At 38.4% G+C, this 72,089-nt stretch overlaps 2 protein-coding genes across 2 annotated transcripts; both read left to right on the forward strand.

The window, feature by feature from the left end:
• The first annotated feature begins 16,240 nt into the window (after positions 1-16,240).
• Serpinb2 (serpin family B member 2) lies at positions 16,241-29,601 on the forward strand. The gene is made up of 8 exons (XM_057770311.1): positions 16,241-16,284; positions 19,957-20,133; positions 22,874-22,993; positions 24,915-25,043; positions 25,846-25,963; positions 26,215-26,357; positions 26,988-27,152; positions 28,620-29,601. The coding sequence occupies exons 2-8, from the start codon at positions 19,966-19,968 to the stop codon at positions 29,022-29,024; spliced, it is 1,248 nt and encodes a 415-aa protein (XP_057626294.1). The 5' UTR covers positions 16,241-16,284; positions 19,957-19,965; the 3' UTR covers positions 29,025-29,601.
• A 3,267-nt stretch (positions 29,602-32,868) lies between these two features.
• On the forward strand, positions 32,869-53,878 carry Serpinb10 (serpin family B member 10). Its single transcript, XM_057770409.1, has 8 exons — positions 32,869-32,927; positions 36,307-36,481; positions 42,086-42,151; positions 42,573-42,710; positions 44,605-44,722; positions 47,671-47,813; positions 50,119-50,274; positions 53,333-53,878. Exons 2-8 carry the CDS (start codon positions 36,314-36,316, stop codon positions 53,735-53,737), a joined length of 1,194 nt encoding a protein of 397 aa, XP_057626392.1. The 5' UTR covers positions 32,869-32,927; positions 36,307-36,313; the 3' UTR covers positions 53,738-53,878.
• Positions 53,879-72,089: the final 18,211 nt, after the last annotated feature.

Raw genomic sequence — 72,089 nt, forward strand, 5'->3', positions numbered from 1 at the left:
GCCCAGCCATATCACTTTCCATATCCACCTCCCTAGTGCTGGGACTAAAGGTGTGAGCCACCATCACTTGGCTCCACTTTTCTTTTAGACTGATTCAATCTTGTGTAGCCCAAGGTGGCCTTGAACTCACAGAGACCCGTCTGTCTCTGTCTCCCAGATCCTGGGATTAAAGGTGTGTACCACCACTTCCTGACCTCTATGACAACTGGTGTAGCTATCTCTGGAGGTGGATCAGTTCCCAACTTTCAGAGGAATTGCCATATTGATTTCCATAGTGGCTGAACAAATGCACTCCCACCGGCAATGAACGGCTCTTCCCCTTATTACACAACCTCACTAGGCCAGCATGAACTGTCATTTATTTTATTAATCTTAGCCATTCTGACAAGTGTAAGATGGAATCTCTGAGTCATTTCAATTTTCATTTCCCTCTAGCTAAAGATACTAAACACTTATTCTTTAAGTGTTTCTCAGCCATTTGAGTTTCCTGTATTGAATTTTCAGAATTCTCTGAATAAATCTGTACCCCCACTTTTTAATTGAACTATATATTTTTTGATATATAGTTCCTTGGGTCCTTTATATATTTTCAGATATTAGTCCTCTATTGGATGTGTAGTTGGAAAAAAATCTCTTATCATTCTGTAGGCTGCTGCTTTGTCTGAATGAAGGTTCTTGTTGTCTTATAGAAGCTTTTCAGTTTCATGAGGTCCCATTTATTAATTGTTGATCTTAGTGCCTGTGCTATTGGTTTCTGCTCGTGAAGTTTACTCCATGCAAATAGATTCAAGGCTTTTCTTCACTTTCTTTTCTATCAGATTCAGTGTATCTGTTTTTATAATCAAGTCTTTAACACATTTTGACTTAATTTTTTTTTATATGCTGTTACATATGGAACTGTTGGCATTCTTTTATATGCCAACATCCAGTTTGTTCAGCAACATTTGTTGAAAATGTTCTCTTTTTTCAGTTTATTTATCAAAAATCAGGTGTCCATAGGTGCATAAATTTATTTCTGAGTTTTCAATTTGATTCAATTGATCAATGTGTCTGTTTTTAGCCAAATGTCATGCTTTTATTATTACTACTACTACTAAAACTATGCAGTACAATTTGAAATCTTGAGATATGGAATGGTGACACATCCAGCGGTTCTTTTATTGTTCAGGATTGTTTTAACTATCTTAGATTTTTCTGTTTCCATAGGAAGTTAAAAATTGTCTTTTTAAAGTCTGTGAAGGCTTTCAGCAACAGCAGGTAAGTGTATCCACTACTCTAGTGATTAGGTAAAAGAGTGGGGGAGACAGAGACAGAAAGATGCACAAATAGAGTAGGGTAGTAGGCATGGATTGGGGGCTGTTGGGGACAGGGGAATGAATATGATCAAATACATTTCATAAAATTCTCAAAGAATTAAGAAAATACTGTTTTAAAAAGAATGTATAAAAATGAAGAAAACATTATATAACAGACAAGACATGAGCACCACAAATTAAGGAGAAACATAAGCACATAAAATGTTGAATTAGGAAGAAGAAATCACAACAGATACTATTTTAGAATATAAAAGGAAAGAGTGATTTCCTGAGAAAATAAAAGTTTTCATAATTGGTGCAGGTTGAAGTAGATAGTATAAGTAATCCATTAGTTAAGGAGGAAAATTTAAAGTCTGTATATTCATGTCTTTAAATAAAATTAAGACATATTGCAAAAGTCCTACATAAGAACAAAATCATGTGGGGGCTGGAGAGATGGCTCAGTGGTTAAGAGCACTGCCTGCTCTTCCAAAGGTCCTGAGTTCAATTCCCAGCAACCACATGGTGGCTCACAACCATCTGTAAAGAGGTCTGGCGCCCTCTTCTGGCCTTCAGGCATACACACAGACAGAATATTGTATACATAATAAATAAATTAAAAAAAAAAGAACAAAATCATGTGCATTTAATATGATCATCCTCCCCAACCAACCAGCCAAACAAACAATAAGACAACTGGGAAACCACATAGTTTAAAATTTAGAGCTGCCTCTCCTACTAAAATGATGAAACAAGTGAGCAAGTGAGCCAGAGCGTATCTGTTGTAACTCTTCAGCATGTTATTCAATTCTTGAGTACATACTGTTTGTCACTGAAGAAAGAGTTGCTGCCTGTCCATTAGAGTGGAGGTCGAAGGAGACTCATTACCCTGTCATTTTGAAACTGGGTTATTTTCAAATCTAAGCAATGTTCTTCTCTTATTGAATATGAAGCATGTCACAGAATACATAACTTAACAATATTACTCTAGGATCACAATAAACTGACCCACAACAAGGTTATTTCATAATCTTGTCTAAACAAAGGTTACTGTCTTCTTGTAACACAGCCAAAAGCAATTTTCTCACTGGAAAACTACTAATTTCTAGTTTTTAGAACTGTTTGCAAATTTATCTTCATTTTACTCATCTTTCCTGTATATAATGGTTTTTAAAATTTGTTTATTTTTATTTTATGTGCATTGATGTTTTGCCTACATGTGTGTCTGTGTGTGGGGTTGGGTTCTCTAGAACAGGGTTTACATACAGGTGTAAGCTGTCATGCAGATCCTGGGAATTGAACCAGGGTCCTATGGAAGAGCAGTCAGTGCTCTTAACTGCTGAGCCATCTCTCTAGTTCTGAGAATATTTGTTTAATTACCTTGAACTTTTTTATAGTTCCCAATCTAGGACATCAGTAACTATGACTGTAGATAAGATGCCAGGAAGGCCTGGTCTGTGGAAGGAAAGACGTGTGTTGAGCCAACTTACCATGTTTTTTTTAGGACTTCATAATTTTTAACTTCCATTGCATAGAACTGGGAAGTCATTTATTTTTTTGGGGGCGGGTCATTGAGAATATAACAGCTTCTTAGGCAATCACAGAACTCAAAACAACCACTTCCAAACTGGATAAAAAACACAGAAGTTATCAGTGAGAAGATCATTGACCTTTTGGTTTAACTTAATCCTTCACCACTTATTACCAATAAGCCAAATCCCTTGACTTTTTTCTGAGCTATAAAACAGCCATTTAACTTTCTTGTGTGTTCACCTTTATGTCTATGTTGCATACATATATGTGCAGTGTGTGTGCATAAGTCATAAAACAAATTCATCTGACATTAAGACCTCCCATTTTGGAGGGACGCTCACGAAGACACAGGGAAGGGAATGTGAAACAGTCCATCATTTAGGGACATAAACTCAAGATATAGACAATCGACAGGTACAAGAATTCCCTGAAACTGAGCAGATTCAGTAGTACCAGTATCCCCAAACATATATACGCAGGATGGACTACTGAGAGACACTGTCAAACAAGCTTAGCTGCCTAGAAGAGACAGAGACTATCCGCGTTGTGTGGAAGAAATGAAAACCTACTAAACTACCAGAGACTATCCGCGTTGTGTGGAAGAAATGAAAACCTACTAAACTACCAGCAAGGAACACTCCCCAACCTATTAAGCTGTCTGAAAATTCTGTAGTATGCTATAGGTTCCCAGCGTTCATGACTGTCACCCATGTTGGACTGGGCTTCAGAATTACAGCTGTCTTGGAGTCATTCGTGCTCTGATAGATAAGCCCAGTACAGCACACCGGTTCTCAGTTAGACTTTGGTCCTTTCGTTGATCTGTCACTAACCCTCTATCTGAAGTGAGAAGTTATTTGTTCATATTATCCCAGGAGATTCCTATGTAGGTCAAGGTAGATGACGACCACAGGTGTCATCCTCAGAGTGCTGTCCACCTTTGCTTTTAGACAAGAGCTCTCATTCTGACCTGGAGCTTGATTAGGCAAGACTGACTGGCAAGCAAGTTCCAAAGATTTGCTTCTTTCCATCTCTTCAGCACTGAGATTACAAGCACATACCACATATTTTTTTCTTTAGTATGGATGCAGTGATCAGACTAGGTCCTCCTGCCTATGTGGCAAGTACTTTTTCAAATGAACTATCTCCTCAGCTTATACACCATTGTTCTTAAATAATTGTTGAAAGTAATTAATTAGAAAGAATCTAACAAAGCTTTGTAAGTTGTATGAACCCTGTGACAGTTAATCTTGGCTAGAAATTTGACTCATAGCAAAAAGGAAACCTGATCTGAGGCAAATGGTGTCTCCCTTTTCCTTGTGGTCGGTTGGCCACCAGTTGGCAAGGCCCAAGCGGGCAGAGGAGGCTTTTAGGGCTTTGTAAGGCTTGTGAGTACAATGGAAATAGCCTTCCTGGAGTTAGTTTCAGTGTTACAGCTCAACTTTATTCCAGAGTAAGGGGAATATATAGGAAGGGAACAGTGGCTGGGGCATCTCCTAATTAATGTTTGGCACAATACCTAATTACCACATGGACAGCAGTGGGGGAGCATTTGTGGGGAACTGTGTCCAAGGTCACACTTAAGTCAGATATCCAAGCTCAGGGACAGCTTCCAAATAAGGCCAGGCTGAGCCTTGGTGTAAATCAGTGAGCAGCATTCCCTTATGAATCTTGTCTCTGTTCTTGGCCTGGCTTCCCTCAATGAGGAAGCAGAAGCTAAAGAAACTTTCTTCTTCCCGAAGTGATTTTTTTTACAACACAAACAAAACAAAACAGAAAAAATTGACGTCAAAACCAATATAATTTTATTGTTTCACTATGCAAACAAAGGAAAATTCAAAGAAATGTCCTATATAAGATCTATTATTATTAGATTATTGTGTAACACTCTAGTGAAGGTATTTGTTATGGTGCTTGTATAATAAAAGTAATGGTTTCAAGATTTTTCACAGAAGAAATTTTCCTATCATCTAATCAATGTTATTTCATTTGAAACAACATTTTATTTTTACATATATGGCATATAAATGCTTTCAAATATTTTTACCTCATAATTTTAATCTAGAACTATTGGGATATACAAACACACTCATATATACATACATACATACACACACAAGAGAGAGAGAGAGAGAGGAGAGACATACACATGTGTATACATAGATACTTACATATATATAACACAATACACATAAAAATACATATATCAGGGTGTTGTGTATGGTAAGGAAATAGTCTATCACTAGGTAACATTACTGTAGTTTAAGATACCATTTTAGAACCTTTGAAATGCAGAACATGTATATATGTTTCCACATTAATAAAATTAGAAGAAAGAGCATCTTGCTTCAAGATTATAAAGACAATATTAAAAAACCATGCAATATAATTTCAATGTGAGTCACTGATACAGGGGAAGGGGTCATAACTCTTAGGAAAAAAATGTGATTGCCAAAGTTTTGCTTGCTTGTTTTTGTTTTTTAACTAATGTTGAAGTCTTCTTTTTTTTTTTTTTCATTTGAAATGGGGCTTGTACACTCAGATTCAGGTAAACACCAATTTGTTGTAGAATAAGAGTGGTTAAACACTCCCAGCTCTAAGAGATGGTCTCAAAGATTTTTGTACTTGAACACAGGGGAAAGAATGCCTATATCTTCAGCAAATGAGAGAGCTTTGCCTTCATCTCTACAACTCTACTTCATGGTTATGAGATCTGAGACTGACAGACTTTATAGTCAGTTCTACTGAGCCAAAGGCCACCAAACATGAAGACATCTCAAGTCACCACACTCAGTGTCTGGCCTTGACTGAAAAAAAAATCCATTTACACCAAAGCAACTGTTTATGCGTGTGAACTCTGAAATCACCAACCAACCGAATACTGCTCCTGCAGTAAAAGCAAAACTCACTGAGAAAAATAATATACTTTTATATTCTTTTCCTTAACTCAGACTTTAAGTCAATAAGCACCTTGATATCTAGAATATAACAACAGGAAAAAATAGGTCACAGCAAGTTCTGACCTGGCAGAAATCTGGGATGTTCTGATCTTTGCATAATTGCATTAGCTAATCATGTGAATGCCAAGCACATAAACCATTTCAGTAATTTTTTTCTCTAAAGCTGATGTTTATAAAACTCCCGTGTAATCTATTGCCCAGAATATGTTTTTCAACATTTTCATGGATTTTTTCCGTATTTTTTATTTTCTGTGTATGGTCAAATGTTCAAAACCATAGAAAGGCTAATGGGACGGTCTTCCTCTGGGATTCCATTCTCTCCATACCACTCTCTGATATTTTAATACATTTATATAATAATTTTGGTGCTTTCCTCCTCATCTCCTTCTCTCATTTTTTCTCCTTCATACATTTTCTTCTCAACAAGCCCCTTTGTATCTCCCTGCCTTTCTTCTGTGTTTTGTAATTAATAATTTAATTAACTAAAAGTTCTTGTCTGAGAATGGGAAAGGCATCTTATCAGTGAAAAGAAGAAAACCCCACCCACCCACCCACCACCAGTAGTGCCGCGGGGAAGAGTGAGGCCTCCTAGTTACTTACCCATTCATGATTAAATGTTAGGGGGCCCAATGTTAAGCAAGTCTTATTCAGAAAAACCCCGCTGCAATGAGGCAAATGAGTGCAATGCTTCTTTACATCTAAAGACATCTTTTGTCCTGCACTTCTCCCCATCCCCTGGATCTTATGCTCTTTCTGCTACATCTTCTTTGAAGTATCCGAAGCCTTACAAGAGGTGATAGGTGATCTATTTGGCCCATTTAGGGCAGAGAACTCCACCAAGACTTATTCCTAGGACTTTGGCCAGTTATAGACTTCTCCATCAACCACTGACCACTGCAGTAAGAAGTTTCTCAAATGTATAATGCTCAGTATAGCATTAATTTATATATTTAAGCATGAGTATTTAGAAGGTAGCTTACAGTATGGCCATTTAGAAAAAAAAACAAAGAAATAAATAAAAAAAACAAAACAAACAGAAAACCCTAGCGAATTTCATTCAAATACTATAATCTAGTCACAGGCTCCTGGTCAGATTTACAGAACCAGACATGAGTTCCCCCCTGTCAATCTGGCCTCAAATCCAATAAGAAAGTGGTTAGCTATCTCCATACTGGTAATGATACTATTCATATTAGAGGGTATTTATGTGGGTGGACTTTTTCATCTGCCAGTTTCCAAATAATGCAACCGTTAGCTCAGGCTTATTACTAACTAGCTCTTACAACTTAAATTAACACATTTCTATTAATCTTGTATTGCCACATGGCTTGAGGCTTACCTGTCCTTCAGCATGTTTTACCCTCTCTGTATCTCCCGGAGACTCCTCTTGACTCTGCCCTCCTTCCCAGCCTCCTCTGTGTCTGGCTCTTCTGACTTTGTTTTTTGCCTACCTACTGTTCAGTTAATTTTTTTTATTAAACCAATCCAAGTGGCAAATATTAACAGCATACAAAAGGATTATTCCACAACATACCCCATTCCTGCTATGCCTTTATTTTATCTTACAATATTCAGAACTGTGTAATACTATTGATGAGTTTTCCTCCTCATCAGCATGCATCACACTGAGAAAGCTAGCCGGTGCAGATGGAGCTTTCAGCTCAGATGTAGCTTGATGTCTTCTAGCCCTGTGACCAAAGTGTGGACTCCTCCTCTTTTATTTTTTATGGTTTACTATCTTTATTCTTGCTCAGTACTTTATCACTGCTTAGAACTCTTGTGACCCTGAGTCTGGGAGACTCTCATATAACTATGTCGCAGAGGATATATTTCCCTGATGCTACCCACAGTCTTGGTGCACACCATGACCACTGAATACCATGGCTTCTGTTCCTTTGATGATGAGCTCCTATGAGAATCTGACCTAAAGTTACCAGGGTTTCTGGACTGAGGATCTCTTGGGATTCACAGCTACTTCCTAGGATGCAATATGGACTAGGTTTTTTTCTATTTGCATAAAAGAAGGGAAACAAATGGTCCATACTTCAGGTTTTCAGTAGAGGTATGGAAAATCCTTGTGAGCTACAGAAGGTTGCTTTTATTTTAGTTCAAAAATATTAAATTAACATGCTCCACAACATGTAGTGTATTGTCTATTTGTATAAAATTGAAATGCAGAACTTCTCAGAAGTTTTATAGAGAAATAAATAGACTCTTTTAGGCAAAACTTAGATACAATCTAGGTATATTAATAGGAGTCAAGTGATCGTGATCATTAATGCTGCATGTGCCAGATACTATGGTAAAAACACTATAACATTTAATTTAATGTGATTAGAACTCTGTTAGTCTCTAAATGACCTCCAACTCATACAACTCGGGCTAGACTTTATCTTATTTTTATTGACACATGTAAAGAAATTTAGAAGAGCCATGGTGAGTCAGATTTATGCTACAAATAGATCAAACTTATTGATTAAGGGTTCTTACACTAAACATGAGTACAAGACTGGGTAAGTAATTTTAAAAAGAGATAAAGGAAATGTGTATGCATGTGTGTGATAAAGAGAGAGAGAAAGAAGACTCAAAAATTATTTGATATTAAAAATAGTAGTACTCCTGATAGAACATCCCCATTGTCTCAGTGTGTGGGTGCACCCCTCTCGGTCCTGAGTTCCTTGCTCGTGCTCTCTCTCCTTCTGCTCTTGATTTGGACCTTGAGATTTCAGTCCGGTGCTCCAATGTGGGTCTCTGTCTCTGTCTCCTTTCATCGCCTGCTGAAGGTTAATATTCAGGAGGATGCCTATATGTTTTTCTTTGTGTTCACCTTCTTATTTAGCTTCTCTAGGATCACGTATAATAGGCTCAATGTCCTTTATTTATGGCTAGAAACCAACTATGAGTGAGTACATCCCATGTTCCTCTTTTTGGGTCTGGCTCACCTCACTCAGGATAGTGTTTTCTATTTCCGGGAGGCGGTGGCGGGGAGAAGGCAGAAATCTTTAATAAATAAATAAATAAATGAAAAAAAAATAAAAAAATAAAATTCAAAAAAATAGTAGTACTCAAAATTAAATGATAGATAAAATGAATTGATTTGTGTTTTGAGGCATATGCCTGTTATATCAATGCTCAGGAGGATGAGGGAGGAGAACCAAGTTCTTTCTTGACTACATAAAATAACTCAAGGCTAGCTTTGAGTGCATGAGAGACCCTATTTCAAAACACATGAAAAGAATGGGCAAGAGAGGGGGAGGGGCGGGTTTCAAACAAGTAAAGGGTGTTGCTTTGAACTTATCTTGGTGATTGCTAGGCAAAGCGGAAGTAAATGAGAAGAGTTAGGTCTGAGACAAAGGGACTTATGTTTTATATTAGGCAGGTATCTTAGTTAGGACCTCCATTGCTGTGAAGAAACACTGTGACCATGGCAACTCTTAAAAGGAATTTATAATTTAGGTGACTTACAGTTCAAAAGTTCAGTCCATTATCATCATGGTGAAACATGTTAATATGAAGGCATACATGGTGCTAGAGAAGGAACTGAGAGTCCTCTGTCTTGATATGTAGGCAATAAGAAGTAAACTGTCTCACTGGGTGTAGCTTGAGCACAGGAGACCTCAAAGCTTACCACCACAGTGACACACTTTCTCCAACAAGGTCACACCAACTCCAACAATGCCATTCTGAAAGAAAAGTGTGAAGGAGAGGATGAGGGAAACTTGGGGAAACAGGATGATTGGGGATAAAGGAAGGTTGGATAGGGGAGCAGGGAAACTCATATCTTAGTTAAGGGAACCACCTAAGGGTTGGCAAGAGACTTGAACTTGGGGTGGCTACCAGATGCCCAGGGCAATGTCCCCAGTTAGTTCCTTGGGCACCTGAGGATAGGGAACCTGAAATGAACCTATCCTATAGCCATACTGATGAATATCTTGCATATCACCATAGAACCTTCATCTAGCGATGGATGGAGATAGAGACAGAGACCCACACTGGAGCACCAGACTGAGCTCCCAAGGTCATAATGAGGAGCAGAAGGAGGGAGAACATGTACAACAAAGTCAGGACCACGAGGGGTGCACCCACCCACTGAGACAGTCGGACCGATCTATTGGGAGCTCACCAAGGCCAGCTGGACTGTGACTGAAAAAGCATGGGATAAAACCGGACTCTCTGAACATGGTGGACAATGAGAGCTGACAAGAGGCCAAGGACAATGGCACGGGGTGTTGATCCTATTTCAGGTTCTGGCTTTGTGGGAGCCTAGACAGTTTGGATGTTCAACTTCCTAGATCTGGATGGAGGGGAGAGGACCTTGGACTTTTCACAGGGCAGGGAACCCTGACTGCTCCTGGGACTGGAGAGGGAGGAGAAGAGGAGTGGGGGGAGGGGGAGAGGGGCGGGAGGAGGGGGAGGGAAATGGGAGGCGGGGAGGAGGCGGAAAATTTTTTTTCAATAAAAAAAAAAAGAAACCATTTTCTTTCAAACCACCACAGCAGGTGAACCTGAGAAAGCTGTCAAAAATGACAAAAAAAAAAAAAAAAAAGAAAGATGGTCAAGTGGAGATATCTATGAGGAATCTAAAGTTTCAGTTCTTGAAATGAGTGGAGATGTAAAGACTGAAGAGACTTCTGGAGATGTCAGGGTCCCTATCCTTTCTTCTCCCACCCATCAAACATCTTCCTGGTTGTGATCCAAGTTCTTTATGACTAATGAACAGGAATAATTTCTCTTCTCTTCTCCTCGCTTTTACCCAATTCTAAATAAGAATGTTAAGATTGGAAGTGAAAGGATTCTAGCCAGCCTGAACATGGCAAACATGATTCTGGCGGGTCTTTCCCTTCTTCTTTCTCTCTGCCTTGCTAAAAACTGTTAAGTTGCACTTCTAAAGCTGGCCACCAAGGTCCATTCCTTATATGGCCACTTCCTTCTCCTGAGTCAGGTCCAGTTATCAAAGTATTGAAGTCCAGCAATCAAAAGCTTCCTTTGACTCACCAAATTAACATGCACAATTAAAATTAAACATTTCATCCTAACACAGGGCCCTCCCCTTTTAATTTTTATAAACTGTCATTTGCCTGTGGGACACATCTATCTCCTTTCTATCCAGAGGCCTGCTCTTCTGTCCCAGCTCCCCACTACCTTGTTCCCTTCCCCTTCTCCCTTGTCCTCTATCTACTGTCTAGTCTTCTACTTACTGATCCTTGTCTCTTTGAGGCGAGTACATCTCCTTTATGCTAAGAACTTGGTCTTGGGGTGTCCTGAGCCAATACAAGTCCCTGTAGGAAGGAGATAAAAATTCCACATATACATGATTGTTTTGCAACTCATTTAAAATCAAGGAATTTGTTCCTGTTATTTTACAGGGGATGAAATCCAAAATCCTTGTGTACATCATCTTTTTAGTTTAGTACAAATTAGCACTATTGATCAGTCTGATATTTTTTTCTAATCTTAAAAAAAGATACATAAGATCTATAACAGAATAAAAACAAAGTAATTGATGTCAAGTCGTGCAAACACTGATTACTTGATATCTTCTAAATGTATTTTATAAAATTTAACATTGAAATGTATTCCTTTCTTTGTGCATACAACAATGACTGTGGCAGAGTGGAATTATGCAAGAGAAACAGAACTAAGTTAGGATTTAAATATAAATATAAATAACATTTGCTCATAAATTATCCATGAGGATAAGGTAGGTTGGATGATGAACGCAGTTAAGTCTATATGAAGTCTAATATTATATCAATCACCCCTCTAAAGAAACATTTGATTGTAAGCATCCAGTTTCATCGATTGTGTGATGCATGAGTCACAAAGGTTCTAAGGCTGTTCTGAAAGTCTCCTTGCATGCTTTTGACATGACAAGTCTTTGGGCCTTTATTGGTTTGCTCCTGTGGCTGAATCATAGAATACTGTATCTTTGTTTCAACAGCTTCTCAGCCAAGGAATCTGTGTTTGGATTTTCACTTGGTAACAAGATAAATACTCTGCCAGAGGAGCTACACTCCCTGACAAGGCTTGTTTCTTATGAAAATATTCTCACACTCAGGATGGCCCTGGGCTTATCTTAAAATCTGTGAGGTTTTCTGCTGTTGTTCTAGATTTAGACAACTTCCTTTCTCTGGTCAGGACACTGTCACTCCCTCTCAGAGCCAACTCAGTCCCTTGATTATCTTCTTCACACACCCCGAAACTCCTTTCCTGCCTGCTCTCCTTTCACTGGCCCGCTACACCAGAACTTAGAGATCTGACACATTTCGTCCTGAGTCATTGATGTGCGTGGTTTATTGTTAATAGTAAGTATACTGAAAGTGACTAGTAAAATAAGAACATCCTATAGAATTTTGCATAGTTTTTTTTTCTAAATGACAACTATTGGGGCATTTTAATGGTAGTTCTGTTAATATGAAGATAATGAATGTTTCTAATTGGTATATTTCCCCTCACCATCAGAAGATAGTTTTGGTAACTATTGAAGTATTGATGGTTGTCTATTTAAAATGGAGAACAAATGTATTGCTGTTTTCCATGCTTGCCATTGCTAAGCCATTGAGCAGACAACTAGAGAACACCTACTAGGAGACATGTATCTGTCTTAACCACTAAACCTCGTGGCTGAGGAACTCAAGGTCATTTCCAAATCCATCAGGGAAGACAGACACTAGATAGCTTGTCCCATCAACAGGGACTAGGCAGCGTTAAAACATTAGACTTGGCCCCCATATTATTTTTTTAACATGCAATTGTTTGGATATTGCTCATAGAGGAGAAGGCGATCAGAATAGACTTTTTGATAATGTAGTTCTGATTTTAAACAGTGCCTGTGGGATGGGAGACAGAGTTCAACAGTAGAGCATTTTCATGGCATGAATGAGGCTCTAAATTATCTTCCCATTGCTACAGAAAACAAAGAAACAAAAAGCTCTCAACAACTGAAAAAAGACACAATAACAAACAAGCAAAAAATTACCAAGAGTACAATTCCCCAAATCAAAGTAATGTCTATGTATGAAGGAGTACATAGAAATAATTTTTGAGTATAAAAAGTGATAGATTTCTAGAGTAGGATATGCACTTATATTTTGACATATTTCATTCAAGTTGTATTTCTGCACGTTTTATTTATATAGTTGAGTCCTATTATGTATGACTATATTTTTTCTCTACTTTTGATTATTGTGTACACATTTTCCTAGACCACAATACTACCATGCTCAGCTTTCATAAGAATGATCTGTCTTAGAATATAGCATGAGTGAGTATAGGTTAGAGCAACTCATCTCATTCCTTTAGCAGTGGAAAGGGACTCTGCAACGGGTGGACTTTTGCTACCAGAACACACTAGCCAGCTCCACCGTTGTGCTTTTGAAGATCTCCTATCCTTTGAATTTCCTTTACATCTTTAGCTTTCCTATTGTGAAAGGTTTTTTTACCAGTCTGTCTGTCCTCTGGGATTCAGAGTGGGCTATCTTTAGTCAGGGCCAACTTCTGTCCGAGTCCAAGGCTCCTTTGTAAGATCTTTTTCCTTTATAGTTTCCCTTTCTGCCCCACAATAGCAATGCTTCTTCCGGAAGATTATAGGAAACTCAGCAATGCTTTGTACCTATTTCCGTAATTTTAACATCTTTCCCTTTCTACCCTTATGGTATGTGTGTGTGTGTGTTGTTTTCTTTACCTTCATGTCAACTTTTTTCTCAAGACATATATTACCCATCCCATCTTATCTTCCCTAGGGCAGTATTGGTAGTAGTTCATTTAATTTCTATTTCTGTATTTTTTTTGTATTTTTCTAATTGTGTGTTATGTGATAATTTGCTTTATTATACCAAAATTGTGAGATTTGGTATAATAAAGATGAGATGGTAACTTGTAAGTCCAGCCAACAGTCACACTGTTATGCTGGCTCATGCTCATACAATAAAGTCCTTGCTATACAGCAAATACTGGGAAAGCATTGTCTCATCTGTTCTTCACCAAAGATTGTTATTCACACACACACACACACACACACACACACACACACACACATATATATGCACATATGTGTGTACATGCATATATACATATATATGTATGTGTGTAACAATGCTTAACATATGTGAATTTTTTTCATCTCATGAAAATAAGAACAGAAACTGGAGGTTTAGTGGTTTGGGCACTGGCTTGGAGGATCTCTGATATTAGTGGTACTGTTTGACAGCTATAGAGAAAAATCAGCCTTGCTCTCTGGATACAACATTGCTGCAGCTTCTTCTGTCATCACACAGTCACACAATTGAAGTGGCTGCATGGCCTGGGTTGGCTGTGAGCAGTACGGACATTTCTCTTGCATCTTCCCTTCTCATCAAGAACACCCCCCCCAAAAAAAAAACATTCCCTCATAAAATTTTCCCAGAACTCATAGATCAGAACTGAGTTTATCCCTTGAGAACAAGGAGTATCTGAATAACGCACAAATGAAATGAAGGGAATGGTTGCAGAAGAGGTTTGCTTTTGGTCCTTCCCAGCTGGGTAGTGATACTAGGAAAGTAATGCTTACAAAAGGCGAGAAATAGGTCCAAGATTATACAACTTGAAGGTGGAGAAAGGAGAACTTGAGCTAGATCTTTCTAGATCTTTCTAGATCCCCATCCTTAATCCTCACCACACTATAGGGCCTCTCTAGAGAAGTTTAGTATTTTACTCACTTCACCAAAAAATGATTTAGCAAGAAGCCACTTTTTGGTTCGTATTGTTCTTGCTGCTGTGATAATCACAATTCCCCCTTAGGGATGGAATCCTAAGTCTGAGGAAGTAGCTGCATAGAACTGATTATTATACTGTAGACTCAATTCTAAATGGTGCATTTCTAACTGGAAGGAGTTCATTGAGCCTTACAGGAGTCCAAATGGGATTCAGGAGGCAACAGGGTAAAAAAGCCACAGACCTGGGCCAGCAGGGAGTGGGGTGATGGAAGGTGAGAGTGAGGGAAAGTGTGGACAAAGTCTAGGCACACTGATCCATTCAGAGAGCAACGCTGACCTGTGGATGGAGGATGGCTGGAAAGCCGCTTAACTGGGGGTGCTCTCTCGGGACCAAGACTAAAAGGGGAAGGAGCCCATCAAGGAGTAACATCGACTGAGTGTTTACAGGGAGAAAGAACAGAATACAGGAGTGACGCATATCAACCCAAAGTGTTCCTTTGATTTAATGGAGTAATTTAAGGAGTTTAAAGTTCATCTGTGATGGAAGGCATGTTTTTTTGTTGTTGTTGTTTTTTAACTAATGCTGAAGTCTTTTTTATTTCATTTGAAATGGGGCTTGTACACTCGGATTCAGGCAAACACCATTTTTTTCCTCCCAGAGGTCTTTTATCATTTAAAAAGTGATGTTGTCCTTGACTTCCAGGCAGATACAGAAGAACCTTCCAATTGTACTCCTCCAACAATCAGGGTTTAAGATACTCTGCTCTTCTGCAACCAGAGACTGGTCAGGTCAGGGTGAAGTCTCACAGAGGAACTCACACCGACTCCATCTCTGGTCTCAGTCTCCCTGACTGTGAGATCTTTATTTCAAAGCCACAGAAAGTCAAGGAGTCCTTGAAGCTTGCTGAGGAGAAGCAGGGCACATTTCTGTGTCCTGTGTCTGCTCTCTTTTACAGAAATGCACAGTGAAGATCTGAGAAGTGATCTGGAAGATGTGTTTCCAGCTTTTTCTGATAAATTCTAATAATATGAACATTTTTACATTCATGATTACAATGAGTTATGTGAATTTTATCTTTTTTTCCTCTAACATTTTTGGTATAATTTTTAGTTATCATAATATATGAATTTCTGTCAATTATAAGTCAACATAAGCAGTAGGTTGTTATGGTTTATAATAGCATAAAATTCATGATGTAACTGAGGCCATATAAAAAGTTCTTTGGGTGTGTCCTGAGACAGTAGGTTAGAGTTGAACACAGAATTATTTAGGTTATTATTCCTAAGAAAATCAGAGTTTAAAATAGAGAATTATTGAATGACGAAAACAGTGTTTCTCTTATTCTGTGTAGAGGGTCCTTTGAGTCTTCCTCAACTCAACGGGAAGAAATGATCACATCTTTTACTGCGAACACCCCCACAGATGGTGCCCGTCCAAAGGTGGATTGAATATCATGGAATTTAATTACTATCATTGAGTACCTTTGAGAAACAATAAAGACCAAAGAGTGAATGATGCAGATTGCTGCTAAAAGGTTTAAATTGGAAATTGCTAAATTCTTGAATTTCTAAATGATGTCATACTTCTCAAGTTCTTTCTTAAACTGAACACTACAAATCAGCATTCCTTTCCTACTGATGTCTTTATGAGTAAAATGTTGAATCATACAAAGAACACAAATTAAAAAGTTTAAAAAAAAACTGTGGGAGGAGCATGGCCGTATAAAGCCAGTCATTACCTCGTCCTTGCTATTCAGGCTTTCCAAGGAGCCTTTCCTGGCTGTCAGCTGCTCACAGGATTAGAAGGTAATAAAGTGCTTCAGTAAGCCCCTGGTCATCTCTAATGAATCCAGGCTTCCCCTTTCTCTTCCTTCATAGTAACTTTTTAATATATTGAGCTGTGCAGAGGGTGAGTAAAAGATGTAACCATGTTTTCTTTTTCACTTGTTTAACTAAAGATATTTTGGGTTAAGACTTGAATTAAACTTATGACTGCTTAACTTTGAATCTCAGAAGACAGCAAATGCCTATGAATCAAAATTGAAATGTATGTTTATTCTAATTTCAATTTTAATATTATTGAACAGATTGCAATATGTATGTTTTATATTTATTATTTTGATATAGAATTAGACATAAATAGCTACAAATATTAAAATGTTTATATTTAAGCAATTGAAATTATTACATTAGATATAAATAAGTGACGTTCAATTGTCACCTAATTTAATAGTCAGAAAGTATAAAAATTAAGCAGTGATTTGGGCCAGGATGATCCAGGATCAGAACATAATTATTTAACTTAGTTCAGCAATGGACCACTTCTGTGAAAGATAAATATCAAATAAATTAGTTGATTGGTTGACCAAGCTAGCAATTTAATCTCTAGTAAGCAGATAATTATTCATTATGAAAACTATCAACTAAAATACTAACCCCTCGCTTCTGAAGTTTGTTCTATTTTTGATAGGCTGTTTCCTTGCCACTATTGTTTATCTTAATTTTCACTGATTTTTGAAATCAATTAAAACATTTTCATTATCATGATTATACGCAGAAATGTTTGAAATGGCACAGCAAAATCTAATTTGTCAGCTCGGGCTATTGTGGAGAGGGAGTGTGGCAGGTGGTGAGCCTGTGGCACCTCCCCGATTCATCACTTCTGCCAAGTTTCACTAGTGCCTTTGCCAACTTGTATTTCAGGAACTGACAGAAGAGGAGAGAGCCTAGTCCCGCACATCATTTCCATTCATTCTTACTAATGTTAGTAATAGGCTCACATTTGGAAGCGTATGATTAGTCCTGAAATACCTACATCTTCACATTTTCATTACTCTAGCAGAAATCCCAAAGGACATGGGGTACATGATCATTTCCATTAAACAAAATGCAGCAGATTTAATTAGGTGATTGAAATACAGACACCAACTATTATTTTCATGCAAATGTAGTTAAGAAGACATCATGAGAAACTAGAACTCCAGGACAAGGGATGTTGCTCAGATGGTGGATTGCTGTCCTAGCAAACACGAAGCCCTGGGTTCAATTCCTGGCATTTTATAGATCAGGTTTGGTTGCACACACGTGTAATCTAAGCACATGGATGCAGACAAAGGAGGACTAGAAACTCTATAGCATCCTTTACTACCTGTTGATTTCAAGGCTGGCCTCTCTAATACAAAATAATTCAGGTTGTTTAGTTCAGTTTTTTTCTTTTTTGGTAGAACTGGTGTTCTGAACACAAGTCGCTGCATACCTGGTACTGAGTTATGTCCTCAGACAGAGATGAGTTTTAAAGAAGTAAACATATCTGGAACAATTTTACTCTGCTTAGTACCATCTTATTCTCTGTCAAATCACCCAGAGTCCTACTTTAATATTAACTGTTTTGGCTGATAACGGCCTTGATCATTGCATCCTGTTAATGCCTATGTGACCGACTGACTTAGACTGTGGCACAGGCTGAGAAGCAGGAGAGATCATGATATGCTCCCCTGGCTGGATCACTTATTTTATGCAGGGGCAGAGAAACATTTTATTCATAATTTTAAAATTATTTATTAAGGAAACTGATGCATGGAGTCTAATTAATTGCAGTATTATGTCACTGAAGAAGAAGTTATTTTCTGAACTATCTATTTTAATCAGAAATCTGTGATGAAACGAGACAGAAAGCAATACTGTTTTCTTTTCAACTAATAAGCTTTCTAGGAGCAATATGAACTTGCTACTTCTCTTTCTTGTTCCCCTTTGTAATATCCTCAGTATAGAACTTCCTTAACTGACAGTTAGAGTGAAGCGGTGCCATCAACCTATGAGATCTGAAGATCAGGGAACTTTCTTTGGCAGATCCTAGCCTGCATGATGCAACATCACAGTAACTGTGGGACCTCACAGACGTTGCTTAACCTCCAAGAGCTTTAGGAAGGCCTCTGTGACCCTCCAAGGGTCAGTGAAAAGCTCAACCTGGTGACCTAAATTCAATCCCTGGAACCGTTTGAGAGGTGGAAGGAGAAAACTGCCTCCACAGAGTTGTCGCCTGACCTCCACAGCCCCCGTGACATGTGCACCCCTGCTCACGCTCATGTGACCACTGCCCCACACTAGTAAGTTAAATACAGAGGCAAGAAATGGAAAGGAATTCTAAAAATACAATTTAATTTACTATTTTGTCTTTTGTACAAAATGCAATTGCCTTATGTTATAAATGACAAATTTTAGTGCAAATTCTTCTCTCTCCTACAATACATCTGTAAACAGTCAAGACAGTTTGCTTCATCCAGGGGTCTCTCCACTACTCCTCAGTTCTGGAAAATCTTTGTTCCAGAAGGTTTACAAAGAGATGAGTGCTGTCATTGTTTGGTGTATTTGTATATTTTGGTAATTATAGGTTATTTTAGACTATGATGAAAGAAAAATAGAAAAGTAGGAAGAAGGTGGCATCCCTTCCCACACACCACCCTTGGGTGTGTCCAAGGATCCAGCTGCACAGAGATCCTTAAGTCGTGGAAGGCGTGCCTGACCTTTTTTAGATAACTATAAATTAAACATATTGTGTGGTTCCTACATTCTTGAATTGCCCCTGAATTCCTGTGGGCACGTAGGTTTGTATGACAGGAGAATAGGGTACTAAAGTGAACTCCCAGTCCATAGGAAATCTTTTTAGACCAAGACTGAGGCATATGAGGAGAGAATATGCTGGGGATGGTAGTATCTGGAGACAGCAACCCTAAAGTATGTTATACACCTCAAAATGGAGAAGTTGAAAGATTGTCTCACCTAAACCCAGCAAGTCCGTGTACATGTGGCACCCATTTGGATAAGTGTATTATATTCTGCATATAAACATAGGTGTATGTGGTGTGGGTATGTGTAGTGTAAATATGGACGGAACATGGAGGTCACTTTCCTGCCTTCAATTTCCCCTCCCACTCTCTGTTACTGAATGGCATGATCAGCTGGCTTTTGTGCAGAAGCACGCTCTTTCTGTGCACAGAGGTAGCTTTCCTTCTCCTCACAGGATTTCAGGAGGATTAAATGATTACACAAGCAAGGTGTTTAGTAGTTAGTGTCTACAGTCTAGGTGTCTAACACATAGAGAATAGAACTCAAATGAGTGTTACTGTTGTTACTATCCTTATTATAATCTGGATTTCACAAAGTGTCGTTCCTCATATCTGTCATCATATCCCAGGATTGGCTACATAGTTTACAGAGGCTGGGGAAAATTGAAATTGCGGGCTTTCTTGTTTAAAATGACTCAAATTTCAGAATGGAGTCAAAGAATGTTATACCTGCGCACTGTGAGGAGCACATGGCTTGTGATTCTAAGCAATTGTCACCGTCCTCATTTTGTCTCATGGAGGGAAGGCAGGAAGGGAACCGTAGGCAGGACACTGCCTATATTCCTCTGCCAACTTCACTCCAAGTGCCGAACAGTCATTCAGAGCTCTTTCTCTCTCTTCACCTTCATTCTAGACTGAAACAATGGAAGAGCTTTCCATGGCAAACACTGTGTTTGCCCTCAATATCCTCAAGCATATAGAACAAACAAACTCTGCCCAGAATATCTTTTTCTCTCCGTGGAGCATCTCGTCCACCTTGGCTATGGTTTTTCTTGGTGCCAGGGGCAACACTGAACACCAGATGGCCAAAGTAAGTTGATTTAAACCTCACCTCAGAATCCAGTGTTTTCTGAATTGAACCGTAGACTTGCTCTCATTTTGTGCTCAGGTCATCTTGACTCTAAGAAAGCAGGGATGGTGGCATGACTGTCATCACCAGCCATCATAGCACAGATTCTGTAAATGTAAATATAGAAAATGTCCAAATCAGGAAACTCCTCTAATGCAGATAGCAGAAGGATGTTAGCATTTCTATAAGGATGAAAATAGCAACTGGCAAATATTCCATTTAAACCAGATCATACTCATAGTTTGCACAGCAAGGGTTTTGAGCGCTTCATTTCACATGGTTTTAAGTCAAATATCACTATGCAGATAAGAACACTGGCAACCTGTTCCCAAGAGCACCTGTGACCTTTAGTTTCCAGCTGAAGCTCCCTCTTAACAATACCACTGTGGGTAGTGTTTGTTTCCCCTTTCTTATAAAAAATGTCTCCTCATGGTTTTAAGCCAGGATCACAAAGAAAAAAAAGCACTATGGCTTTGGTTAGCATTCTCACAGAAATATAAATAAATAAATATTAATAGGCTTCTTCACATTATCCACTGTGAAGCTATGTTTACAAGTGTGGCTGGATATTGCAGATACCAAGTCCTCAGAGTCAATGAGAACAGCATGTAAAACATCATTGCCAGGGATTTATGTGTCAAGGTTTTTTCTTCTTTCCTTGATGACAGAGATTCACACAGGAGATCTTTCTCCAGACTTTAGAACTATTTAAATTACAATCTGCAGTATACCTAAAGATTCATACAATGTATTATAATTTCTCATGATCATGTTACTTGCTAGGTCAAAGACCCGAATGTGGAAATCATATAATTAAAATTCCATTGTATCCACATGCATGCAAATATTAAGAACGTGTGTTCTGAGTACAAGCACTCATTGAGTTTGCAGTCACACCAAAATGCCACGGGCTCCTACCCACGTTCCCATGAGAACTGTTTCTGAGCATAAATACATTCTTCTTGAGAACATGTTGACCCATTTCAGGTGAGCCTCTTTTCAAGTACAGAGTTTCACAGAGACAACATGAACCAACAGGTCAGGCGGTAGATTCCTGTCTAAACTGGAGTCAGTTTAAACAGCATGTCTTACAACAGGACTCAATTGTTCAACCCTGATGATAGCAGAGTTGTGCCACACTTCTTCCTCCTTACTTCCTTTGTCTTGAGAAAGCACAGTAAAGCACGGTTTGCAAAACCTTAGAAAGAGTTTGTGCTTTCAACTTTTAAGTGTTAAGGCCAGGAGCAGCACAGCTAGAGTGTGAGTCTCAGATGAAATGCTTTGAGTTAAAGTGATTTTGATACTGAAGGAAAAATTTTCCTTGTGGTCACTCTAGGCAGAGAGATTTCCTAACTCAAGAAAGTTCTTTCGGTTGGTGGGACCATGCAGTTTTCTTACAACTCTGCTGCATGGAGAGATTTTAAAATTCAAGAGCTAACTTGATTGCTTTCTAAGTAAAAAGGCTATTTCCTTAGATTAGGGAAGAAGGGCAGGCTATGCAGCACCAGCTCCATGCTTCCTGCCTCACTCCCAGATTAAACAATGGAAGACTTGCAGAGAAAGGTCCCCAAATACCAATCCTTTTCTAGTCTAGAACGTATTCAACTAGCTAGATATAACTGCCCACTTCATTACAAGATGCCAATTACCAGCCCGTTTACAATTTTGTTTCCTCTTTACCATGGGCCAAAAGGAGAAGTGTTTCAGGGTCAGAGGTTCTCAAAGACTTTAGACATGGCTGGCTGTGGGAATGTGAGTCTGGAAGACTAGGCTGGGCTGGTCGAACTTTGTGGAGAAGGGACTTGAGATAGCCTTACAGAGACCAGTCTTTCCCTACTGCCTCTACTAGCTGTATGAAACCACTTACAGTGAGAGAGATGCAGTGTATCAAATGCTGTGAATTGCCCCTACACAGTGAGAGAGATGCAGTGTATCAAATGCTGTGAATTGCCCCTACACAGTGAAAGAGATGCAGTGTATCAAATGCTGTGAATTGCCCCGACACAGGTATTTGTTTCTGTGTGCACATAGTATGTGTGAATGTCTTATCTAGGTGATCCTTCTTAATATTTGGTGACTGATGTTCATGTTAAAGCCCACTATGGCTTCTAACTTTCCTAAGCTTAAAATGTATTTAGTAGGAAAGTCCACTTCAGAGAAGAGGAGATGAGTTAATTCTATTAATTTCTTTGAAATATTTAAAAAATACAGTATTAAAATATTGGTGTTTTTCAAAACAATTTGTGGACTGGATGAAATTTAGATAATTCAGGGTAGATTTTATAAATCATCTCATAATAACATTGTTTTTTTAAAATTTTCAGTAAAGGAGTTAGTATCAAGTACTTCATGAATTTTTGAGACACAGAAAGAATGCTTATGCTTATTTTCCACATACAGAGTCAGAGAGTACCATCTAGAGCAGTGCTTCTTAACCTTCCTAATGCTTTAGTACATGCTGTGGTGACTCCCAACCATAAATTATATTCTTTGCTTCTTCATAACTGTAATTTTGCTAGTTGTGAATCATAATGTAAATATCTATTTTCTGATAGTCTTAGGTGACCCTTAAGAAAGGTTTGTTCTCCCTCCAAATGGTTTCACGACACAGAAATGCTGATCTAGAGATTCCTGAGCCATTGGTTCAAAGTGAAGTAATTTTGCATGGCCACGTCATCACTCCTCCTGATTCTGACTGCAGGTGCTGCAATTTAACAAAGTTAATGGCAATGGCATCACTCAGGGAACCCCAGAGAACGTCAGAGGCTTTGATTGCACTCAGCAAATACAGAAGGGAAATTATCCTGATGCTATTTTACAGGTACCGGACTTGGTTTTGCTATATTCTTTTATATTCTGTCTCTAGCAGCTTCTCGTCTCAGAGTCATAGTGTTGAACTGAGAAGAAATGTAGCAGAGTTCTACTATACATAGGAAGAGCACCCAGACTAAGTACTGTGATGAATATCCCAAGGGCATCCAATAACAAGGGTCAGAGCCAGGGCAGCATCCAGGCTTATTAATGTTCCAACAATGGTTGCTCCTCAATCCTATCACATTATTCTGCCATAAGTATATATAATATGTATAGTACTGTTTATGTATCATATTATTTATATTTATAATAAACTATTTATTCTGAAAGTGCTCTATGTTATGTTACAAGAATGTTTGGATGCATAAGTCCATAGGTATTTATGGGAATTTCAAGAGGAAAAGAGGGTGATCATAATTAGGGGTTGGTGAAGCATAAACCTTGTTGCTGCAGGAGAATCTAATGAATATATTATCTGCTTATAATATACCACCTATCTATAAATAACTTGTCATCTGTCTAACTATCTATCACTTATTATCTACCTATTATGCATATGCATCTATCTATACCTATTATCTATCTTTCATCAACCTACTAATTATCACCTATTTGTCTATATCTACCTGTCAACTCTGTCATCTATCTGTCTGTTATCTATCTCCCATCTATTAACAACTTATCATATGTCCATCCATTTATCTATATCTATTGCAGGTAATAATTCTATTCATCCATCTGTTATACAAAATAATACCTTTATCCCATAGGCTATATCCTTAAAAACTGGCTGGCTAGTTACATTAACAAGACCATGAAGGGATAATCTATAGCTAACTAACTCGCATGGTTATGCCCATGATTAGATTATGGGGACATGTCTCCTGATTCTTCTTTCCTGAATATACTAGTGTCCCACCCTCCATCACTTGGTGTGATGTGGGGTACAGAAGGTAGATAAAACCTCCCAATACTTTCTACAACACTGGAGAGCTCTGTCTTGTACTCGAGCCCAGTTGCTGTTGTGACTGAGTCTGTCTGTCACACTGCTTAGCATTTGATCTCTCATCAATTTTGTCAACTTTTAAAGCTCTGTTTTTTTTTTTTTTACTACAAAGGTCACCTCTAAAATGGGAACCTATTAAGGCTATATAAAGTGTGGTAACATTTCACTATAGTTTCATTGAGAACTTCACAACTGACAAGTAAAATTGCATATATTCAGGGTACATGAGGTAATATATCTATACCTTGTGAAATAATTACCACAATCAAAGTAATACTTTGACCACATATGCAGTCAGTGTGTGTGTGTGTGTGTGTGTGTGTGTGTGTGCGTGCGCGTGCGCATGGGGGGGGGTGGAAATCTATTTAAATATGTTTTTTATCACAAATTTCAGAAACAGTCCGGACTCACTAACTGTACTCCTAATGTTATACTTTAGAATCTCTGGGTTTATTCATTCTGTAATATAATAAAATTTCATCAGAAACACAAGAGTTTAGAAATATCAAAAGAAACTGTCTTTCATTCAGTCTGTGGGTTTTCTTATTTCTAATGAATCTAATCTACAGATACAGCAGAAATCTATAATTATTAAAGTGTACCATTGTAGCCTTCCTATACTACATTTCCATATTTGTTTCTGCTTTTGCCCCCATGGGGTGTTGAAACAAGCTTGCCTTAAATTCATTATGTTGCCATGATGAGCCTTGAACTTAGTCTTTGTGCCTCTGTCTCTCTTGGGATCATAGGCGGGAGACATTACTCCAATCTTTTTGAATGACATTCTTACAGATCTTTTCCTCCAATGGACTAGAAAAGATGCATTCATACAATATTTTATTGTTGTTTTGAGACAATGTTATTGCTTCAGGAGTCTTTAGTTAGTATTACTGTGTTATAAGTGAAAATTTCTTCTGTTTAGGCACAAGCAAGAGATAAAATCCATTCATCCTTCAACTTGCTCAGCTCGGCAATCAACACTTGCTCAGGAGATTACTTACTGGAAAGCGCCAATAAGCTGTTTGGAGAGAAATCTGCTAGTTTCAAGGAAGTAAGTGAAGGTGACACTGTAAGAGTCGTTCCAGCACAAGCAGTGAGGTAGTTTGGGACACTTCTTCACAATTCTCAGGAGCAGACTCAGAATTGCAGGTGGGCTTTTAAAGGCTGGCTTTACTGTCTCTCCTGTTCCTGCTGAAGATGTCCCATGCAAAGATCAACAAATTACAACAGTGATGTAACCGCTTTTTCCAATGATGTAACTGCTGTTCTCCTCTATTTTCCCAAGCTATACCTCTGTTCTTTTTCAGTGTCTTTTCTTAAATTTTAATTAATTTTTAAAAACCATCTTTTTTTCAATTTACATACCTATCCCAGTTCCCACTTCCTCTTCTTCCTCCCACTCTCCCTCACTGCCCCTCCCCTCCACTCCCATCCACTCTCCAGAGAGGGTAATGCTTCCCATGGGAAGTCAACAAAGTCAGTCAAGTCACTCTGCCCTAAATTTAGGCTGAACAAGGTATCTCTCCAAAAAGAATGGACTCCAGAAAGCCAGTTCAAGCACTTGGGATAAATCCTGATCCCACTGCCAGTGGCTCCACAGACTGCCCAACCACACAGCTGTCACCCATACTCAGAGGGTCTAGTGTCTTTAGTGCAAAGATAGAGTTGGTGCTGGAGCATAGAACTGGGCATTATCGGTGAAAGTGTAACTGTCCTGGATCTGCACCCTCCCCAGTCATCTCACCTCCCACTGCCTTATGTCTCCTTGTATTTGTTGGAGCCTGTAATTCATCATGCCTCTCTTATTCAACATATGCCATGTGTAATTGTGGGTTTTTTTATTTGTTTTAAAGGAATACGTACAACTCTGTAAGAAATATTACTCTACAGAACCAGAGGCAGTAGACTTCCTTAAATATGCTGAAGAAGCTAGAAAAAAGATAAATTCCTGGGTCAAGACCCAAACCAAAGGTAAAACTTTGGATTTTTTTCTTCTGTTTTTTTTTCTTTTGAAATCAAACATCCTTGAATATCACCCTTATTCCCTCAAAACTGTACAGTCAATTCTTTTTCGTAAGTCTCAGACTACTGAGAAACTGGAAAACAATATACAAGAAAGTGATTCCTCCAAATATCATAAAAAGTTATACTTTATATGAAGCATTATACAGTTTCTTTCATTTTTTATTATAAAACCTAAACATGTATTGTGTTCTCTACAGGTGAAATCTCAAGCCTGTTACCGGAAGGTTCTGTAGATGAAAACACCAAGATGGTACTGGTGAATGCTGTTTACTTCAAAGGAAAGTGGAAAACTCCATTTGCGAAGAAACTTAATGAGCGTTATCCTTTCCGTGTGAACTTGGTATGAAACAAGAAGCATTTTTCTAGCATTATTTTAGAGCTTGGAAAAGAATACAGAAAACTTAGAGACTATTCATTGATTTTCCCATAACTTGCTAGTTATAGCTTGGGTGGGTATTGTCTCTTTCAAGCTACTGAGTATCATTCAAAAATTCCTAAGAGTCAATGGACAGTGAAGACCATGGCTTTATAATTTATAATTATGTGACATAATTCCTCTTGCCTGGACTTAAATGTTGGTTCTACATTTGCACTATGACTTCATGTATTATCCATTTGTTTCGTTTTTGATCTTTAAAGCTTGAATAATATCTAGTTCAAAAGATTGATGTGAATGTTTGACAGAGTTTACCTAACTTCCTGTATCATTTTAGGCATTACAAATTTATTATAATTTTATTAGTAGTAGAAGTATTATTACTATTATTATCTATCTTACTAAGTATTGGCTATAAGATTTAAAAAAGCCATTAAGTTTGAGGACCTTCTCTAAAAACTATACAAACAATTTGCTTTTTTGATGGAAGAAAACACATTTTCCTAGCTTTGGCCCAGAAATCATTTAGTCTTACTGCAAATTTCTTAAACATCTGAGAACTGACTTTCATATTTTACATTTTAACAATATTAGCGTGAGAGCATACCTGTTCAGATGATGCACCTACGTGAAAAGCTGAACATTGGATACATAACGGACCTAAAGACTCAGATTCTAGAGCTTCCGTATATTGGAGACATCAGTATGTTCCTGTTGCTTCCTGATGAGATTGAGGATGCGTCCACTGGCTTGGAGTTGGTAATGCATTCCAGTTTCAATTATTTTCAAATTTTGCAGCAAAATCTCCTTTGCTCAAAACGAGTATTGTTGCCTTGGAAATGGTGTGTAATTTGTCACAAATGAATGATTAAGTTGATTTACATGTGTCAATTTCGTAAAACCTCAAAGTCTGAAACTTATGTAGTTTATGCTACCATCTTACAAAATTTGTCCAGCTCATGAAGTTTTAAACATAGTAAAGTCATTTAATTGCTTATTTTATTTTTTTATTTTTTAAGATTATAATTATTCCCTTCTTTCCTCCTTTCAAAGCTCCTTTATACCTTTTCTTGTTGTCTTTCAAACTTTATGGCCTACTTTTCATTGCTTATTGTCACGTGTTTATATACATACACATATAAATATGCAGTCTTAAATACAGACTTCTCAGTCTGTATAACGTTATCTGTATGTATGTTTTCAGGACTGACTATTTGATATTAGACGACCATTTGCTTTGCTCTTCCCTCAAGAAGACCATTCCTGCCATGCTCACAGTTCTTCATTTGCCTGTAGTTCGTGTGGGGTTGTGGCCTCTTTTTCTTTTGTATTCTTTAATGCTTTATTAATAGGTTGAGAATTCTATATACTTATTAATGTGCCTTGATACGATTCAGTCCTTGCTCTCTCCCCTACTACTCTTTTAAACCCTCTCACCACTTTCCCAACCAACTTCACATTTTCTTTTTCAACCTCAGTAAGGTCATTATATGCTGACAGAATGTGTGCGGATGTAAGATGATCCACTGGAACATGGACACTTATTAGGAACTTTACCCATGAAGAAAATGACCTCTCCCCCCATAGTAGCCGTCAGTGTTTTTTGGACATGACAGAGCCATTGCATACATGAATTCAGAGAATCATGTACAAAACCTACAAAAGATCAAGCCAGCCAAATAAGAGTTTCTATAGTAGAGGGGCTCATACAGTCCCACCTCTAACTGAGGAGTAATTGGCAACCAATATGAATACATATATTGAGTTCAGGTCTTACTATGTAGCCCTGACTGCCCTGGAATTCACTTATGTAGTCCAGGATAACCTTGAACTCATCGAGATCCACCTACTTCTGCCTCCTGGGTACAATAATTAAACTCACGCACCACTGCACTTAGCTTTGCAATTGATTTTTTAGAAGTGTTATTTGCTATTATTTTTATATTTATGGCTGTATTGACTGCATGAAGTTTGTATATCACATGTATGCAGTGATCATGGGGACCAGAAGAAGACATTGGATCCCCTGGGGCTGAATCTACTTATGGTTGTGAGCTGCCGTTCTGTTCTTAGACTCAATCTTGGGTCCTGTGGAAGAGTAACCAATGCTTATAACCACTGAGTCATCTATCCAGCCAGTTGGCAATTGATGTTTAACATTAGGCTTTGAGTTATTTTTTGTCCTTTCTCAAATTCACTTTTTTTGTTTGTTCTTTATTCTTACAGCTGGAAAGTGAAATAAACTTTGATAAATTCAACCAATGGATGAGCAAAGACACAATGGCTGAAGACGATGTTGAGGTCTATCTCCCGCAGTTCAAGCTAGAGCAACATTATGAACTCAAGCCTATTCTGAGAAGCATGGGCATGGAGGATGCCTTCGATAAGAGCAAGGCCAACTTCTCAGGAATGTCCCAGAGGAATGACCTTTTTCTTTCTGAGGTATTCCATCAAGCCACAGTGGATGTCAATGAGGAAGGCACTGTAGCAGCTGGTGGCACCGGGGCAGTTATGACAGGGAGAACTGGTCACGGAGGCCCACAGTTTGTGGCAGATCATCCCTTTCTTTTCTTTATCATTAACAAAACTACCAATGCAATACTATTTTGTGGTAGATTCTCCTCACCCTAAAAAGGGAATACCTTATTTATACATTATATTTTTATAGCACTCACTATAAGCCACAGAATTGCTTCTGTAAGTGCCAACTGGACTTTCCTACATACACGTTTTTGTACTTCTGATTGATATACACTAAATATAAACTCAGAAACAATTGCACAACTCTTAACAATACTTATAGAAAGAAGTCTACTAATTATTGTTTTCTAAAGCCGTATAATATCTATTTAGTTCATCCTCATTATTTCTTTGTCTTTATAGCTTTCGTTTTTTTTACAGTATTATTTATTATTTATATAATGGTAGTTTTACAAATGATTATCCTCTGTATTACAAAACTGTAATACTGAAGAAGCAGGTGACCAGAGAATTTTTCTATCTAAAAAAGCAAGCATTTGATCTAATAATGAAAGAACAATTATATGCTCTCCCATAATAATCAAACAAGCAAAAACACAACAAAAGCAATAGCATGTTACATTTCTATCACTGTATGTCACATGTATGTTTCTGTAACTCATGTGTAATTGGAAATATGCAGTAACTTAAGCAAGCTTGCTCACTTACAAGTATTTGCTGTTCTCTATTAGGTATGTACAACACAGCTATCAGTCTTTGTTAGTCTTCATTCCATTACTGTAAGAAAATAACAGAGATAATAAAGTTGAAATTTTTTTCTGTCTTATTGTTTATTGAAGTTTTACTCCAAGGTTGGTAGAATGGTTGCTTTTGTGCCTGTGGTCAAACAGTAGAATGTGGTAGAAGGTGTGTAGAATAGTGCTATTCATTTCAAGAATGTCAAATAGAGGAGAAAAAGAGACTAGTCCCCCTCATCCCCTTAAAGAGCATGTGACCAAAGATTTGGACTTTTCATCAGGCTCTTTTTTTGTAGCTTTGGTGCCTGTCATGGAACTACCTCTTGTAGACCAGGCTGGCCTCGAACTCACAGAGATCTGCCTGCCTCTACCTCCCAAGTGCTGGGGTTAAAGGCGTGAGCCACCACTACCCAGCAGGCTCTACATCTTACATGTTTCCACTACCTTCTAGTAGCTTTAGTCAGGGGACCAAACCTCTAAAGCATGGAACTTTCAAAGACATTCCACACATCCAAGCTATAACTAAGCTGTAACACTTTGATTCTAAGAACTAACCACAATCTAGCACTTGTGGGAACATAGAATAATAGACACAAAAAGGAGCAGAGAGCATAACTACTTCTCTTGCACGAGCCAACACTGAGGGTGATTGGGATGGTGGACGGTTGGGCTTTTCTCTGCTAACTTGGCATAAGGTAGAGTTACCTGGGAAGAAGAACCTGATTGGAGAAATGCTTCCATTAGGTTGCCTATAGGAAAGTCTATAGGGCATTTCCTTGATTAGGGTTTGATGTGGAAAGACTTAAACCATCATGAATGATGCCACCCCTTAGCAGGTGGGCCTTGCTTCTCTAAGAATGCAGGTCATGCAAACCAGGAAGAAGTCTTCCTCCATGACTTTAGGTTCTTGCAGTGCAGGAGTTTCTGTCCTGGACTATGATATGCAATTGTAAGCTAAATTGCTTTCTTCTCCATGTTGCTTTTGTTCATAGTGCTTTATCACAGCAATAGAACAGTGTCTTAGTCCCTGTTCTATTGCTATGAAGACATACCAGACCAAGGAAACTTTTATAAAAGAAAACTTTTAATTGGGGCTGGCTTACAGTATCATCCCGAGGAAGCATGGGGGCATGAAGGTGGACTTGGTGCTTGGGTGGTAGGTGAGGTCTTTACCTCCTGATCTACATGCAGAGAGGGAGTCACAGGGCCTCAAAGTCCACCCTCAGTCCCATACCTCCTCCAACAAGGTCACACCTTCTAATCCTCCCCTGACAGCTGAAGCATGATTAATAAAACTCAGAGACAAGAATTGGAGCTCAAACTGGTCAGAAAAGCAAAGCAGCCAACCATTTGCTCTTACTTTACCTCAGTCTGAAACGGCGATCCTGCCTCCAGGAATCTCAGAATGAGACTGTGACTGACAGCTGTCTCCTCCCTTTTTATAATCCTCTCTAGTTCTGTGATTAAAGGTATGCACTACTGGGATTAAAAGCATGTACCCCTCCGTTTCTATGGCAACTAGTATGGCTACTGGGATTAAAAGTGTGTGTTACCACTGCCTGGTCTGTAAGGCTGGCCAGTGGTGCTGTTTTACTCTCTGATTTTCAGGCAGGCTTTATTTATTAAAAGACAAATAAAACACCAATACAGACAGCTCATCAACTGGGGACTAGGCTTGCAAATATATTAGCCTATGGACCAGTCTCATTCAAACCATCACAGACTGGTTGTAGACAAAGACATAGCAATTCAGAACAGTTTATGACATAGTCCTCTGAGGTGTCCCTTGAAGGAATCAAAATTTTTCGAAGACACTTAATGTAATGTTGGTGAGCATTTATTCTTTCTGTGTCTTTCATTTTTTTGTGGTACAAGTGATTGAGCCTGTCACCTTACACATGCTACTCAAATGCTCTACCACTGAGCTTCCACCTAGTCTGAGTATTCTGAGACAAGGGCTTATTAAGTTACCCAGGCTGGCCTTGAACTTGTTAGTGATCCTTCTGCTTTGGCCCCCTGAAGAGCTAATATTAGACGCCTGTGACACCAGGTTCCACTACTCATTTTCATTTATCTATTAGGAAACAAAATCACACAAAGCATGATTTTATTGATAAAGATAGTACATTTTTAGGTAGGGAAATAAATATAGAGACTTAGGGGGGAAAATGAAAACAGCTTTGCTTCATGACTGTTACAAAGATGAAACAACTTGGTACATCCAGCAGAATCTAGATATAAATGTCTTTACTGTAAACAGCATAAACAACTAGAACAAGTCTTCCAGCCGAACAATGATGTAGCCCAAGTCACCCCACTGAAATACTGTCCGTCAAAGCCAGTGGTCTGTCTTTGTGGAGCCTTGGCATGATGCATTCAGCTAAGATACTAGTATCTGCTCTTCACAGGCCCAGTGGACAGCATTTAATTTCCTACCACAAATGTTATTTACTTGTGCAATCCAGAGTAGCTCTCCACAGTGTGTTCTCTCCTGGTCTTCAGTTCACTGGAAGAGACATATACGCACAAGAAAGTGGACACAGCACCCAGTGCATGCAAACCCCCTCAGTTCCTCTGGGCTATTTTTGGTGTTCTCATACTTCCTTTCACTGTTATCATCGATTCTCCATGCTCCTAAAATGACACTGGTGCCCTATTGTTTTTTCCTGTGCTATAGAAAAGAGGGACCATATGACAAAAAGGAGAAATTTATGGAAAATGTTCCACATAACAATGGCATCCAAAACATTAACTGACCCAAGTCTCACTCTGGGTTCTGTTCTAGCATTCCAAGGAAGAGCAGAACGAGGCCTGTGTGATTCTCACAGAACATTAAGAGACCTTAACAGACCAGCACCAAAAGATGCAGTAATAATGTCTTCCGTTTCAGGTCCATTATCATTGCGCTTGAAACGTTCATTTTTAAAAAGAGGCAAACCAGTGGAGACCATGCTGGTTGCTGTCAGTTAGCAACCCATAGAAGGGATTTAGCTTGGAATGTATGAGTTACGGTTTGTCAGAATTCATGTCTCTACGTGCAGTCCCATGTGGAAAATGTACTTCATTAATTATTCAGGAAAGAACTCTCTTGTCTGCCACTTGTACTTATTTGAACTTTTGGCCAAGATAAGCCTGGAAGGAAGAGTGTGCTGGCTTGTGAAAGGGAACCAAGGGTGGGGCTCAGAAGAAGGAGGGGCTGTGTGGTTTTTTTTTTTAATTTTTTACATTTCTTCAGTTAAAAGTTACCTCACTCTTCAGCCACAGTCTCTCACTAAAGGAACAGTTTGCCAAGTCTGCTCCCAGAAAGAGAAATAAGGTATTGTAAATATTTCTTTGGTTAAAAATGTTTGTGTTTTCCTTATTGTAGTGCCTAGTGAATTGCCAAGACCTCTACTTGAAACTGAGACTAATAGATGAGGCTCCCTTTCCTCAGTGCTTTTCGGTACAAGTCAGCTACTTAACCTTGAACCTGTTTGAAGTCTGACCAACTAAGAGGAAGATGAACTAATTTCAAGGACACTTCAGCTGTTCCACTTGCAATTGTGAGAAACATGAGTGGATTTCTTTCCTCTAGCCATGTCTGGACTTTCCATGTATTGAGTTGTATTTGTCATCTTAACAAGGGGAAATAGAACATTCTTAGAATAATTGAATCCCAATCTTTCTAACCCTTCTTATGGGGTGTCTTCACAGTATGAACTTCGGTATATGAAACTAATGGTTGGCTCATGCCATCTATAGGAACCATTTTCCCAGCTATCAGCATTCCACCTGTCTTTAGCTTCTTTCACTACTGTGGACTGTCGGAGTGCCTGGCACACCTTACTCTTCGGAAGCACTCCAACTTAACAACTGCTCCAGAAAAGGGCTCTGGGAAATAAAGTGGTGCTGGGAGGCAATTAAGATGCTGTTTTCTGTTATGCATAGTTTCATAAAGATTAAAGCATTATCACCAGTAAAGCAAGAGATCTTGAGTATTCTTTCATGGGACAAAGAAGAAACACATCCCTGCTGTCACTTCCTCTACTTCTTCCTCATCCCTCTTTTAAACTTCTTTTGCTCCTTGTTGGTCCTACATCACTCACTCTGGCTTTTACCGTCCAAAACCTGCAGATCACTTGCCACACTGACCACAAGTTTTGTATTTATAGCAAAGAGAATGGGACTGCACTTTTCACTGGTCTGCAGCTATGCGCCATCAGTCAATATATCTAACTCCTCTGTTCCTAAGTGTCTTAGGTATTAAATGGGAGCGTTGGACTAGGGTGGTTCTAAGGTTCCGTTCAAGCTCTTGTGTTAGAAGTGTGTTTGTTTATAATGGTGTTGTTCTGATAGATGTCATGATCATTCTTCCTTTCTTAATGTCCTCTTCAGTGTGTATAGTGATTTCATATATATATATATATATATATATATATATATATATATATATATCACAGCAATGCAGCAAGGAAAGACTCTAAAGGCACATGGAATGCTGAAAGGTGGAGAAATCATTTTTTGTAGATAGCATGAGCCAACCATTAGTCCCATACATCAAAGTTCATACTGTGAAGCCACTCTACCAATTTATGACTTCTGAAAATTTCAAAAGAGCATTAATTTTGTAAATAATACAGTAGGGGACAGGCAGATAGTTAAATCAATACATTACTTGCCTCGCAAACATGAGAACCTGAGGTTGATCCCATAACTCATGTAAAAAGCCAGGCATGGTAATTACCATTTGTAACCCCAGTGCTAGGGGCGTGCTGATAGCTGGCTGCTCAGCCAGTGTATCTTACTCGGTAAATCAAAACAACATGATGAAGATCTCCTGAGAAGCAACAGAAGATTGTCTTATGTCTTTTATGACTCTACATGTAAATATACCTACAAGTGTGTCTGTGTACACACACAGACACACACAGACAAGCAAGCAAGCCAGACAAAGACACAGAGAGAAAGAGACAAAATTTCTGATTGTTCAACACTTACATCTAAATTATTTCCAATAAAATCTCATCTTGGAATTTGGTATCTTTCAGGAATTATTTCTTGGGTTAGATGGCCAGTGTAGTGCTTCCTTATGGTTGTTTCTAAAGATGGGAGTTATCAGAGTTTTCTCGCTTGTATATTTTAGACTATGCTTAATACATTACTGGTTACTGGTAAGAGTTAAGATAAGTGGATAGTAACTGTTCACACCAGGCTATCTCTTTTGTTAGAGAAAAGCACGATTTTCAGGAAGTTCATGTGCACAAATAAGTACTATATTAAGGTGATCTGCACATTGAGATATAAAATTCCCAGGCACTGAGATGTTGCTTGCTCTCTTCCCTTGCTGGTTAATATGATTTGCAACAGAAACAAACATTTTTTCTTCTAAATAGATTTCATGAATTTAAAAACTATAAGTTGTGTAACCAAAATATAACCTGAAAAGACATGATCTTTCAGGAAGCAGTTGTTTCTAAGATGGTATTTTTATGGGGGAAGGAATACTGGCAACTTCCCAAGGATTTGTTGGAGGGTAGAGTAACTACAAGACAGGAAGGGGTTTTGTTTCTTCAAAGAGTATTTTCCCTGAGCCCATCTGGAAATTTCATAGTGGGTAGAAACCACACCTTGGGTGTGACCCTGAGTCTGGGAAGCTGTTTAGTCAAGTGTAGCTTTATGCGTGGGAGGGATTTCAAAAGAATTGCTGTAAAATAAATCACATAAAGTTATGATGTAACCAAGAGCTACACACACTTGTCCTTGATTTTAGTTTTTAACCCAGAGAGAGAACTCCTGGCTTTTCCAAAGCCTTTGTTGCAGATTTCTCAGTAGAAATGTGCTGTTCAAACAAGACCCAGCACAGTCCCTATGGAAGGCCCCAGGCTTAGGCATTTGGGAATCAGTCATTTTGAAAATTATTTGACTATAGAGAAACAGTAGGATAATATATATGTATATATTTGTGTATATATATATATATATATATATATATATATATAGCTTATATATTTGACTCAGTTTTAAATGACATTTTAAGTTAAAATGCCAGACAATTAGAAATGAGATTTAGAAAATGAATGTTATGTATGTAATATAATATGGTAGAATATGAACTTAGAAGATGAATGTCATCTATGGAATGCAGTTAATATAATAATATAAGCATTAGGAAACTTCGAGTTCTTTTGTTAAAGAAAAGTAAATAAGAAGAAAGGGAAACTACTTTCAATTTCTGTATTAAGAATTTCCAATTTAATTGTGCATAAAATCAATTAAAGTAAGTAATTCTTAGTGCATGACAAAAAGTAAAGACTATTTGGGGCAAAGTGTTCAGCTATATGCTGTTGGATATACAAGGCAATATAAGAAGAAAATATTGTCCCCACAGAGCTTTGGCAGACTACTCAGAGACATAAAAGTAATAAATGTAAAGGAAATGGAAAAACTGCCTTGGCACTCAGCTGTCAATTGGTTATAATCCAGCTATTCTCTGAGACACTTAAGCCCAATATTTTGAGGTAAGTCTCTTACATTCTGTGTTTTTAAGTGTTGGAATAAATAAGACAAAAGTGGTATAGGGTTAGAAGTTTGTTAAAATCAGCTCAGTTCTTTTTATAATTGTATATAGCTATCCCTACTTGGACAGATACTAAAAAAAATAAATTAAATGGAAAAGATTTAACATTTGTATGATCTCTGTCTTATGCTTTTTTTAGGAACCCCATGGCTTCTCTAGCAGTGTCCATCAACCAGTTTGCCTTGGAGTTTAGCAAAAAGCTAGCTGAATCTGCTGAGGGTAAAAATATGTTCTTTTCTCCTTGGGGCATCTCAACTTCATTGGCTATGGTGTATTTTGGTACCAGAGGTACCACTGCAGCCCAAATGTCCCAGGTGAGTGGCAAAAACCAGCCGTACTCCACTGTCTGAATGTGAAAAGGTTTTTAAAATTCCAGTTGGTTCACATTTCACAATACCACTCAAAACACTTAGAAAGTGATGTACAGTGAAAGAAATCCATTTGAATTTGTTGTTTGTTGCCAACTTTGTTACCATATGACTTTAATCCCAGCAGGAACATCTTTGGAGTTCAAAGCAAGCCTGGTCTAAAGAGCAAGTTCCAGGCTAGTCAGAGCTACAAGCTAGCATTGTGTCTCAACAACAATAAAGTTGTTCTTCGGAAAATTCTTTAAGAACTTGTATTCATCAGAAAAACAGATAAATGATGAGGTCATACATTTTAGTTTAGAACCAGACACAGTTCTATTTTGTTGATAAACCTGTCTTTAAAACTAATATCCAAATTTTAAATTACAGAACTTTTTAGCATCCCTCTGAAAGAGAAAATTAAAGAAGTCTAGCTGTGTGTAATCTCAGCACTTAAGATGCTGAGGCAGGAGGATAGCTGTGAGTTCTAACTCAGCCTGCAGAACATAGTGAATTATATGCCAGCTTGGAACTACAAAGTGATAGGCTATCTTAAACAAAACAACAACAGAAGAATTCTGCTTTCAAGCTTTGTTTGGTCACATCTTTGTTTAAACCTCAGGGATATGTCTAAATCTGAAGATCTCAGAGATAGTATTTAAATATAAAGTTAATATTGTGTAAAATAAAAATAATTATATACAATATACTTATAGTAAAATATATGGCAAAAGTCATATGTATGTATACGTGTAATCAGGTATGTGAATACAACTGACTATAGTTAACTGGTTAATAAGCTTTCCTACAGATTTGTTTTTAGGAGGACTCCATCTTCCCATGAATATATTCCAGGGTAATGTTTGTGCATGATGAAATTATAAGCAACTTTGTTGCGATGAGTCTAGTGTGCTTGCTATGCACCTCATTATCCTAGGGCAGGTGGTCCTTACTCTGATCCATCATCTCCTGGTACACTGTGGTACACTTGAGGGAAAACAGGAGAATAGCATCTTTCCTGCTAGCTTCCAAGAGAAATGCTAGGGTGAAAGTGAAGGGTATGTCTGTATATATTGAGTTGTGTTAATGAAAAATAAAGCAATCAACTAGAAAAAGAACGAAAAGACCTGAATTTTAATAGCTGTTTTGATTAAAGTATCTAAATGATGGTATCAATTGAACACTGTGCTTTTCATTTTCCCTGTTTAATTTATTTATTCGTACAGTATTATGACACATGTATACAGTCCATAATGATCATGGTCTCCTCCCCTCGAATATTTGCATTCCTATTCCAGGGAGCTCTGAAGTCTTGTCTTCTAATTCTTTTTACAATATAGAATAGATTATTGTGAATTATTCACCTTCCTGTGGGGCAAAACACTCAACCTTATTGCTGCTGTCTAACTGTACTTTGGTACCCGATCATCCTCCTTCCATCTTTCTCCCTGTTTCTGTTAAGGTTATGGAGACAAAATAAACTGAAACCTACTTTATTCTAAACAGTTTTTATAGCACACCCCACTTCTGACACTAGATACTAGAGGTCTTCTCCATAGTCTGTACTCAAAGTCACAAATTCTTATATATTGTACCCACAAATATCACTAGATCCCACAGCTGAAGGTTTGGTCCCTAAGGTTTCTTTGCAATTCAGATGCAGTCAGAACTCTGGGCTATTTTACCCATGTGTCTTCTGATCCAAAAGCCAGCTATAAACTGAAGCTCCCAAGACATCCTCATTAATCTCAGTTAATTTGCTAGTGTGGCTCACAGGATTTAGGAAAATGCTTGCTTATTGGCTTATTTTAAAGAATGCTACTAAGGATGCAGATGAACAAATGGGTGGGGTAATGTATGAAGAATAAAAGCTGACAGTTTCCATGACCTTTCCCAGGGCACAAATCTTTGGGAATCTGCAGATGCCCACCTACTTTCTGAACCCTGTCTTCTGGGGTTCTGGGAAGACTTGATTATGTTTTTGAATGATGAGAGTCAAGTACAAAGAAACTGGGCAAAGATGCATTCTGATGCTGACAGACTGACACTGAGGAAACCTAGCAAGCCTGGCTCTCCTAGGTTTCCTTAGTTCCCTATGCAGTGTTTCTTCTCTAAGTTTGGAACAAGTGGTCTTTTTTACTTGTTTGTTTATTTGTTGTATTTTGTTTTCCTAAGAACCTCTACCAAACAGAAAAGTCAGAGGATGTCTTGAAGGCATTGTTAAAGACAGAAGGATGGAGGAAGGTTACATTTTTAGTTAAAACCATCAGGTCTTGGGCTTTTTTGGTTGGGAGGTTTTTTTATGACATCTTGTATTTCCTCACTACTTATAGGTCTATTTAAATTGGTCACCTGGTCTTGATTTAATTTTGGTAAACGGTACTTATCTAAAAACAAGTCCATTTCTTTTGTATTTTCCAGTTTTGTGGCATACAGGCTTTTGTAGTAGGATCTAATGATTCTCTGAATTTCCTCAGTGTCTGTTGTTATGTCCCCCTTTTCATTTCTGATCTTGTTAATTTGCATGTTCTCTCTCTGCCTTTTGATTAGTTTGGATAAATATTTGTCAATCTTGTTGACTTTCTCAAAGAACCAGCTCTTTGTTTCATTCTTTGTATTGTTTTCTGTGTTTCTATTTTGTTGATTTCAGCCCTCAGTTTGATTATTTCTAGTCTTCTACTCTTCCTGGGTGAGTCTGCTTCTTTTTTTTCTAGACTCTCTGAACGTGGCTGACAAGGAGGGCTGACTGAGAAGTCAAGGACAATGGCACTGGGTTTTGATTCTACTGCATGTATGGGCTTTGTGGGAGCCTAGTCTGTTTGGATGCTCACCTTCCTAGAACTGGATGGAGCGGGGCGGACCTTGGACTTCCCACAGGGCAGGGAACCCTGACAGCTCTTAGGACTGGAGAGGGATGGGAGGGGGAGTGGGTGGAGTGGGAGGGAAATGGGAGGTAGGGAGGTGGTGGAAATTTTTAATAAAAAATAAAAATAAATAAAAAGAATCAAAAAAATTTAAAAAAGGTTACATTTTTAGTTTTTATAATCGATCTTGTGGAAGAGAAACTAGTATCTGTGGCTTGGGCTTCAGAAGGGAGCAGGTGAAAACAGGCCAAGAGAAAGCTGATGAATGCGGCATGAACATTGTTCCATTCTATCCTGATGGTGTTCTAATTACCTGGAAAATAATAAAGGTTATGAGAATTAGGTGCCAGGAATTCAAGTGTATGAATTAGAGACAAAAATTATATGTCACATATCATACCACTTCTGATTTTTTATGAAATAAACTTTATGTGTCCATATATGAAATCCTAGTTCTATCTTTATTTCCACAAAAAACAGGATTTTCTTCTTTATGTATAAATGATAACCCACTGTTTAAAACACATTTTCCTTGTATATACTTACCTCTCTTTTTAAAACATATGAAAAGCAAGAGAATTTTACTTCAGAATATTTTCAACATTGTTACAAATATCCTATAGTGTATGACAATAAAGACACGAGTAACTTATTTTGTTTGTTTTCTTGCCAAGTGTTTACATCAAACTTTTGTTAATTTATATTTTTTATTGATTTTTAAATTTTATCTTGCATACCAACCAGTTTCCCCTCCCTCCTCTCCTCCCATTCCTTCATCCCACCCCCTATCTTCACCTCTTCCCATCCCCATCCACTCCTCAGAAAGGATAAGGCTTCCCATGGGAGTCAACTAGCACTTGAAGAAGTTGAGGCAGGACCAAGCTCCTCCCCCTGCATCAAAGCTAAGAGAGACATCCCACCATAGGGAATGGGTTCTTAAAAGCCAGCTCATGTGCCAGGGGCAGATCCTGGTCCCACTGTTGGGGTCCAACAAACAGATCAAGCTATGCAACTGTCACCCATATGCAGGCTCCCTAGCTGTCATTCTCCAGTGTATGAGCTCCCACGAGCTCAGGCCAGCTGTCTCTGTGAATTTCCCAATCATGATCTTGACCCTTGTTGCTCTTATACTCCCCCTTGCTCTTTTCAAATTGACTCCCAGAGCCCCGCCCAAGTCTTGGCTGTGAATCTCTGCTTCTTCTCCCATCAACTACTGGATGAAGGTTCTATGATGGCAATTAGGGCAGTCACCAATCTTTTTTTTTTTATTGAAAAAAAAATTTTCCCACTTCCTCCTCGCCTCCCATTTCCCTCCCCCCCCTCCCGCCCCTCTCCTCCTCCCCCCACTCCTCTTCTCCTCCCTCTCCAGTTCCAAGAGCAGTCAGGGTTCCCTGCCCTGTGGAAAGTCCAAGGTCCTCCCACCTCCATCCAGGTCTAGGAAGGTGACCATCCAAACTGTCTAGACTCCCACAAAGCCAGAACATGAAGTAGGATCAAAATCCCGTGCCATTCTCCTTGGCCTCTCGTCAGCTCTCATTGTCAGCCATGTTCGGAGAGTCCGGTTTTATCCCATGCTTTTTCAGTCGCAGTCCAGCTGGCCTTGGTGAGCTCCCAATAGATCGGCCCCACTGTCTCAGTGGTTGGGTGCACCCCTCATGGTCCTGACTTCCTTGTTCATGTTCTCCCTCCTTCTGCTCCTCATTAGAACCTTGGGAGCTCAGTCCGGTGCTCCAGTGTGGGTCTCTGTCTCTATCTCCATCCATCACTAGATGAAGGTTCTATGGCGATATGCAAGATATTCATCAGTATGGTTATAGGATAGCTTCATTTCAGGTTCCCTATCCTCAGGTGTCCCAAGGAACTAACTGGGGACGTTGCCCTGGGCACCTGGTAGCCACTCCAGGTTCAAGTCTCTTGCCAACCCTTAGGTGGCTCCCTTAACTAAGATATGAGTTTCCCTGCTCCCCTATCCAACTTTCTTTTATCCCCAATCACCCCGATTCCCCCAGTTCCCCTCATCCTCTCCTTCACACTTTTCTCTCCCCATCTCCCCTCACCCCCATCCCACCCCAATCTTATTTCAGGAGACGGACAGTTAGGCCCCCTCTCCACTATTGCTACAAGTAATAGCTGTGGTCACCCTTGGGAATTCCTGGGAAGTTCTCTGGTACCAGGTTTCTCCCCAACCCCATAATGGTTCCCTTTATCAGATATCTCTCCCTCTCTGTCCCTCCCCCAACTTGATCATCCAGATTCCTTATATTCCCATCCTCTGTCCCCTCTCTTCTACCCACCCTGCCCACAGTTTTCTCAGCAGATTTCACCTATTTCCCCTTCCCAGGGCAATCTGTGGATTTCTATTTTTTTTTTTTTGAGACATGATTTCTTTGTGTAGCCCTTGCTGTCCTGGAACTCACTTTGTACGCCAAGCTTAAAGAATCTTCTAGACCAGGATTAAAGGTGTGTACAAACACACCCTCCCGTGAGAAACTTAAAAGAGTTTTTTTGTTTGTTTGTTTTTTTAAATTCACTTAAAGAGCTTTTGAGGCACTCAAATGAAACTATATGAGCTCAATTGGAGGTTCTGTGTTCAGTTATTTATATATTCTGTGGTCATAAGAACTACTGATTCATATTTACAAATACATTATTTTATATGGATACTTATCTGCAAAGTGTATTGATTTACTTATTATTGAAATCACAGGTACTTCAATTAGACAAAGGACGGCTCTTCAAATCTGGCCCTGCTTGTGAAAAGAAGAGAAAAATGGTATTTATATATTCAATATCCAGAGGACAGTTGTGGGTGGATTGCTTCTAATTTACATGTTTGTGGTCAGTTTAATCAATCCCTTTCTTAGATTAAATATATCAGAATACTTTTCAGATTCCAGAGTGACTGTGCTTTGTAGCAATATTCTTTCCTTCTTGTCTTATTGCTCTTTTCATCCCTTTCAAGTTTTTGTTTTAATTTTGAAGTCATTTTTGTCTGTCTTTGCAAACTAATAGTAAAGGAAACATACCTTCATTAATATTTTATACTAGAAATATCAAAGAAAATACTTTTATCTATTTTAAATAAATTACTTTTACTTAATGCTTGTAATACACCAAATAATTTCATTTAACTATATTGTTATATATTATTTTACTTTTGTTCAGCATTTTTTCTAATCCTCTTTCTTATAAAGGAATTGAATTCAGACAAGGTTGAAGAAATGCACTCTGATTTCCAGAACCTTGCTGCGGAAATACTCAAGCCTGGAAATTCCTACATACTCAAAACAGCCAATAGGATATATGGGGAGAAAACATATCCATTTCATAATGTGAGTGTAAATGTCTTTTTGTTCATTAATAAAAATAGAAGGAGTAAGCAAGAACTAGCAATAAAGTACACATTTCTCTAGGGGCCCCAGAAAAAAAAAATCTTAATGTGGATAGTATCTCCTGGCAAGAAATCATTTTGCAATGATCATGCATACCAAGTTTTGAAGTAACCAGTGTTGGATCTGAGACAGGAGTGACTCATGGACACATAGACATTGGTTTCTTTAGCTAACATTTGTTTCATAAGAAAATCTAATGGGCAAACATAGAGTCATGTAATAATAGGGTAGAACTGAAGGAGCCAAAAATGGTGTCCCTCACAGGACTGTGGCTAGAAGCTGTCCCTGGAAACAAAGAGGACTTTGAGATGAGAGTAGAGGAAATTCCCACAACAGGATTCTAGAGATATTGTCAATATGGAACATGAAATAATGCCAAGTTCCTACTTTTGTTAATGGTTAAAATCCCACCAACAGAAATCTTGGTGACCTTGTTGCACTAAGACTCAAATGGTCGCCAGACTACAGTAAGTCATTTTTCTTTTAAGTTTGTGCATCGCACCACTTGAAAGAGATCAACAATAGTGTAGACTAAATCATCTAGGGGCAAAAAGCAAGGGATTAGATAGGACAGGAGAGAAGCAGGTACTCTGTGGTTTCAAGCATGTGATGGGTGCCCACTTCCATGAGTTCTTCTGAATTTAGGGCCTTGGGCTTTGTTAATCCTGGATCTATAACACATCTACGCAGAGCCTTAAAGACAGTTTTATTAATGTCAGGCTTTTGGACTTCTACTTGACTCATTATCAACAGAGTTGAGCTCAGTAGCATTGGACTCGAAACAAAAGGAATATAGGCATCTGCACATCTTTTTATGAGTCTAGAGGTGAATTAACATGGTGTAGTGCCTCATATTTGTGTTTTATTTTTGCTGGATTATAAATCCCAATGCAGATCTCCCAATGTTTAAACCATTTCTTGGGGACGGGATTAATTTGTCACTATTTACTTCCAAATAAGCAAACTAAAGGAACCAACACTGTACCTCCCCAAGAAAACAAGTTATGTTCCCGTAGCAACTGCAAGCTCAGTTAAAGTCAGCTGTGTTGAGTGCAGTGGGGTGGATCATCAAAACTCTGTAGACAGAGCTCTTTCTCACTCCCTCAAAGAGACCAGTAAGGTCTTTTGCCTCACTTCCAGGTCACATTGCCTGGCAGAATATAGTTATCTTCAGTTGCTATAAGTTCCTGGGGATTTGGAGACCTCAAGCAGCCAAGTTGCAGACTCACAGGCCTTGTTGGGTTCCTATTCCTCACACAGAAAGCCATGTCCAACTCTAAATTTCATTTGGCCACAAGATAACTTGACATATAGGCTTCTGTTTTCATTCTATTCTCAATTCCAGGTCTGAATAAAACACAACAAAACATACATGCAAGTAGCATTATGTAGACAGGTTGTGTTTATGTATTAAGGAATATATATGTAAATACATACACCTACGTGAATGTAACAACAATTAATGAAAAGCAGAGCCCATGAATTTGAAAGAGATCAAAATCAAGTATACAGAAAAAATTAAAGGTGGGAAAATAATGCAATTATAATATCAAAAAATAAAATAAATAATATCTAAAAATAGTCAAGAAGGGGTTGCCAAACTCAGACCAGTAGGCTTGCAGATTGTCCTTCTCTACCTGGAGTTCTGTATAGCTAGCTGGGATGAGGAGGATTACATTTACATTTTGACAGATACAGGAATGATGAAGTAGAGATGGAGTTGTGGAGGGAGAGTAGTTGTCCTCAATTGATTTCTGTTTTAAATAATGTACATAGGTTTGATTTCTCAGTTTTGGACAGCTGTACAGAAGTGTATTTTATCTATATCTTTCAGAAATATTTGAAGGACATGCAAACATATTTTGGTGCAGAACCACAGTCTGTTAACTTTGTTGGAGCTTCTGGCCAGATCAGAACAGAGATCAACTCCTGGGTGGAAAGTCAGACTGAGGGTAAGTTGTCGTCAGGGCATAGCTAAGGGCTTGCGCCAAGCTTCATCATATTTGTATGAAATTGTGCCATATATGCCTATGTATTTCTTTAGTGGAACTGTGGGATATATACTAAGTAATCAGAATTTTTATTTCCATTTATATCTGTAAGTTTTAGATTGGTAGCCTCCCCAGGAAATCCTATGTAAAATATAGAAGGCAAACCTCCACTTTTCCAAGTAGACAGAAAAAAGGGATATAGTTTACAGATTTCAAAGAGGAGTCAAAAATAAAATAAAATAAATGAAAAATGGGAACTAGGAATGACTATTGCACTTGTAATTTTAAAGAAAAATGGCTATTAATTAATAAAAAAATAGACCAAAGTTTTACTAGTGCATGATTGTAGTTATCTTGGAAATTAAGATTATTTGTTAGAGTTTGGAGTACAAAAATTATTCTGCTACAGTCCTCCCTGGGCTTGTTATGTTTGCCAGCCATCCAGAGCAGTCCTTGAGAGAGGATGTGTCCTTCTTGTCTTTATCTTCATTGCCACCAGATTTCGTTGTGTCTCTTTTACATTCTTCTGTGCTCGCATTGTTTCTCGTTTAATGTCTATATTTTTTAAGTATCGGGATCCAGGACCAGCCCAGACCTAAATCATTTCTCACCAGAGTAGAGGTGTAGGAATGAAAACACAGCTCACATGACTATATAAGGAGGGAGTTTTCAGTGATCCTTCAAGAAATTCTGAATTCACATCCTTAAAAATGACCTGTGTTTATTACCCAAATAGCTTTTATATCAAGGCATAAACTAAGGGGGAAATTCATTAGCATTATATTTCCTAGGTAATGGGAAGAATGACTTGGGTCATGTCCACACCTATCTGTGTTCATTTTGTCACGTTTTCCTATCTATGCCTGCCCTATCATGTAGACTGAAAAACTCCTCTTCCGTAGGCAACCTCCTAAGTTACAACAATGCAGAATGGCATTAGCTTATCCTGACCATTTGCTCAGTCAATTTGTCTCTCTATCAAAGGCTAAGCAACCACCTTCTATGTGGAAGGTGCAAATTGTGCCTTCCCGGGTCACTCAGAATTTTGACTGTCATAAAATATAGGAATATGGTCTGTATAATCTAGCCTCTACATTTAAGCTCCTTCTTTCTAGAGGTCATGAGTCACTGGCCTGAGGATTACATTAACTCAGTATGACATGAACTTAACTTGATTAAATGCAGAATTCTCTTTCCAAATACAAATACATACTATCAGGTCTTAGGGCTTAGCTTAGAATGCAAACATTTTGGAGAGGTAGAAAATTAAACATACAAAGATTTTCTTACAAAAATGAATATTCTTAATATTATCTCAAGGAACAATGAGATAAACTCAAATTGAGAATTTGAGGACATTCTGCACAACAAAGGGCAATTCATTTTCAAAAAATTTATGTTTTCCAATACAGCGGACTATTCAAAATAAAAGAAACTACAAAAAAAAAAAATCACAGATAAGTGTGCTTGAAGTGCTGGTCTGGTTCCTGTTCGGGGGAAGGAACAGCTGACAGTTTTGAAACCAACTTGTTAAGAGCAGTTCACTGAAGCTAATTTTATGTTTTAGTTCCTTGCAAGATGTCTAGTTCTGTTGTTTAATACTGTTTTAGTAATCTGTCCTTGGTGGCATATGCTTATAAATTTATCCCACTGAGGTCCAGTCAGCAAGATTATACCTTTGGGGCCTGCTCAGGCTATCTGATGAGTTCTCCACACTAGCCTTGGGCTACATAGAAAGATGTTTTGTTAAACATACAGACAAATAAACTAATTATCTAACTAAACCAATATTTATTATCAACTGTTTTATAAATGTGATATAGCATCAATATGCAACTATATCTTTTCCAGTATCTATTGCTAGGAGAAAAATACAATGCTTGTGAAGTAGTGTAAGTCAATATTTATAACAAGTTTTCCTTTGTTTTTTGTTTTATGATCCTGTTAACCTTATTATCTGCAAACAAAACATTGTGTCTTCCTTCTATGCAACTAATGCCACATTTCATTTTCTTTTTTAATATATTTTTAAATTTTTATTATTATTTTTATTGAACTCTACATTTTTCTCTGTTCCCTTCAACCCTCTCCCAAGGTCCCCATGCTCTCAATTTACTCAGGAGATCTTGTCTTTTTCTACTTTCCTTGTAGATGAGATCCATGTATGTCTCTCTTAGGGTCCTCATTGTTGTCTAGGTTCTCTGGGATTGTGATTTGTGGGCTGATTTTCTTTGATTTATGTTTAAAAACCACTTATGATTGACTACTTGTGATAATTGTCTTTCTGTATCTGGGTTACCTCACTCAAAATGATGTTTTCTATCTCCATTCATTTGCCTGAAAAATTGAAGATGTCATTATTTTTTCTGCTGTATAGTACTCCATTCATAAATGTACCACGTCTTCCTTATTCATTCTTAGGTCAAAGGGCATTTAGGTTGTTTCCAGGTTCTGACTATGACAAACAATGCTGCTATGAACATAGTTGAGCACGTCTTTGTCACACAATTGAGCATCCTTTGGATATATACCCAAAAGTGGTATCATTGGATCTTGAGGAAGGTTGTTTCTGCACCATTTCATTTTCTTATATTGATTCATGAATTGGGATTTTGGGGAAAACTTTAAGTGACAGTAGTTCTCAAAGACTGGATACTGATATGTATTTGTTTACTATGGCTGTAAAATGATGATTATTGGAGGAGTCAGCATATTATTTTTTCCACTATTTCTCTCCTTCCTCATAGCTCTTGAGAAAAAGTATACTACATAATCTTAAATTGTTCTATTTCTGGAATATCTGAAAATATTTTTAATAGAAAACTTTATGTTTCCAGAAAAATTGGAAATTTTACTATTAAAATATGCATATCCCAGAAGCCATTTTGAAATCTGTTCTGTTCTTATAGGTAAAATTGCAAATCTCCTCCCTGACGACTCGGTGGACTCCATGACTAAGATGGTGCTGGTGAACGCCCTTTACTTTAAAGGGACCTGGGAGCATCAATTCTCAGTGCAGAACACTACTGAAAGGCCTTTCAGAATAAACAAGGTAAGAGCCGACTAAATGACATGGAATTGTCACATGATCTTATAAAAATAGATCCTACAGTAAATTGTTTTCTTTCTTAATGGTATCTTCCTGTATCCTGGCTCATATTAGGGAAGGAAAGCCTGGCCTGGGAGTTTTATGTTCCATCTACTAAAGTTTTATATTTCATTGTTTTTCTCTGAATACAGTCTATTTGCAGAATTTATCATTTCATGGTTTTGAGTATGTGGGAGCTGGGTAGAGTGGGATTTATATTTATTTCTCAGTTGAGAAATACAAGTAGTTATGGAAGTAGAGGTGTGTCTGAGTTAAACTTTCCAGAACCAAAGATTGTCCCACTCTAAGTTCTGCTGTTTCTAGTAAGCCCATTATAGTAGTGTGTGTGTGTGTGTGTGTGTGTGTGTGTGTGTAAGCTGGGTAGAGATGAAACAAAGTTAAAGATAGGTATGAGGGATTCCAAGGGCTATCAGCTTGCCATCACCACAATAAAATGCAGCTTGAAAGAAGGAAAAAATAGTAGCTCATGATTTTCTAGCTCTAGTCCGTGGTCACCTTCCCAGAGAACATAAATGTAGAAAGTCAGTCATGAAGCAGTTACTCACTGTATGGAAGGGAGGGGAAGACAGAGACTGAGGGAGGAAAAGGAAGGGAGAGAGGGGGAGGAGGGAAAGAGAAACTAGGGTCCCAATACTCCGGGGTGCTGAGGGATAATCCTTCTGTAAACGGTGAATGTGTAGTATCCTCATTGGTTAATAATAAAGCTGATTTGGCCTATAGCACAACAGAATAAGGTTAGGCAGAAATGCCAAACTGAAAATACAGAGAGAAAGGAGGGCAGAGTTGGGGGCAGTCCTGTGACCAGCCAGCCACAGAAAGACGTGCTGGAAGACAGGTAAAGCCTCTAACCATGTGTGTTATTGTAGATTAAAAGAAATGGGTTAATTTAAATCTGAGAGCTAGTTAGTAATAAGCCTGAGCTGTTGGCTGAGCATTTTGTAATTAATATAAGCGTCTGTGTGTTTATTTGGGACCAGACAGTCTGGACAGAAAAACTCTGCCCACCTCCGTTTACACCAATGATCCAACCTCCTTACTAAGCACCACCACTTATAGATTACAGCATCCCTGCAACATTACCAGCTGGCAACAAGGACTTCCAAGGCTTTCACAATGATCTTTGGGGTACACTTCAGACCCAAACTTCAGTAGTTTAGAATGTGTCCCATTCAAAATATTGTCAGGAAAAATTTTTCTTATTTTTTTTCTCCACTAAATTTCTACCATAATTTTTTCTGCTGGATGAATTCAGAAATTTTTCCTGTTTTTAATCCACAATGGTCAAACATAGCTACTCACAACATCTCTTTGAGAACAGGCCGATAAACCCATTTTAAATTCCTAGAGGGAGAATTTTGTAGCACTGTAAAGCCAGTTGACATAGACTGTCTTAGTGGTTGGTTTTAGCAGTGAGATTTGAAAAGGACACTAGTTGGTGCCATTATATGCACACCCTGGAAACCATCCCTGTATTCCAAGCAGTGGCCTGGCTACAAGATATCACAGCTTATGGCGAAGGCCTTCTGAATGACCGCTCCTCCACATTCAATGGATAAATAATATGTCTATAACACTGAATTGCGGAAAGTTCCTTGTGGTTTCATCTACAGCTAATTTTGTTTAAAATTACATCATGTGGGGCTAGAGACATGGCTCAGCAGTTAAGAGCTCTTGTTGCTCTTCCAGAGTACCAGGGTTTGATTCATAGCAACCATGTGGGGAAACTCCTGTCTGTAACTTGAGCTCCTGGGGATCTGATGCCCTCTTCTGATCTCTGAAGGTACTTGGACACATTTTAATAGAAGCCTTGATAATATTTTGCAAGAATTTCCCCCTAATCTATTGCTAGTTTTTCATTTATTTTAAGAATTCCAGGGTTTTTTTTTTTTTTGATACTAAAAGTACGTTTTAAGGCTCTCAAATATTTGCATGTAAAATGACACTTAATTTCTTGGTCATTTACATTTACATATTTACACGGTTTTCCTACATGTCTGCTTTTAAGTGTTTGGTAGAATCTACCAATTGTGGCATAAACAAGTTGCCCAGTTGATGTTAGATACAGGAGCTCCCTTGTTTGCTATCACTGGTATTGTTAGCAGAAATTTACAGAAGCTGTATCAGGAAAACTTCTGTGCCTCCTGTAAGGTCACAGCTTTACTATTGTCTAAGACAAAGGGAAACCGATGTTGATAGGGTAAGAATATGGAGAAAACTCCCTCTGTGACTCTGTTGTCCATTTTTATAGACCACCACCAAACCAGTGCAAATGATGTCAATGAAAAAGGATCTTCAGGTCTTCCACATTGAGGAGCTGCAAACCATAGGCCTTCAACTCCACTATCAGAACCGTGACCTTAGCTTGTTTCTTCTGCTCCCGGAAGAAGTAAATGGCCTGGAACAGGTAGATACATCAGTCTCTCTGACAAAATGGAACCTGTGCTTTCCCTTATGCTTTCATGAGAAAAACATGAGGACTTCACCTCCCTGCTTTTAAGTTTCTGCATAGGAAGACAATCAACTAATATATTTTGAGTCCTGACTAATTTGTCTTCAAACATTGTTCTACTTTAGAAAATTCTATAAAGCTAATATTACTATATTTTAGCAATACAGTCATAGACAGCTCTAGTGCAAGATGGGCATACACACAGCCTCATATACTCAGATATAGTGGTTCTTATCACAATTAGGATTACAGTGAGTTGCCTTGGACCTTCTCAGCCTAGTAGAATCTATCTAATTCAAGAATAACTTCTAGGTGAAAGTTGCCTCACGGGGCGATGGTGGCGCACGCCTTTAATCCCAGCACTCGGGAGGCAGAGGCAGGCGGATCTCTGTGAGTTCAAGACCAGCCTGGTCTACAGAGCTAGTTCCAGGACAGGCTCCAAAGCCACAGAGAAACCCTGTTACGAAAAACCAAAAAAAAAAAAAAAAAAAAAAAAAAAAAAACAAAAAAAAAAAAAGAAGAAGAAGTTGTAGGCTAGAGTGCTTACAGCTTGATCTGACTTTTGGAACCACAATACTCATTGCTAAGCAGTACCTGGTTTGTAGCTGAGGGACTCTAGGTCGTAGCAGCACGGTAGAAACAGAAATAATGCCTGGATGGCCTCTGCTTGTGGAAACCAGGAGTTTACCCATAGAGGAAAGGGCTTGTGGGACCTGGGAGCCATACTACCTGCATAAAAGACTTTCATGTTTAATCTCTTGTTGTGCCAAAGGTCAGAACTATATCTAAGCACGGAAGTCATCTGCAGACCCACTTCAAATTGATGTACATAGAAACTCTTGGCAAGGATTGGCTTCTTTTGTGGTGTCTCTGGTCAAACCCAGGGCCTCTTGTGTGCTAATCAGACTATCTAGGATAGAATTACATCCCAGCCTCAAGTAAATCTTTTAAAAATTTTTATACTATTATTTTGTATGTGTTGGGTGTTTTGCTTACTTGTATGCTTATGTACTATGTGTGTGCAGTGTTTGTGGTGACCAGAAGAGAATATTGGATGTCTTGGAGCTGGATATATATATGCCACCATGGAGGTGCTGGGCTAAGAATTTGAGTCCTCTGGAAGAGCAGCTAGTACTCTTAAGTATTGTGGCATCTCTAGCCCCCAAATCAATCTTTTAATCACTTATATTTATATATGAGTATGTATATTTATATGTATAGTGAGCTTTACATTTTTTTAAACTTATTTTTTATCAAATAAACAATTTTAAGATGTTCATCCTTTTAAGCCTGACCACACCCTGTGTCTAAGCAAATAAATGCTGAAAAGGAACATTAGCCTCTTCTGAAACAGATATCCTGAATTTCTTTGCCTAGAGTCTAGTTTTTCATTTATTTCTTAGTGTTGGTAGCTTTCCTTGATTCTGCTAGTATGAAAAAATATTTCTTTTTTTAAAAATATTTATTTATTTATTTATTATGTATACAATATTCTGTCTATGTGTATGCCTGCAGGCCAGAAGAGGGCACCAGACTCCATTACAGATGGTTGTGAGCCACCATGTGGTTGCTGGGAGTTGAACTCAGGACCTTTGGAAGAGCAGACAATGCTCTTAACCTCTGAGTCATCTCTCCAGCCCCTGAAAAAATATTTCTATATTGCTTTTGAAACTGTATGAAACTGTGGAAGACGGTAGCAATGAGACTCGTGTAGATGGAAAACATTACAGTCACAATGGGCTGCTTCTCAGGAAACCAGTCTCCTGAGATGAAGACATTGTCACATCATTAATTTGTACACTTCACAAACGTGTCACTGGCACCCAATGCTTGGGTCTATGAAGCTCCAAAATAAGCAAAAGTTTATGCTTTTTGAAACAAACTTATCAATAAAAAGTAAAATCTATTTGCTGATACAGTTAGATATATACACACATTCGTACATTATTCTTAGAAATTTTAAATTATAAAGAGAAGTAAAGAATCATATGCTCACTATAAAAGTGTTCTCAGAAGAGCTGGAGGGTTTCTCCCTTTTTTATTCTTTATTGACATAGTTTATAATACTGTGACTATAAAGCATAGGCATTTTCTTTTATCTGAGATTTTGTTTTCAGTGAACTCTTTTCCCTGTTAAGAAAAGGAACAGTTTGTGCTGTGTGTTAGTCAGTTTATTGTTGCTTGTGATTTACATCTAAAAGAAACATCTTATGGGAGAAAAGATTGATTTCATTCTTGATTTCAGCTCATCCTGGCAAAGAGGTTGTGGCAGGCAGAAATGAACAGAAGAGGCCAGAGCAAGATAGAGCCATCAAGGACACATGTTCTTTGTCCAGCCAGGCACCACCTTCCCCAATGCAGTTACCTCTTAATAGACTATTTAGAGTTTGGGTTAACATGTTTCTTATGTGAGACTTCTCATAATCTAATTCTCTGATAAATGCTCTCACGGATACAATCAGAGGCATGTTTAACCAATCTGTTAGTGGCTAATTATCTAATCAAGTTGACAGTAAGGACTCATTTATGTTCTAACAATGTACACAACAGTATAGGTTTTGTGTATGAAACAGCCAAATGCTTAGTTATATTAGGATATTTTAGTATAATTGACAACTTATATACTGTGTTAGAAGAATTTCCCTTTCAAAATCAAGTCTAATCCTTCTATTTTCTTTTCTTTCTTTTTTTTTCAAAGTATATCTCTGGCTGTCCTGGAACTCACTCTGTAGACCAGGCTGGCCTCAAACTCACAGAAATCTGCCTGCCTCTGCCTCCCTGAGTGCTGGAATTAAAGGCATGTGGCACCACCACCCGACTTAATTCTTCTATTTTCTGAGAACTACTATCTATAAAATGAAGACTCTGTAGGTCAGTGGCAGAAAGTTCTCATCATTAACTGGTGGAGTTCCAAATGTGTCTTTTGCTGCCCCAAGTAGAGGGAGTGATAGTAATCACCTCTATGTCTTTCTCTCTCTGATTTACTCACTCTTCTTGGATTCCAATCTTGCAGCTAGAAAGAGCTATCACTTACGAGAAACTGCAGGAGTGGACCAGTGCAGACATGTTGGACACCTTTGAAGTGCAGTTGTACCTCCCCAAGTTCAAGCTGGAAGAAAGTTATGATCTGAAGTCAGTCCTAAGCAGTATGGGGATGACTGATGCTTTCAGTCATAGCAAAGCTGATTTCTCAAACATGTCTTCAGACAGGAATCTATTTTTGTCCAATGTTTTCCACAAGACTTTTGTGGAAATAAATGAAGAAGGCACAGAGGCCACAGCTGGCACTGGAAGTGAGGTCGATCTTCGAATTAAGACACCTTCCATCGAGTTCAATGCCGATCATCCATTCCTATTTTTCATTAGGCACAACAAAACCAGTAGCATTCTCTTTTATGGGAGATATTGCTCACCCTAAGCTCTTCATCTCTCATTAAATGCAAGCATCTTGATGGTACCAAATAAACAATCAGAAACCATGATCATGAGATGAAAAAGCAATCATCACAAAATCATCCCATAGTCTATAAGCATTTCATACTCTAATAATAATAAATGATTGTTGAAGGAACATGTTCTGGTGATTCTGTCAAGTCTATATAGAGAGAATAGCACTTAATTTGTTTTACCACCGTAACATTTGTCTTACTGTGACCTTTATTTATGTTGCAGAAATGCTGCTCATAAGCGCCAACACTTACTTACCAAACCAGGGTCTCCTAACATGTTTGGCAGGAATGAAAACCAGGCTGGGTTGGAGGGGTCTCAGTAAGACTGAATCTGAGACAAGTTTAACGCAAGCAAACAGACTTCTATTTCCTTATCAGAAACAGAATTCAATGATGGTTGCCATGATCAATACAGTTGCAGTTACCAGGGTACAATGGTGCGTGCAAGATGTACAGGGTACACCAGACTAATGTCTAAGACCAACTGCCAAGCCAAACTTCTATATGCTTTGCTGATGTCTAGGGAACTCAGCGAAGCACAGGAAGCCAAAATGCTTCATTTCCTGAGGGAGTGCCTCAGCTTCTTGGGAACTGAAAGGCACCCAGTGCCCCTGGAGCCAAGGGCTCTTACTTGAAATGCCCACAGTGCCTGCTTCTGATGGTGGCTGGACCAGGCCAACTCCACAATTCCCTGCAGCTCTCACTCTTTTATTGCTTAATTTCAGACGATACAACTCATCTTTCAAAGCAGACCTGGAGTAGCACATCAGTCAGTGGGCTATAATGCTTCCCAATATACCCAAATTAAAAAAATTCCTGCAGATATTCCTATGGACCGTATTTTAGAAGACTAGGTTGCTAGGTTTTTTGCAGGGAGGGAGAGGTTAATTTATTTAACTTTGAACACTGAATAGTTTATGTTTCACCATGCAAGGCCTGAGTGTCAATACTTAAGTTGTCATGTGATCATCATTGCCTGGGGAAGAATATGATTAGTGGTGGGGAACCCCGGGCCCTAAGAATAAGTAACATAAATTTGGATACTATTCTCTTCCCATCTAACAAAGAGAAGCACTAGAGGATTAGGAGCATGAGCTCACTCTGTCACAGAAGGAATAGGTGCATTCGACAGAGATAGCATACCAAGGAACAGCAGTCACCAACTCTTTTCCCTCAGCCACCAGTAAATAAGTTCCAGTGTGTTTGCCTTTCCTTGGTATGACAATAATCTTTGTGGAATTAAAGAATAAGGAGTAAAGAAGTATGACATTTACTTTTATGCATGAAGAGAATTTCTTAACTATCAAGCAAGCCTGCTCTTTAGTCACTGAAAGTCATTTTGTTCTTTTAAAAAAAATACTAAAGTATTTTTGATGAAAGCATGTATGAAATTCTTGTTCTTACTTTAGGTGATTAGTTCCTAGGAAAAGAGACACTATTAAAAGGCAGTCTGCAAGGAGAGCCATCTGCCCTTGAACACTACCACACCCTCCTTTCAAATCCAAAAGACCCAAGCCACTGACACACCTTTCCACCCTCCACCCATCACCACCACTACCCGCTTGCTACCATGCCAGGCCCCAACATAGGCAGATATCTTCTGTTCAGTTCCAGGCTGTGCCAATCAGAAGAACAGGTGCAGGCCACTCCAAGACAAACAACACAAACTGTCTGCAGGAATAGAGGTCACACTGGCTTCCAGAAATACAAACTACAAAGACCAGAATCCCAGAGGAGAAACACAAACCAAGGAACAAAATACCTATACAACAAAGAAAAAATAAAAACAGAAATAAGCAACCTAGACCTGTATTCATTCCAAACTTAGGTGCAGAGACACCTGTGTGAGAACCCAATCAACAGCTGCCGAGGCAGTACGGCACAGCCAGAGTTCCTATCCTACTGCAGCCGCCGCTGAATACTCCAACACAGTTGAAGCACAAGAAAACTCCCTTAAAACCAAGATGATAGATATTCTTCAAAAGGAAATGAATAAACCTATTAGAGAAATTCAGAAAAACACCACATGAGATATACTTAAAGAAATGCTTAACATCCTTAGCCATCATGGAAATGCACATCAAAACGACTCTGGATTTATTCATAATAGGCAGAACCTGGAAACAACCTCGGTGCCCCTCAATGAAGAATGGATAAAGAAAATATGGTTCATTTACACAATGACATATTACTCAGATGTTAAAAACAACGACATCATGAAATTTGCAGGCAAATGGATAGAACTAGACAAAATTATCTTGAGTGAGGTGACCCAGACCAAGAAAAAAAAATGTGGTATGCACTCACTTAAAGTGGGTGTTGGTTGTAAAGTAAAGGATAACCATGTTACAATCCACAGACCCAGAGAGGCTATGCAAAAAGGAAGGACAAAGGGCCTGGGGAGTTTGGATCTCCCTGGGAAGGAGAAATTGAAAAGATTTTGAGGGAGAACTAATGGGTGAAGATTTGAACAGAAGGTATCAGGTGGGGGTGGAGGGAGAGAGTACTGATATAGATGACTGGAATTGGGGGGCTTTTTGGGGGTGAGGGGAGGTAGAAACCGAGTATAATGGAAAGTCTCAGGAATCTACAAGGGTGACCTTAGAGAAGATTCCTAGTAATGGGAGAGAAGGAACCTGAAGCAGTCATCTTCTCTAACCAGGCAAGACTTACCGTGGAAAGACTGGGATGACCCAACCACAAAACCTTCAGTCCTGCACCCTCTCCCCATCCACCCACCTCAGCCACAGGCAGGCTACTTCAGCACCTCTCCATTGGACCTTGTACTACACAAGTCTCACTCGCCCCCAAACCTACCCATTCCTGTAAATCTCAGTGGCTCCTGGAGACACAGAAAGTGACTACACAGAGCTGACCAAGAGTGGCTTACTGAAACAGACAGTGATGTGTAGGGATAAGCCCTGCCCATTAGGGGGCATGTTCGCCTCGGGCTAACGTTTACATATAAATCTGCCTGGCGTGCTCCCAGCTGCCCCTCCTGTTTTCCCGGTCTCCGTGGGAACCTGTGGTTTTGTAAGTCTATTTCCCCATTAAAGCTGAATATATTTTTACAATCTGTCTGCATTCATTTACGCCGTTACATTTTGGCGTCCAACGTCGGGCTATTTTGCCCCCGCCCCGGCACAGGGGGCACAACCTCGATCTTTCCCAGCCTTTGCGAGCAAGTTTGCTACCGGAGCTCAGGAAGCGCGATTGAGCTCCAGCGAGCATAGCCAGCTAGCTTTCACAGCGTGCTTCCTTTCCCCCACTCCAGGCCACGATACAGTCACAGAGTGGCGACCCCCACTTGGCCCTATAAGCCTAGCCTATGGCCCTGTCCTGTCCTTCAGACTTACTCAGGCCAGAGCACATTAACTGCTTCCTGCCTGCCTTGGCTAAGTTTGCAGCGGAACCCTGCTGCCTGAATTAGCAGAAGCACCTGCAGTTTTGAAGCAAAAGCCATATATTAAATATTAAATGTGAGTGTTCCTACCTCTATTTTTATATGAGTATGCTTATAACTTTGTCTATATTGTATTGATGCATCTACCATATTACAATGTACATTTCTACCTCTGATACTATTTATATAATGACATTGTTTACAGTTGAAGATCATTGTCTTCATATATTGCACAGTTGTTTATTCTTTTAGTCTTCAAGTTAGATAGGTATTGAGAATTATGTTTGTCATATTTATTTTTAGGTTAATCAAGTCTTTTAGATACATAGAGATTATATTTAGTATAGATAGTATAATCTTCAGCCTCTTCGAAGAGCTGTAGAAAATGGCCTTTAATCTAACCTAAAATTCTGTGCTAATGAGACACAATTACTCCTGGCAATGCCACTCTACTCCTGAGAGAACGTTGAGCACCAAAGATACTCCACTGGGAGCTTGTGTTCTTGGCAGAACTGGCCTTTGGGTTAAGAAAAGCCCATACCTCAACTTCTGACAAAGATACAAAATATCCCTAAGTGGATCAAACAGGATTGTCTTATTCTGCCAAGACAGGGTAGGATAGTTCTAAGAAAGTTCCTTGCCTTTTATAATGGTATGTCAGTTATGTTAGGCCTTAGCCAAAGTTGGTTGACTCAACATTGCAAACGAGACTTTGGGTGATTGCCCAGGTAGTCAGTTGTCTCTGTCAATTGTTGCACATTTTGGATATCTCTCGTTTGTTAAGTAATATTTATTCCCTTCTCAGATCTTTGACGGAGTTGAAGATTATATAATTGTAGTTACTCTCTACATTATTTAGACTCCTTGAGATAAAATGTTTAACAAAACTTTTGTTCTCAATATTGTTTGTTATATTTATTATTTGTTATTATTGTATATAGTTGTATTTGGTTTAGTTCTGTATTATTTAGACAAAAGGGGGAGATGTAGGGATAAGCCCTGCCCATTAGGGGGCGTGTTCACCTTGGGCTAATGTTTACATACAAATCTGCCAGGATTGCTCCCAGCCGCCCCTTCTTCTGCTTTCCTGTTCTCCATGGGAACCTGTGGTTCTGTAAGTCTATTTCCCATTAAAGCTGTATATATTTTTACAATCTGTCTGCATTCATTTACGCCGTTACAGTGATGCACCAATAGGTTCAAGACAAGATTCCTGAGACATAAACCCCAACTGCAAAGATCAGACCAAGATGCAAAGACTGTCTGCACCGTTTGGAGGAAGAGATGGGTAGACGCCAATGCAAGAATACATTCAACAAACTAAAGAGAAAACTGGCAATACCAGAACCTAGTAATCCTACAACAGGAAGACCTGAATATGCCAATGGAGAAGAAGAAGAAGAAGAAGAAGAAGAAGAAGAAGAAGAAGAAGAAGAAGAAGAAGAAGAAGAAGAAGAAGAAGAAGAAGAAAGGAGAAGAAGAAGACCTTTAAAATAACTCTATAAAGATGATAGAGATCCTTAAAGAGGAAATGAAAAATTCCCTTAAAGAAATGGAGGAAAACACAAACAAAATATTGGGTGAAATCAATAAATCTCTTAAAGCAAGCAAAAAAAAAAAACAAAAACAAACAGGTGAATGAAACCATTCAAAACTTGTAAATTAAAATAGAGGCAATGAAGAAAACACTAATTGAGTGAATTCTGAAAATAGAAAATCTGTGTAAATGAACAGGAACTATAGATGTGAGCAAGACCAACAGAGTTCAAGAGATGGAAGAGAGAATTTCAGGCATTGAAGATACGATAGAGAAAATAGACTCATTGGTCAAAGAAAACATTAAAGCCAAGACAATCATAACAGAAAATGTTCAGGAAATCTGGGACACTATGAAAAGTCCAAACCTAAGAATAATAGGAGTAGAAGGAGAAGAATACCAGCTCAAAGGCACAGACAATATATCCAGCAAAATCATAGAAAAAAATTTCCAAAACTAAAGAAGAAAATGCCTATTAAGATACAAGAGGCTTAAAAACACCAAATAGACTGCCCCCACCAAAAGTCCCCTCTATGCATAATAATTAAAAGACAAAACATACAGAATAAAGAAGGCCAAGTAACATATAAAGGGATGGCCATCAGAATAATACCTGACTTCCCAATGGAGTCTCTGAAAGCTATAAGGTCCTGGACAGACATTACGCAGACAATAAGAGACCGCAGATGCCAATCCAGACTACTATACCCAGCAAAGCTTTCATTCATCATAGAAGAAGAAAACAAGATATTCCACGACAAAACCATATTTAAACAATACTTATCCACAAATTCAGTTCTACAGAAAGCACTAGATGGAAAACTCCAACCCAAGGAAGTTAATTGTACCCACGAAAGCACAAGCACTAGATAGTCTTCAACAGCAAATTCTAAGGAAGGGAAACACACACACACACACAACCACCAAAACATAATAGCAATCAGCAATCACTGGTCATTAATATCCCTTAATATTAATAGACTCAACTCACCTGGAAAAGAAAACAAGTTAACAGAATGGATATGAAAATAGGATCCATCCTTTTGCTGCATACCATAAACACACCTCAGCTTCAAAGACAGACATTTCTCCAGAGTAAAGAGTTGGGAAAAGACTTTCCAATCAAATAGACCTAAGAAGCAAGCTCACCAGTATAGTTATCAGAACATCTAAAAAAATAGACTTCAAACTAAAAGTAATCAAAAGAGATGAAGAAAGACATTTCATACTCATTACAGGAAAAATTCATCAAGACAAAGTCTTAATTCTGAACATTTATGCCCCAAATACAAGGGCAACAAATTTGTAAAAGAAAATATACTAAAGCTTAAATCACACATCAAACCCCACACACTAATATTGGGAGAATTCAACACTCACTCTTACCACTAAACAGGTCTACCAGACAGACAATTAACAGAGAAACAAGGGAACTAACAGATGTTATGACTCAAATGGGCTTAATAGACATCTATAGACCATTCCACCCAAACACAAAAGAATATACCTTCTTCTCAGCACCTTATGGAACTTTCTCTAAAACTGACCACATACTCCGTCACAAAGCAAACCTCAACAGATACAAAAAAATTGGAGTAAATCCCTGTATCTTATCAGATCATCATGACTTAAAGTTAGAATTCGACAACATTACAAATTCCAGAAAGCTTACAAACTCATGAAAACTGAATAATGCTCAATTTAATCATCCTTGGGTAAAGGAAGAAATTTAAAAAAAAAAAATAGAAATTAAGGGAGCTCACCAAGGCAAGCTGGACTGGGACTGATGGATCATGTGATCAAACCAGACTCTCTGAATGTGGCTGTCAATGAGGACTGACTGAGAAGCCAAGGACAATGGCACTGGGTTTTGATTCTACTGCATGGACTGATGTTGTGGGAGCCTGGTTTGTTTGGATGCTCACCTTCCTAGACCTGGATGGAGCGGGGAGGACCTTGGACTTCCCACAGTGCAGGGAACCCTGACAGCTCTTAGGACTGGAGAGGGATGGGAGGGAAATGGGAGGTAGGGAGGAGGTGGAAATTTTAATAATTAAATAAATAAATAAATAAATAAATAAATAAATAAATAAGATGAAAAATACAACAACAACAACAACAACAAAGACTTCCTAGAACTCAATGAAAATGAAGGCACAACATACCCAAACTTAAGGGACATTATGAAAGCAGTGCTAAGAGGAAAGTTCAAAGCAACAAATGCCTACATGAAGAAGTTGGAAAAATCCCAAGCTAATGAATTAAAAGAACACCTGAAAGGTCTAGAACAAAAGGAAACAAACTTGCCCAGGAGGAGTAGATGACAAGAAATAATCAAATTGAGGGCAATCAATAAAATAGAAACAAAGAGAACAATACAAAGAATCAATTAAACAAAAGCTTAGTTCTTCAAGAAAATCAACAAGATAAAAAATAAACCCTTATCCAAACTAATCAAAAGGTAGAGAGATAACATCCAAATTTTAAAAAAAAATCGGAAAGGAAAAGGGGGCATAACAAATGACACTGGGAAAATCCAGAGAATCATCAGATCATGCTTTAAAAACTGTACTCCACAAAATTGGAAAATTTAAAAGAAATGGACAACTTTCTAGATAGGTTCTGTATAGCAAAATTAAATCAAGAACAGATAAACAATTTAAATAGGTTTATAACCACTAAGGAAATAGAAACACTCGTTAAAATTCTCTCAACCAAGAAAAGGCCCTGGACCAGATGACTTCAGCACAGAATTTTACCAGAAGTTCAAACAAGAACTCATTCTAATACTTCTTAGATTGTTCCACACAATAGAAACAGAAGGAATATTGCCAAACTTTTTTTTTACAAGGTTACAGTTACCCTGATACCCAAAACACAATGATGCAACAAAGAAAGAGAACTACAGACCAGTCTCCATCACGAACAGTAATGCAAAATTACTCAGTTAAAAAACTGCCAAACCAAATCCAAGAACACATCATAAAAATCATCCACCATAACCAAGTAAACTTTATCCCAGAGATACAGTGTTGATTCAGCATATGGAAATCTGTCAATGTAATCTACCATATAAACAAACTGAAAGTAAAAATACACATGATCATCTCATTTGATGATGAAAAAACTTTCAGCAAAATCCAACACCCTTTCATAATAAAGGTCTTGGAGAGATCAAGGATACAAGGAACATATCTAAACATAATACAAGCAGTTTACAGTAAGCCAACAGCCAACGTGAAATTAAATAGAAAGAAACACAAAGTGATCCTACTAAAATCAGGAACAAGGCTATTTATTCTCTTCATATATATTCAATATAGTACTTGAATTTCTAGCTAGAGAATAAGACAACAAAAGGACATCAAGGGGATACATATTGGAAGGAACGAAGTGAAACTTGGTATTTGCAGATGATATACTAGTATACATAAGTAAACCAAATAACTCTACCCAGAAACTCATACAACTGATAAACACCTTCAATAATTTGGCAGTATACCAGATTAACTTAAAAACATTAGTAGCCCTTTTTTATACAGATGATTAACGAACTGAAAAAGAATTCAGAGAAATATCACCCTTTACAACAGTTGCAGATATAAAATATCTTAGGGTAGCTCTAACCAAACAAGTGAAAGACATATATGACAAGAACTTGAAATCTCTAAAGAAACTAATTGAAGAAGATATCAGAAAATGGAAAGATCTCCCATGCTCTTGGATAGGTAAGATCAACTTAACAAAAATGACAATTTTGCCAAAGGCAACCTACAGATTGAATGCAACCCCATCAAAATCCCAACACAATTCTTCACAGACCTTGAAAGAACAGTACTCAACTTCATATGGAAAAAACCAAACATCCAAAGTAGCTCAAAACAATTCTGTACAATAAACAAACTTTTGGAGGCATTATCACCCCTGACTTCAAATTCTGTTATAGAGTTATAGTAATAAAAAACAGACACATGGGCCAATGGAATCAGATCGAAAACCCTGGCATTAATCCACACACCTATGAACACCTTATTTTTGAGAAAGAAGCCAAAATGGTACAATGGAGAAAGGAAATCATCTTTAACATATGGTGCTGGTATAGCTCAATGTCAACACACAGAAGATTGCAAATAGATCCATATCTATCCCCATGCACAAAACTTAAGTCCAAATGGATCAAGGACCTCACCATAAATCCAGTTACATTCAACCCGATAGACAAGAAAGTGGAAAGTAACCTTAAGTGCATTGGTACAGGAGACCACTTCCTAAATATAGCACCAGTAGCACAGACACTGAGAGCAACAATCAATAAATGGGACCTCCTAAAACTTAAAAGCCTCTGCAAGGCAAAGTACATGGTAAATATGACAAAACAACACCCTACATAATTTGAAAAGATCTTCAGCAGCCCCACATCTGACAGAGGACTGAGCTCCAAAATATATACAGAACTCAAGAAACTAGACATCCAAATTCCAAATAATCCAATTAAAAATGGAATACAGAACTAAAGAAAGAATTCTCAGCAGAAGAATCTCAAAGAGTCAAGATATTTGTGGAATTGCTCAACATCCTTAGTCATCACGGAAATGAAAATCAAATGACTCTGAGATACTGTCCTTTTCCTCTCAGAATGGCTAAGATCAAAAATACTGAGGGCAGTTTATGCTGGAGAGGATGCAGACTAAGGGGAAAACTCCTCCATTGCTGGTGAGATTGCAAACTTGTACAACCAATTTGAAAATCAGTATGACTATTTCTCCAAAAATTGGAAATCAATCTACCTCAAAACCCAGTGATATCAGTCCTGGGCATATATACAAAGGATATTCCACCATACCACAAGAATTCTTGCTCAACAATGTTCATAGCAGAATTATTCATAATAGCCAGAACCTGGAAACAACCTAGATGCCCCTCAACTGAAAAATAGATTTAAAAAAATGTGGTATACACAATGGATGATTACTCAGCTGTAAAAAACAATGACATCATGAAATCTGTACGCAAATGGATGGAACTAGAAAAAACCATCCTGAGTGAGGTAACCCAAACCCAGAATGACAAACATGGTATGTACTCAATCATAAATGTCTATTGGACATAAAGCAAAAAATAACCAGACCAAATCCACAGCTCCAGAGAAGCTAGGTAACAAGGAAGATCCTAAGAGGGTCACATGGGCTGCCTAGGGAAGAGGAATTATATTAGATCTCCTGGCTAAAGTTGGAATGAGGAGGGGCAGTAAAAAGGAGTGAATGAAAGATGAGAACATGAGAGAGCGAGATGGTGGAGTGGGAGAGCAATTAAAAAATAATTTGCCGTACTTGCATTCTCTACTATTAAAATTCTATTGGTCAGAAAAGTAAAATTATCACTTATATCAGCAAATTATGTTATATCTAAAACGTAATTCTTAAATATTACAAAGATCTCCAGAAAAAATATGGCTGTGTTTTATAAATTCTATTAGATGCTAGGACTTGAACCCATGGCCTTGGGCACGCTAGGTAAGCATGCTACAACTAAGCTATATCCTCAGCACTGTAAGTTTTGTATACAATAATATTCCCTAACATATCTATTTTATGGTGCTTTCATTGGATGGCATGTTGATTTTAGAAACCAATTTCTATTATTTGGGCTTACTTATCCTCTATTCAACTTACAATGTGAAGAAGATTGCGTGTGTCTTTGAAAGTATAAAATTTAAGTTCAGAGAATCTCTTTCATGGATAAAATCTTAGTCCTCTGTTAAAGATAAAATAATATTTCTATGCTTTTCCACCAAAATACAAATTACAACACATGGAGTACTAGAATTTTTCCTTTTAAAAATATCGTGCTTGATTTTTCCAAGTGTGTGTGTGTGTGTGTGTGAGTGTGTACCAATGTGCCCATGAGTGCAGTACCTGTAAAGAGCACCAATCCCTTGGCTGGAGCTAAAAGGAAATCAATCGGGTATTTGTGAGCCTTTCAGCTTCAATACTGGGAACCGAACCAAGGTCCTTCACAATAGCAACACATATTTTTAATTGCTGAGCTATCTCTCTAGTCCTATGTCACATTTTTGAAATGTTTTGTGTTTTGTTTCCATCATGTCCCATAATTAACAACACTAGAGAAATCTCTTGTGCTGTGTTCTAGCTAGCAGATTTTGATTTTAATTCCTGAGGCATTAAATGTTATCATGGAACAAACAAAGAAACATGTGACAAGCTAATATGGGTTTGTGTCTCAAGGCAAATCAAACAGAGACCAACGTAACATTAGTTTTAGAGGCCAACAATCAAAGAGTAACGAACACAAGAATGAATGGATTCATATTCAGCAGGATTCAGTCATTAATTCAGAAAGTGTTTACTGAATGTCTTCTGTACAGAACTGGACTGTGGCCATTCCAGTGACATCACTGTTTACACAGAGCAGATGGGAAGAGAGGAGAAGTTAGTGGAATGATTCCAAATAAATCACAATATTCCTGTGGGTGTGTACAGTAGTAGCAGTGAAAAAGATGAGAAAGAAGAAGAAGAAAATAAGAAAGAAATGGTAATAACCAATTACTTCCCAGAGTTCCAGGTGCACCTTTGAGGTTCCCACCAGGAATTTTTAACTCAGTGGTTCTCTATCTTCCTAGTGTTGCAACCCTTTAATATAGTTCCTCATGCGGTGGTGATCCCCTGAATTATTTAGTGATTTACCTAAGCACTACTTGTGCTGCCTACTTGTCAAACATGGCTTTCCTGGCTACTGGAACAGACTGAACTGGAGAAAGGGCTGAAATAATGAGCCACTGCCCTGCTGGCGATCACGCGTACTTTTGAAAAATCTCACTTGCTTGTCTGCTCCAGATTTTGAAATGTTAAATGAGAAACAAACTGGACCCAGCAGCAAAGCCTTTGCGGAGCTGTCCTGGCTTTGATCCACTGGTGACATCTCTTCTCTTCCACTCTCGTTGGTGCCTTCCAGAAATATTGCCACCATGTGTGTGTGTGTGCACGTGCGTGTGCATATGTGTGTGTGTGTGGCAGAATGGAGAACTGTGATGATGTTTACCATGTCCCTCTCCTTCCATGCAAATGCATATTAGCCTGTTGTTTAAGGAGAGTCATAGATGTTAAGAACAGTGCATAATACTCAGTCTATCAACTTTATTTGTTCCCAAGCAAACCACACTATTTTAAGAAAATGGTAGAACTGGTTCTTATTCCGTAGGGTGGATTATTTATAGATTTTAAGAAATTCTTTTATTCAAAATATGCACATTTAATTAAAATAGAGACATTTCTGCATAAACACACATTAATAGGCTCAAAGATTTTACAGAAAAAGAAGTTATTTCACTCTTTGCTTTCTGTAATTCTGCAATCTTTGGTTCTGTTACATTGATTGATGTTGCACTTGGTGTGTGGAATATAGCGTAAGGAAACTGTTCTCTAGGCTAAACTCGGAGGGAAATGGAAGGAGCACCTTGGCAAAGCTGAAAGCTGCAGGGAATGTACATGGAATGACGTCATCAGAAGGGAGCAGTAGAAGCAACTGAGCTTCCCTACACTATGAAAACCTGGTTACATCCATCCCTTTTGGATGACTCTTCCACTCCTCTCCTGAGTCTGCTCCTGAAAAGTGTGGCCAGGGCTGACAGGCCTTCAGCTCTGGCACCAGTTAGGTTGAAACTTGTGACCACCCAGAATGCTGTAGTTTCCACATCCGACTGGGAAAGCTTCAAAAAGAAAGTCCAAAATAACCATTAGCATGCATTGCCATGTGAATCTGACTTCCCAGACTTTCAGGTGCACCTTTGAGATTCCCTCCAGGATCTTTTAACTCAGTGGTTCTCGATCTTCTTAGTGTTGCAATCCTTTAATATAGTTCTTCATGCTGTGGTGATTCCCTAAGTATAAAACTATTTTTGTTGCTAGTTCATAACTGCAATTTTACTAATATTATGAATCATAATATAAATATCTGATATTCAGAATGTATTTTCAATGTTAAAATTGAACATAATTAAAACATAATGATTAATAAGAAAACAATATGTAATTATATATTATGAATTTTTATTTCTAATTACAAATAAACAAAATTTTTCTTGAAGCATGGTATAGTGTTGGGAGCATAGCACTGATGCTCTTGAGCCCACAGATCAACAGAGAAACCAGGAATGTTAAGCAAACAGGATTGTGTTTTCAATGGGAAAGATAAAAACCTGTTTTTGCATCCAGAAATCTGGAAATTGGAAGTGATTAAACAGCCAGATGAACTGTGTTATCTGCTGCGCCAGGCCATCTGTTTAGGTGCCTAGTAATCTCAATGGCCATGACAACCAGAGGCTCACCCAAACTTCCACAACCAGGACCATAGGTGGCTAATAGCCCAAATTAACTCTGTGCTTTCTATGTGACCAAGACCAGGCCAGACTCTTAGGCTTTAAGCTAGTCAAATTGCCTGTCTCTAGAACCCATCTTCTTGGAAGAAATGACATATGCCCTGACTTGAGTTTCAATGTAAATACACTTCGCTGTGCAACAGAGATTGTATTACACCAGGAGATGTTTTTCCAAATTACACTGAGCTTAAATGCACTGGGAATAAATTGTCTGTTATTAGACCATCTGACCAAGGTTGACAACGTCAATCTGATTGGGTTTTCATTCTTATGTCTTTGTGTGGTTGGCTTCTCTGTATGACACCTGCAGGTCCCTCTCAGAATAGCATGGCTAAGAGTCTCACTATAACAACAGTAAACTATATTGCTATGTTTTGCAACACTCTGAGTAAAAAGCCAAGGTTAGTGAGAAGGTTAAGATTGTTTCTTTCTCACTAGATCAGAAAATCTCCAGGCAGAAAATCTCCAGGCAGAAAATCTCCAGGCAGCCATTGCAGAAGCACACAGAAGATTATCTTCCACAGCAAGCTTATTCCTGTATTTAGATTTGATAAGCAATGAGCTGGAAACTCTGTTTCACAAAGATAAGTTTTTGGAAATGGAAGAAGGCACAACAGAGTATCAGACAGAACAGGATATAACTGTAAACACCTGATCCAGACTGGCAACTGGCATTATAGAGTAACCAGTTCTTCATACATCACTGTTAACAAGTTCAACACACAGCTTTGGACTGTCTCAGGAACATCTTCAACTTTGACTGTGAGTGGGCTTTTGGAAAGTACAAATAAGTGTCATGTAGATTTTGAAATGATGAAATTTTTCACATGCAAGTATTTTGTCACAGAAATTGTCATCATAATTCTTTTGTCTGCTTCAATGTCATACATATTTTTTAAAGAACGCAAATAAAGTAGACAACATGCAAATCTTACTTTCATCTGTATTTTTGTCAAAGCTGGTTTCTTTTTTCAATTTGTTTAAAACGAAAATAAGCTATGTTTTTCCGTTTTACATACTAATCCCAGTTTCTACTCTTTCCCCTCCTCTCATTCCCTCCACCTTCCCCCTCTTCCACTCCCAATCCACTCCTCAGAAAGGGTACGGAACATTGCTTTGGGGAAAGTCCAAGATCCTCCCTACCACAAGTAGGTTGAGCAAGGTATTCATCCAAAGAGAATGGGTTCTCCAAAAGCCAGTACAGGCAGCAAAGATAAATTCTGGTGCCACTGCCAGTGGCCACGCAGTCTGCCACAGCCATACAAATGTCACCCATTTTCGGAGAACCTAGCTTGGTCCTGTGTTGGTTCCTTCCCTGTTCTGCTGGAGTTGGTGAGCTCCCATTAGCTCAGGTAAACTGTTTCAGTGGGTGAACCCATCATGGTCTTGACCTCTGCTCATCTTCTCACTCTTCCCACTCTTCAACTGGACTTTGGGGGCTCAGTCCGGTGCTCTGCTGTGGGTCTCTGTTTCTGTTTCCATCAGTTGCTGGATGAAGGTTTGATGGTGACATTTAAGATATTCATTAACCTGACTACAGGGCCAGGTCAGTTTGGGTACCTTCTCCTCTATTGCTTAGGGTCTTAGCTGGGGTCATCCTTGTGGATTCCTGGCAATTTCTCTAGTACCAGGTATTTTGCTAGCCCCATAATGGCTCCCTCAATCAAAATCACTTTTTTCTTGCTCTCATCTCTGTCCTTCCTCCATCTCAACTCTCCCTTTCCCTCAAGTTCTCCTCCCCCTCCCCTTTCCCTCTCCTAATCTCCTTCTGCCTTCCCTTGTCCCCCCACCCCCATACTCCCAATTTTGTCAATCAATCTTGTCTATTTCCGCTTTCCTGGTGGATCTATATATGTTTTCCTTCGGTTCCACCTTGTTACTTAGTTTATCTAAGGTCATTGACTATAGGCTTCTTATCCTTTGCTTTACAGCTAGTATCCACTTATGAGGGAGTACATATAATGTTCATCTTTCTGTGTCTGGGTTACCTCACTCAGGATGTTTTTTCTAATTCCATCCATTTGCATGCAAGTTTCCAGATGTCTTTTTTTTTTTTTTTTTTTTTTTGCTGCTAAGTAGTACATTGTGTGAATGTACCACACCTTCTTTATCCATTCTTCAGTTATTTCCTGGTTCTGACTATTACAAATAATGCTGCTAGGAACCTAGTTGAACAAATATCCTTGTAGTATGATTGAGCATCCTTTGGGTACATGCCCAAGAGTGGTGTTGCTGGGTCCTGAGGTAGGTTGGTTTCCAATTTTTTGAGAAACTGCCATACTGATTTTCAGAGTGATTGTACAAGTTTTCACTACCACCAGCAATGGATAATTGTTCCCCTTACTCCACATCCTCTCCAGAATAAGTTATCATTGGTGATTTTGTTGTTAGACATTCTGACTGGTGTAATATGGTATCTCAGAGTTGTTTTGATTTGCATTTCCCTGATGGCTAAGGATGCTGAACATTTCCTTACATGTCTTTTGGTCATTTGAGATTCTTCTGCTGAGAAGTCTCTGTTTAGTTCTGTATCCCATTTTTAATTGGATTATTTGGAATTTTGATGTCAAATTTTTTGAGTTTTTTATATATTTTGGAAATCAGTCCTCTGTCAGATGTGGGGTTGGTGAAGATCTCTTCACAATCAGTAGAATGTCTTTTTGTCTTATTGATTGTGTCCTTTTCTTTACAAAAGCTTCTCAGTTTCAGGAAGTTCCATATATTGATAGTTGCTCTCAGTGTCTATGCTAATAATGTTATATTTAGGAAGTCGTCTCCTGTGCCCAGGCATTGAAGGCTACCCAGTTTCTCTTTTATAAAATTTAGAGGTTCAGATATATATTGAGGTCTTGAATCCATTTGGACTTGAGCTTTGTGCATGGGGATAGATATGGATCTATTTGCATTCTTCTACATGTTGGCATCTAGTTATGCCAGCACCAATTGTTAAAGATGCTTTCCTTTTTTCCATTGTATAATTTTAGTTTTGTCAAAAGTCAAATGTTCATAGGTGTATCAATTAATAACCGGGTCTTTGATTCAATTCTATTGGTTAGCCTGTCTGTTTTTATGCCAATACCAAGCTGTTTTCATTATTGTAGTTTTATAATAGAGCTTAATTTCAGGGATTGTGATGCTTCCAGAGGTTCCTTTATTGTACAGGATTGTTTAGGTTATCCTTGTTTTCTTGTTTTTCCATATGAAGCTTCTCATTGTTCTTTCAAGGTCTGTGAATAATAGTATTAAGATTTTGATGGGAATTGCATTGCATCTATCACTGTTCATGAGTTAGATTGGTCTGTAATTCCCTTTCTTGGTTGAGTTTTTGTGTGGTTTTGGTATCAGGGTAACTGTAGCCTCATAAAGAGTTTGACAATGTTCCTTCTGTTTTGTTAATTTGGTTGTTCTTTCTTTGCCTTTTGATTTGTTTGGATAAGGGCTTGTCTACCTTGTTGATTTTCTTAAAGAACCAGCTCTTTGTTTCACTGATTCTTTGTGTTGTTTTCTTTGTTTCTACTTTATTGATTTCAGCCCTCAATTTGATTATTTCTTGTCATCTACTCCTTCTGGCTGAGTCTGCTTCTTTTTGTTCTAGAGCTTTCAGTGGTGCTGTTAAGTCACTAGTTTGAGATTTCTCCACTCTCTTTATGTGGACATTTAGAGCTATTAACTTTTCTCTTAGCTCTGCTTTCATAGTGTTCCATAGGTTTGGGTATGTTGTGTCGTCATTTTCATTGAATTCTAGGAAGTCTTTATTTAATCTTTTATTTCTTCTTCCTCGACCTGGGGTGGTTTAATTGAGCAGTGTTTAATTTTCACGAGTTTGTAGACTTTCTGCGATTAGTGTTGTTAAATTCTAACTTTAAACCATGATGATCCGATAAAATATGGGAATTATTCCATTTTTGTATCTGTTGACGTTTCCTTTGTTATTGAGTACGTGATCAATTTTTGAGAAGGTTCCATGAGGTGCTGAGGAGATGGTATATTCTTTTGTGTTTGGGTGGAATGTTCTATAGATGTCTGTTAAGTACATTTGAGTCATGACATCTGTTAGTTCTCTTATTCCTCTGTTAAGTTTTTGTCTGATTGACCTGTCCATTGTGGAGAGTGGGGTGTATGTTGTAATAAGAGCTGCGGGCTATGTTCCTGGCACCTGGCTGCCCACACAGCTAGCTTTATACCCGAAATAATTACACAGAAACTGTATTCTTTTGAACACTGCCTGGCCCATTAGTTCCAGCCTCTTATTGGCTAGCTCTTACATATTGATCTAACCCATTTCTAATATTCTGTATAGCACCACGAGCTGGCTTACCAGGAAAGATCTTAACCTGCGTCTGTCTGGAGTGGGAGAATCATGGTGACTGCCTGACTCAGCTTCTTTCTCCCAGCATTCTGTCTGTCTACTCCACCTACCTAATTTTCTGTCCTATCAGGCCAAGCAGTTTTCTTTATTAGTTAACCAATGATAGCAACAGATAAGATACAAGACCCACCTCCATCATTTTCCCTTTTTCTGTTTAAACAAAAAAAGAAAGGCTTTAACTTTAACATAGTAAAATTAAATATAACAAAACAGTTATCAAGCAAGAATTACAGTTACAATATTTATATCTATTTTATCCTTTACTAAGGAAAACTATAACTATCCCTTCTTCAACTCCATCAAAGACTTCAGAAAGAATATTACCTAAACAAAGAAGAAGTCCAAAACTCTAGAAATGACAGAGACATCTCACTACCTGGACAGTCACCCAAAGATCCTCTGTACCATTGGGGCATCCATCTTCAGTCTACAGGCCCATAGTTTTCAGCAGACATTTCCATGAAGCAGGAAATTCCAAAGACAGTTCAGTCACTTTCTGCTGTGTCCTGCAGAATGTCTTGTAGACTCTTTCATAGGCCAGGAACCCCAAAAGACCATCTCACCTTTAGGCAAGTTCAGTAGTCCTCTCTCTGCAGGTTCTCTGTGTCCAGTTTATG

The sequence above is a fragment of the Chionomys nivalis genome, chromosome 5 (assembly GCF_950005125.1).
Source record: "Chionomys nivalis chromosome 5, mChiNiv1.1, whole genome shotgun sequence".
NCBI lineage: Eukaryota > Metazoa > Chordata > Mammalia > Rodentia > Cricetidae > Chionomys > Chionomys nivalis.

What these genes read in the sequence shown, in the direction of transcription:
- Serpinb2 (XM_057770311.1), top strand. Translation starts at nt 19,966, where the DNA reads ATGGAAGAGCTTTCCATGGCAAACACTGTGTTTGCCCTCAATATCCTC. An exon ending in GGTCAAGACCCAAACCAAAG is followed by an intron (nt 25,964 to 26,214) that starts GTAAAACTTTGG and finishes TGTTCTCTACAG; the next exon opens with GTGAAATCTCAAGCCTGTTA. An exon ending in CGTCCACTGGCTTGGAGTTG is followed by an intron (nt 27,153 to 28,619) that starts GTAATGCATTCC and finishes TTATTCTTACAG; the next exon opens with CTGGAAAGTGAAATAAACTT.
- Serpinb10 (XM_057770409.1), top strand. Translation starts at nt 36,314, where the DNA reads ATGGCTTCTCTAGCAGTGTCCATCAACCAGTTTGCCTTGGAGTTTAGC. An exon ending in GGTGGAAAGTCAGACTGAGG is followed by an intron (nt 44,723 to 47,670) that starts GTAAGTTGTCGT and finishes CTGTTCTTATAG; the next exon opens with GTAAAATTGCAAATCTCCTC. An exon ending in GGCCTTTCAGAATAAACAAG is followed by an intron (nt 47,814 to 50,118) that starts GTAAGAGCCGAC and finishes CCATTTTTATAG; the next exon opens with ACCACCACCAAACCAGTGCA.